Source organism: Entelurus aequoreus, linkage group LG18 (genome assembly GCF_033978785.1).
Source record: "Entelurus aequoreus isolate RoL-2023_Sb linkage group LG18, RoL_Eaeq_v1.1, whole genome shotgun sequence".
Classification (NCBI taxonomy): Eukaryota; Metazoa; Chordata; class Actinopteri; order Syngnathiformes; family Syngnathidae; genus Entelurus; species Entelurus aequoreus.
The window spans coordinates 36,616,476-36,676,475 of record NC_084748.1 but is presented as its reverse complement, the minus strand read 5'-3'; the positions used below and the strand labels follow the sequence as shown (position 1 = coordinate 36,676,475).

Sequence of the window (60,000 nt, the reverse complement as noted above, 5' to 3'; positions counted from 1 at the left end):
TGTAAACCAACCACGGTGAGTTAGAGGACCGCCAAAATTAGTAGGACAAAACGGCGCTGGCCACAGAAAGACGTGTTTTATGCCACTCCTTTGTCTCATTTTGTCCACCAAACGTTCTATGCTGTGCGTGAATGCACAATGGCGAGCTACAGAAACAATATTGAAAAAACAAATGTAATTTTTCCCCATCTTTCTCCATTTTTGAAAAAGCTCCAGGGAGCCACTAGGGCGGCGCTAAAGAGCCGCATGGGTTGCTGACCCCCGTACTATACAGTACTGTATATGAAACAAACATAACGAGGGGGTGATGGATCAACTTTCTAGGTGCCCCCACAAATGATCAGAAATCACAAAAATCTTTAACTTTGTCAGCCATATTGCTACAATAATAACTATTTTGAAAAAGTTAAAATCCACTTCCATTAACATCGGCGAAGAATGAGCTGACGAGAAAGGAACAGACAGAGAGAGGGAGAAAAGGGCGGCATCGGAGGGGAGGGGCGGTTGAAAGAGCCGCAGCTGAACGAGAGGTAGCTCTTTTCCCCTGTCTGCTTTGGCACACTTTTTCCAGAAAAGCCCGGTCCCATCACAATTAAAACTGCTTCATGGATTCTTCCATACTTGTGAACGCCATTAAACTACCCCTGGCAAACAGTCTTTTATAAAGCTCCACAGCGATTCCCTCCGTCTTTCCACGCTGGCCTGTTGTTTTTTTGGGGCTCATGTTGAGTTAGCAAAATGGACAAAACTTGTCAAAAGGGGAAAAAACTAATAAGAAACCCACACGCTGAAGCGCTGAGAAGTGACTAGTAGTGTGCTCCGCCTTTCCAAAAATGTTGCGCCCTGATTTTTGCCTGCAGGCTTTGATTGAAACTTTTATTAGTAGATTGCACAGTTCATTACATATTCCGTACAATTGACCACTAAATGGTAACACGCGAATACGTTTTTCAACTTGTAAATCAATTCATGGTGGACACAACATGAATAAATGAATGAACTGTCCATACTCAGAGACATGGTAGGCACACGCTGAGGCATATTTGGCTCAATCGGAAAGTTAGTAAATGGAAACGTTTGCCACTAAAGGGTTTCATAAATCGTGTTTCCACTGTATTAACTTTATATGCAGGTCAAATATAGTGACTTTTTTAATCCCGCTGATGTCAATTGAGCATTATGAACACAGTACACAGTCAGTACAGGTAGTGAGCGTGCCATACACTCACTGAGGCGTCATTTACCCATTACGACCAATCTTTATCATTATGAGTTTTGCCTAGCAGCAAATGGTCAAGCAAACGTGACATAACCAGGAAAAGTAATTGTTTATTTATATATATATATATATATATATATATATATATATATATATATATATATATATATATTTGTTACTGCTGATGGACTGTTCAAGAGGTTTTATTGACCCATAACAGTGTGGTACAACACACACCTAAAATACAAAAACGTGGTTCATTTCTCATAAAGTAGCCAAAGTTAAGAGGTGGACGTCTCAAGGTGACTGCAAAGATACACTTGCAATGCAGCCCCCAGACAGGTGGCGTCCCCCGGGTAATCACCCCCAGGTGCTATGTCGGATGTGTTTGTATAACAACCAACGCTGGCAGCGAGGGGTAATCCAGACATGTTAGACTCAGTGTCACCTCCAGGACCTGACTTCAAACACTCGGCCATTGTCCGCAGCAGCAGGAGGGGAGAACACGTCTCTGCACTTGAGAAATGTTCTCACTCCAAAAACAATAAGTGGAGCTGCACGTACTGTGCGCTGTGATGTTTAAAGAGATGGGAGTAAAAAGCAGGAAAAAGAACCTCTAAGGCTGGGGTGTCCAAACATTTCCCTTGAGGGCCACAGAATAAAAAACGAAAGATGCGGGGGCCATTTTGATATTTTTTATAATCAAAACAAATATAATATATAGTTTTTTTTCCAACCTAACGGTTCCCCTTTAGGGACCTAAAAGGGTCTCAGTCATAAAAACATAAAAAAAAGTCATGTATTATTTTATTTTTTTAATCCAACGTTTACTGTACATTTTTTAATCAACTTCAGGTCTATTTGTCGATATAAAGTAAAAAATATAAAATATTTTTCAACCCGCAACACCTGCAATTAGAGATGTCCGATAATGGCTTTTTTGCCGATATCCGATATTCCGATATTGTCCAACTCTTAATTACCGATTCCGATATCAACCGATACGATATATACAGTCGTGGAATTAACACATTATTACGCCAAATTTTGTTGTGATGCCCCGCTGGATGCATTAAACAATGTAACAAGGTTTTTACAAAATAAATCAACTCAAGTTATGGAAAAAAATGCCAACATGTCACTGCCATATTTATTATTGAAGTCACAAAGTGCATTATTTATTTTAACATGCCTCAAAACAGCAGCTTGGAATTTGGGACATGAGGAGGTTGAGGTGGGCGGGGTTGAGGTGTGAGGGGGGGCGGGGGGTTAGGGGGTAGCGGGGGGTGTATATTGAAGCGTCCCGGAAGAGTTAGTGCTGCAAGGGGTTCTGGGTATTTGTTCTGTTGTGTTTATGTTGTGTTACGGTGTGGATGTTCTCCCGAAAAGTGTTTGTCATTCTTGTTTAGTGTGGGTTCACAGTGTGGCGCATATCTGTAACAGTGTTAAAGTTGTTTATACGGTCACCCTCAGTGTGACCTGTATGGCTGTTGACCAAGTATGCCTTGCATTCACTTGTGTGTGTGAAAAGCCGTAGATATTATGTGACTAGGCCGGCACGCAAAGGCAGTGCCTTTAAGGTTTATTGGCGCTCTGTACTTCTCTCTACGTCCGTGTACCACTACGTACAGTGGCGTTTTAAAAAGTCATAAATTTTACTTTTTGAAACCGATACCGATAATTTCCGATATTACATTTGAAAGCATTTATCGGCCGATAATATCGGCAGCCCGATAATATCGGACATCTCTACCTGCGATGAACGAACTCCTCCAAAAGAAGAAAAATACATACATTAGCTGCACCGTTTTATAAGCCGCTGGGTACAAAGCGTTGGAAAAACAAGCTGCGTATAGTCCAGAAAATACGCCCTTGCTCCACGGCAGGGGTGTCAAACGTACAGCCCGCGAACAGGTTTTATCCGGCCCGTGTGATGAGCATGCCAAGTATAAAAATTTGCTGTTTTTTCTCTCGAACGAAAGAAACTGCTGTTCTAAATTATGTCCACTTGATGTCACAATAGCAATTCTGTTAGGCAAGCAAACCGTTTATACCGGGGCCAAGCAAGAGGTACACAGTAAAGGGGGACTGTGGCTCCTCCTCCTCGACCCACATGAAACTTAAAACCTGCCGTTTTATGTCTTCTGCTTCGAACACATCGTCATTTGGCACCTTTGTTGCCCCAAAATGTCTGTCAAACACGAGAAAAGTCAAATTAACCCTTTTGAATAGTTTTTACCTCCGTTTCTTACGGTTTGTTGAGTTAGCACTGGATTGATACGTGGACATGACAAAGGAGGTATTTGATATCTAGAAGAGTTTACATGTTGTGTTTTTTGTTCAATCCCAGAAAGACTGTGACTTAATTTTAATCCTGACTTTGTAGATACACTGAGACTAAGTCTAAGCTCATTGTGTTTTTGAAACTGCACCAATTTCCTAAGAATTTTTAACAAATTTGAAGTGTTTTGTCCAGAGGATATTTTGTGATTTGTACGTTTTCAAAATGTGCTTCTTCTATTTTTGGCCAAAATAAAACAAAGAAAACAACCTGAAATTGTCTTTATTTTTAAATTATCATGCCATGATTTTACCATTCGGGCCCACTTAAGAATAGATTTTCCTCCATGCGGTCCCTGAGCTAAAATTACTTTGACACCCCTGCTCTAGGGTTTTGTTTTGTTTTTCAGAGTGGAAGTGGAGAGGGAAGATGCATCCTAGTAAAGCAGAAATATGCACATTTAATGAGCACAGGATTATTGAGGATGCTCATAAGAAGACTTGGGAGTAGGGTTGTACGGTATACTATATTAGTATAGTACCGCGATACTAATGAATCATTTTCGGTATGATACCATCTCTGAAACGTACCGGTCCCGCAACCCCCCGCGCCCGCGTGGAAGTTACGTCGTGACATTGCTAGTTTACGAGCAGAGGAGCATGTTCGGCAGTGCACAATCACAGAGTACTTACAAGCAGACACAGTGTGTAGACAGAAAAGGGAGAACGGACGCATTTTGGCTTAAAAACTAACGATAAAGGTGAAGTTATAACACTGAAACGCCCTCAGGACGAGGTGCTTTAAGACATGGCTAGCTAGCTAGCGGCTAACGTCCATCCGCCGTCGGCAGTGTTTTAGCTACTTCTAAATCAGTAATCCTCGCCTCCATGGCAACGAATAAAGTAAGTTTCTTACAAGTATCATCCCTGCAGGACGAGGAATAGCTAAACATGCTTCACTACACACCGTAGCTCACCGGCATCAAAATGTAAACAAACGGCATTGGTGGATCTACACCTGACATCCACTAATGATATCAAGTACAGGCACGTATCTAGTCGACACTACTATGATTACGTTGATATTTTTTGGCATCACAACTAGAAATGTCCGATAATATCGGGCTGTCGATATTATCGGCCGATAAATGCTTTAAAATGTAATATCGGAAATTTTCGGTATCGGTTTCAAAAAGTAAAATGTATGACTTTTTAAAACGCCGCTGTACGGAGTGGTACACGGACGTCGGGAAAAGTCCAGAGCGCCAATAAACCTTAAAGGCACTGCCTTTGCATGCCGGCCCAATCACATAAAACCTACGGCTTTTCAAACACACAAGTGAATGCAAAGCATACTTGCTCAACAGCCATACAGGTCACACTGAGGGTAGTGGTATAAACAACTTCAACACTGTTACAAATATGCGCCACACTGTGAACCCACACCAAACAAGAATGACAAACACATTTCGGGAGAACATCCGCACCGTAACACAACATAAACACAACAGAAAAAATACCCAGAACCCCTTGCAGCACTAACTCTTCCGGGTCGCTACAATATACACCCCCCGCTACACCTCCCCCCCCAACCCCACCCACTTCAACCTCCTCATGATCTCTCAGGGAGAGCATGTCCCAAATTCCAAGCTGCTGTTTTGAGGCATGTTAAAAAAAATAATGCACTTTGTGACTTCAATAATAAATATGGCAGTGCCATGTTGGCATTCTTTTCCATAACTTCAGTTGATTTATTTTGGAAAACCTTGTTACATTGTTTAATGCATCCAGCGGGGCATCACAACAAAATTAGGCATAATAATGTGTTAATTCCACGATTGTATATATCGGTATCGGTTGATATCGGAATCGGTAATTAAGAGTTGGACAATATCGGAATATCGGATATCGGCAAAAAAGCCATTATCGGACATCTCTAATCACAACATCTTTTTTTGTTTTTTTAAAATGTTTCTTATGTTTATAAAGTCAGGAAATATGTCCCTGGACACATGAGGACTTTGAATATGACCAATGTATGATCCTGTAACTACTTGATATCTGATTGACACCCAAATTTGTGGTATCATCCAAAATCAATGTAAAGTATCAAACAACAGAAGAATAAGTGATTATTACATTTTAACAGAAGTGTAGACAGAACATGTTAAAAGAGAAAGTAAGCAGATATTAACAGTTAATAAACAAGTAGATTAATAATTCATTTTCTACCACTTGTCCTTAATAATGTTGACAAAATAATAGAATGATAAATGACACAATGTGTAACTGCATATGTCAGCAGACTAATTGGGAGCCTTTGTTTGCTTACTTACTAATAAAAGACAAATTGTCTTTTATGTTCACTATTTTATTTAAGGACTTAACTGCAATAAGAAACATATGTTTAATGTACCCTAAGATTTTTTGTTAAAATAAAGCCAATAATGCCATTTTTTTGTGGTCCCCGAAAAATGTTTAGTATCGGTGCCGGTACCGAAATATTGGTATAGTTACAACACTACTTGGGAGCCAACTTGTTGATCATTTTAGTGCAAACGTTTGGTGAAGTTGCTCCGAGCACATTTCTGCACAAAAATGCTTGCAGGCCTCAGCTGAACGGCGCACAAACACACAGCTGTTTCTAATCGGTAACTCAGCACTGATGGCTGACCCACATTCTGGTGCGTGCGCGTCTTTGAACCCGTGGCCCCGCTAGACTCAGCCACGGGGGGAAGGTAGAGGGAACGAGGAGGAAAAACAAAAGGGAGGAGAGTGCGGACTGAAGGAGCGATGGTGACAAAGTGTGGCGTAAGTATGTTACAATATGTTTTTCCTCAATGCCCCTACCAGGTTGCATGGTGTCATGTTTAATAATAGACCATGTGTTCTTGTAAATGTTTCCACAGCCCCAAAGTGCAGCTGTACACCCAAAAAAAGAAGGGAGAAAAAAAAATCTCATAAAAATAAAACCTGACCATCAATTTTCTGTTCTTCGGGTTGCTGTTGTTACGCTCGGAAAGCCCCATTTTTTTCTGGGCACGGGGGAAATTGCTTTTCTTTGTCAGCACCCGACCGGCCGTCTATCAAAATTTCATAAAGCCGCGCGCTGTCTGCATTTAAATGAGTCGGCCTTTTCATTAGGCCTGGAAGTGCACGTTGACAGCATTCCTCGCGTGCAGGGGACGGGTACTGCCATTGGTAATGACTCATGGCAAAGATGCTTATCCTTCCTTCTCCCACTCCCAAATAGTTTGGCAGGGTCACAGAGGTAGAAGGGGGATGGGGACCAAGGGGGTCCTCCTTGGCGAAAAACAGCAAAAAGTGGTACGAATGTTCGCATGAACATTTGCTCACACCACTTCGCAGAGGGCAAGTGGGTCACCGCGTCTCGGGACTCCACGAGGAGAAAAAACACGGATGAGGTCTGCGGTGCAGAGAGGACTTGAGCAGATTAGTAAAGACATGTTTTACTTCTGCCCCTTTTCCACTGCATGATGCCTGCTCCGCGCAGCCCAGCTGTAGCAGAGCCATGTGTGAGGTGAACCACTGCTGGTTTCTTTTTCATAGTTGGGCAGATTCGTTATTGACGTGTCCTTGTAACAATTGAGGATATACGTCAGGAAATGACAAAAATAAACACACAAGCGAATGTTAGCTTATCCTGTTATTATGCATTAGTTCTGGACCGCAACTCAGGTCCTGGTCCACCTTTTTTTTAAACCCTTGAGTCGACTTAGTTAAGCCTCCAAAGCGACAAAACATGAACACAATCAAAAAAGTGTTATAAGCAAGTCATATATATATATATATATATATATATATATATATATATATATATATATATATATATATATATATATATATATATATATATATATATAAATATAAATGGAATACAATGATTTGCAAATCATTTTCAACCCATATTCAGTTGAATATGCTACAAAGACAACATATTTGATGTTCAAACTGATAAACTTTTTTTTTTTTTTTTGCAAATAATCATTAACTTTAGAATTTGATGCCGGCAACACGTGACAAAGAAGTTGGGAAAGGTGGCAATAAATAGTGATAAAGTTGAGGAATGCTCATCAAACACTTATTTGGAACATCCCACAGGTGAACAGGCAAATTGGGAACAGGTGGGTGCCATGATTGGGTATAAAAGTAGATTCCATGAAATGCTCAGTCATTCACAAACAAGGATGGGGCGAGGGTCACCACTTTGTCAACAAATGCGTGAGCAAATTGTTGAACAGTTTGAGAAAAACCTTTGTCAACCAGCTATTGCAAGGAATTTAGGGATTTCACCATCTACGGTCCGTAATATCATCAAAGAGTTCAGAGAATCTGGAGAAATCACTGCACGTAAGCAGCTAAGCCCGTGACCTTCCATCCCTCAGGCTGTACTGCATCAACAAGCCACATCAGTGTGTAAAGGATATCACCACATGGGCTCAGGAACACTTCAGAAACCCACTGTCAGTAACTACAGTTGGTTGCTGCATCTGTAAGTGCAAGTTAAAACTCTCCTATGCAAGGCGAAAACCGTTTATCAACAACACCCAGAAACGCAGTCAGCTTCGCTGGGCCTGAGCTCATCTAAGATGGACTGATAAAAAGTGGAAAAGTGTTCTGTGGTCTGACGAATCCACATTTCAAATTGTTTTTGAAAACTGTGGACGTCGTGTCCTCCGGACCAAAGAGGAAAAGAACCATCCAGATTGTCATAGGCGCAAAGTTGAAAAGCTAGCATCTGTGATGGTATGGGGGTGTACTAGTGCCCAAGACATGGGTAACTTACACATCTGTGAAGGCGCCATTAATGCTGAAAGGTACATACAGGTTTTGGAGCAACATATGTTGCCATCCAAGCAACGTTACCATGGACGCCCCTGCTTATTTCAGCAAGACAATGCCAAGCCACGTGTTACATCAACGTGGCTTCATAGTAAAAGAGTGCGGGTACTAGACTGGCCTGCCTGTAGTCCAGACCTGTCTCCCATTGAAAATGTGTGGCGCATTATGAAGCCTAAAATACCACAACGGAGACTGTTGAACAACTTAAGCTGTACATCAAGCAAGAATGGGAAAGAATTCCACCTGAGAAGCTTCAAAAATGTGTCTCCTCAGTTCCCAAACATTTACTGAGTGTTGTTAAAAGGAAAGGCCATGTAACACAGTGGTGATCATGCCCTTTCCCAACTACTTTGGCACTTGTTGCAGCCATGAAATTCTAAGTTAATTATTATTTGCAAAAAAAAATAAAGTTTATCAGTTGGAACATCAAATATCTTGTCTTTGTAGTGCATTCAATTGAATATGGGTTGAAAATGATTTGCAAATCATTGTATTCCGTTTATATTTACATCTAACACAATTTCCCAACTCATATTAAAGTTAAAGTTAAAGTACCAATGATTGTCACACACATACTAGGTGTGGTGAAATGTGTCCTCTGCATTTGACCCATCCCCTTGATCACCCCCTGAGAGGTGAGGGGAGCAGTGGGCAGCAGCGTAGCCGCGCCCGGGAATCATTTTTGGTGATTTAACCCCCAATTCCAACCCTTGATGCTGAGTGCCAAGCAGGGAGGTAATGGGTCCCATTTATTTCATAGTCTTTGGTATGACCCGGCCGGGATTTGAACTCACAACCTACCGATCTCAGGGCGGACACTCTAACCACTAGGCCACTGAGTATATATATATATATATATATATATATATATATATATATATATATATATATATATATATATATATATATATATATATATATATATATATATATATATATATATATATATATATACAACTATGGGAAATACTATACTTTGACTTTCACAAAGTGCATTATTTTTTTAAACATGCCTCAAAACAACAGCTACAAAAACAATGAAGGCACACAGCTTCAGTCCAGAGTATACTAGAGTTATAAAGTAAACAATAACATAGTCCTCTTTTAGTGCAAGACTGCCTGGCATACTGTATAACAGGAAATTAAAAACTGGGCTCAATCTGCCCTGCTCTAACGTATTTGTATGAGTAACACAAATGTGCTGCAAGCTAGTGGTGAGTGCTTGAAGTGGCCTAGCAGTCAGCCAGAGCTTCTGAAATGCTGCATTGAGACAGGGCACCTCCGTTCACTGCGAGCTGCAAAGTGTGCGCCATGCAGGGCAGACTAGCCACACCAAACTCCACCGTAGCTTTTGCCATACTGCGTGCGTTGTCCCTGACCACAACGTGGGCTTTCGCCTTGGGGTGGTTTTTGTTGTATTTTTGTTTTGTCTCGGCGGAGTCTTTAAGCGACAACTGTGTGGTACTACTTTTTTCCGGTGTTTGCTTTTCATCCATCTTACGCTTGTATTCATCGTGTATCTCCTTATGATTCTTGAAGAGGTGGGAGATCAAATTGCTCGTATTAAAGAAAGACGTCTTGGTTCCTCCTCGCATAACCAACTTTTTGCAGTCATTGCAAATTGCCAGTTTTTTATCCGCCAGAGACACTTTAAAATAATCCCAAACCATGTCGTTAGTCAGTCACCGAGCGAGCTTGCTTGTTAGCCACGGCTACAGCACCGGCAACAACACTCTTGTTGTTGTTATGCTCCGCTCGCGGCGGTTTGATGAGGTCATCAAGCGTCGCCAGGAAACCTCTCATGCTGCAGTCGTGCTGCAACTCCTGTGTTGTGTGTGGGAGAGGGGAGAGGGGAGGGGCAGGGAGACGCAATTGCTTCTGTACCACTCCGTACAGCGGCATTTTAAAAAGTCATAAATTTTACTTTTTGAAACGGATACCGATAATTTCCGATATTACATTTTAAAGCATTTATCGGACATCTCTAGTTTTGATAACAACATTGAGAGGTGTTGAAATTGCTAATGCTAATCGGTAGCATGTAATTTGCATATGCAATTCAAATTAGCATCGAGCTAGCGCAATGTGAAAAGCGTAGTCTTACTTTTGAGAACTTTCTATCAGGCAGGCTTGCCTTGTTGACACAGAACATTAGGCCCGCCAAGTGAGACCAACGCTGTAACATTTACCTGTGACCTGTTTTGAATAAATCTGGATAAATATTTCTGTGTACCCGACCTTTGACTGTTCAACAAAAGAATGCAAGTAGATTTTAACAAGTACCACATTCCCTATGTACAAGCAATGGCCAGTTACGATTTTGGTTATGTCGACAACCCCCTGTGTCAACGTCAGTCAGCCAGTCCGAGGGGTGCCGCCATTAAACAAGTCAACTCCACGGTCTTTGCTTCGCTCTAACTGTCCGTGTGCTTTGCTGCCCTCAGTCTACCCACTAATACAAGTGGTCTCCTGACCTAAACCCAAACCCTGAACCCCCTAATTCCTAACCTCAACAGCCACATGTGGTTAAGTAAATGCAGGAGAGCCTTGAGGCATGAGAAAGTGAGATGATACATTTGCGTTGAGAGAAGCTACCACAGCAGCAAGACTTCAATCAGTGCGTTCTCTTCGAACATACGCCACTGAACTCAAATAAAACACAGAGTTGGGGAAATACTTTGCAGACATGATGTTCAGCCTTTCTTTCTTTTTTTTTGCTGGTGCCTACATTTCCTCTGCTGACTGGCTCGCAGCAGCCGGTGGCGGTCCTCCACATAACTCCTAAACAAGGACAGACCCTATTTTTTTGCTTTTGGTTGTGACACTGCTACTCATGGCAGACTTCATGAGAGCCAACAACAACTACTTTAGGACAAATGATGATCATAAACTTTAATATTTTTTAGCCTGAATATAAGGAGGATGAGTTACAAGATTTATAAGCTGTATGCAAAACAGATCCAGCTTTAGTGAAACACTCGGCATCATGCAGCACTATTGCTAAGTGTTGAACAAAATATACAAACTACGGTACTACAGATGTCAACAATAATCGATTTTTGAATGAACCGCGCTTCTTACCTGATTCTTAATTAAATAGAAAAAAAAAAATCAAAAATAGATTTGAAAAAATAAACAAAAACTTTGTTTTTTTAATCTGTCCTGTCCAGCCACTTAGGCAAAACATACAGAATTGTTGATGTACGGTAGATGCCCATATCTGCTGTACAGAGTTACTTTAGAAAAGGAAAGTGTAGGATGCTTCTCTTGTTGTCGTATTTGACTTTACTAAATGTTTGGGTAGAATTTTATTAAACAAAACAAGTTTTCTTTTAAGTAATATAGAAATGTATCAGAGATGTTAACTATTTTATGGAGAAATATAGTTGATCATACAACTTGCACCCAATGTTATTTTAATAAAGTATTGATTTTGAATCGAATCGTTACCCTCAAGAAACAAATTGCATTGAATCGAATCGTGTGGTCCAAAGATGCACAGCCCTACAAACTACGAACATAATAAAACAATCACTTACTGTGCAATGTCTGCTCTCACGAGGATGCTGATTGGTGGGATGTTTAGATTTTCCTGTTTAGATAAATAATTAATCATAATCCTCACAAACGGTAAAAAAAAAAAAAAACTGGCCACAAACAAGCGTTTTTTTCGTGTCTTTCTTGCCATCCCCAGGTATAAATTGAAGGTCAAAGGTTACAAACTTCTCGGTTTACGGGTACAGCATTCTACTATCCAGGTAAGAGATACTAAGCAAATCAGAAGTTACTCACCAGTTACCTAGTTTTTGAGTATTTGATTTACTGAAAACATACTCAAGTAATTATTTGGATGACTACTTTTTACTTTTACTTGAGTCATATTCCTCCAAAGAAGTGGTTCTCAAGCTTTTTTACCAGGTACCACCCTAAAAAAAACTTGGCTTTGCAAGTACCACCATAATGACCAACATTAATACACAGTAGCTAATGTTGGCCATTGTAACATTACACACAGTTTGAACAGTAACACTGTGTTTAAATATAGGAAAATGAAACACTATTTTAACCTCTTAAGGCCCAAGCTCTTTGTTTACATGCTTTTTTTTAAATTTATCTTTGCTATTTGGGCTTATTGGACCCTAATTAGAATAAAAACTAAAAATCATCTTTTTATATGATGTACTTAGTCCATAAGTGCACAAACGTGTACTTCATGTGTAGTGACATGCAAATGTTTATTTTTACACTTTTTTTTACTCTTCTGACACCACCAGATAGCAGTATAAGTGTCCATATGTCGGCATAAGACCCCAATTCAGTAGTGTACACAATTTTGGAAATAACAGCTAAAAGGTGCTGTCAACGCATGTGGCCACTAAGGCCTTTAGAGTTAATCAAGTGATTATTTGGCATACCGCTAGGAGCCCACGTACCACAGTTTGAGAATCACTGATCTAGAATTAACTCTCACTAGCTCACAGGAGATACAGCAGCTCACCGGCTCAATATGTGAATATAGCAGCATGAGCTAGTTAGCACTCTGTGATCATGGCGCCGCTAAAAAAAATTTATCTGCCTTAATAACAATATTGCTAATCCTTGGTTAAAGTCAGGTTACAAGATCGAAATGGAGTACTGTTGGCGGTGCAGCCCCCCTTTAAAAGTGCAATCACATAGTTGTGTGAACTTTTTTGAAATATCTAAACACGTAAAAAATATTAAACGTGTTCAGCTATTCTGGGACTATTTTGACCCTGTGTTGTCACGTAAAATATTTTTTTAATCATCCCTATGTGTACCTAACACAGCGTGAGAGCCGACAACAGAGTCAGTGACGACTTATGACCGTTGGGCCAATGATTCATCAACTGTGTGTAGACATTAATGGGAAGTAATATTGCATTTTCCAGATGATGTCATTGCCAAGACATCTGGCTGTCATTTGACGAGCAGGTTTCAAAAGTACGCGTCCACGCAACTGAAGACATTCCTTTTTGTCATGCGAGGAGTTCTGTTTTGACAGCTCTGACAAAGTACGAGCTCTTTGCGGGCTAATCTTTCACCTAACGACCAGTGTTGTGTCATCCCACACATGGCTTTAACTGCTGTGTTGTGGCACCTCTTCACCGAGAACGATACTGTTGGTTAGCGATACCTTGCATGGAGGACAAAAATTATTTTTTATGTCAACGTAATAAGGATACGCCACGTTTATGGAGATACAGGGCAATTAAAGGTCTATTACGGGTTCAAAAGGCCACTTATCTTTTACACGCAACGGTAAATCAGTTGGAGATTGTGTGCGATAAACAATCATTACTTAAAAATTGTTGGGCCTTGTCATGAAAAACCTTTGAGTTTGTGTTGTGACCACAATCTTTTATAGAGTTTTTCGACAGCACATTTTCACAATACTTTATTTCATTAAATTAATTCATTAATTGCACTTTTTTGAGAATTTTGTCAATCATTCACAATCCTCATGCAAGACAAGTAAGTTTTTTAATCAATTCTAACTCGTAAATAAACGCTAGCAAAAGTCAGCTAACAATGGAGCCAATGCAAGTCGCTCTATTTCTCCGATAAACAGCTCTAAACATACTTGCCAACCTTGAGACCTCCGTATTCGGAAGATGGGGGGCGGGGGGTGTATATATTTTCAAGTATTTCTTATATATATATATATATATATATATATATATATATATATATATATATATATATATATACACACACACACACAGGTATATATATATATATATATATATATATATATATATATATATATATATATATATATATATATATATATATATATATATATATATATATATATATATATATAAATAAATATTCTGTTCATGAATGAGTATATCCGTTCGGCCACCGTGTTAAACGGAGAAGTCTGATCTACAAAATGTGCAGGCAGCATACCCCTTCCCCTTCAAGCTGTCCTGGATGAACTGAAATAATTTTTTCCAATCATTTTGGAACTTGCAAGCGTACTTCTTCTTCTTACTCGTCGTCGCCATGTCTCTTCTTCGTTCTTCTGCTTCGTCTCTGTTATGTTTTTGGACATTAGCACTTGCCGTAGTTTTGAAGCAATGCATGATGGGAATCCGGATGTTGTGTGCCAGTGTATTAACGTGCCGGCTGGACTAAACATACGCTGAGAAATAGCTCCGTGCCTGCCTACTTTATGGGTAATAGATAAACCTATGGATAACGGAGACATATATGATAGTCTCCTTTTAAATGGGTTATACTTGTATAGCGCTTTTCTACCTTCAAGGTACTCAAAGCGCTTTGACAGTATTTCCACATTCACCCATTCACACACACATTCACACACTGATGGCGGGAGCTGCCATGCAAGGCGCTAACCAGCAGCCATCAGGAGCAAGGGTGAAGTGTCTTGCCCAAGGACACAACGGACGTGACTAGGATGGTAGAAGGTGGGGATTGAACCCCAGTAACCAGCAACCCTCCGATTGCTGGCACGGCCACTCTACCAACTTCAGGTGAGAGAGGACGCTAAAGGCAGTGCCTTTAAGGCAGTGGTCCCCAACCACCGGACTGATTGGTACCGAGCCACACAAGAAATGTAAAAAAAATAAAAATAAAAAAAATAAAAATGTAAATTTTTTTTTTTTTTTTTTTTTAATTAAATCAACATAAAAAACACAATATATACATTATATATCAATATAGATCAATACAGTCTGCAGGGATACAGTCCGTAAGCACACCTGATTGTATTTCTTTATGAAAAAAAAAAAAAATACCCCCCCCCCCCCCGGTCCGTGGGACAAATTTTCAAGCGTTGACCAGTCCGCAGCTACAAAAAGGTTGGGGACCACTGCTTTAAGGAACGCCCCCAATATTGTTGTCCGGGTGGAAATCGGGAGAAATTCGGGGGAATGGTTGCCCCGGGAGTTTTTCGGGAGGGGCACTGAAATTTGTGAGTCTCCCGGGAAAATCGGGAGGGTTGGCAAGTATGGCTCTAAAAAACATCCAAAAACCTCCATCGTCGTTTTGTACACGCTATAAGTATATACAGTACGTAATGTAGTAACAGCCACATTACATAATAACATGTAATATTTACGTATTTTGTTCATTTTAACCATATCAATCAATCAGGGGACCGCAGATGTGGGGACCGCAGATGTGGGGACCGCAGATGTGGGGACCGCAGATGTGGGGACCGCCCCTGGCAGACCGGTGCAATGGACATCGAGTGGATGTAGTTAATAGTGTGAGAGTCCATTCCATAGTGGGGTCAGCAGGTTTTTTTTGGGTCTGTCTCGCCATCTCGGGGTATAAGTTGGATGTCAACGTTGACCAACTTCTCGGTTTATGGCTACAACCTACTACTTTACAGGTGAGAGGCATGATTTATAATCTAGAATGAACTTTCACCAACTCAGAGGCGATGCAGCATCTCACCTGCTCAATGTGTCAATATAGCAGAATAAGCTAGTTAGCGCTCTCTGATCACGGTGCCGCTAAAAATACTTAGTCTGTGTTAGCGCTTATAATAACAATATCGCTAAAACTTGGTTAATATTCATGTTACGATATGTAAATAGGGTACTTTTGGTGATCTTTTGATCGTTTTTTTTAGGGCTTTTTCAGTGAAATAGTGTACTTTCATTAGCTGCATTGTTAGCCACCCTGTACTTGCTGTATTTTAAGATTTATAATGCATAAAAAAACAAAAAAACATATGTGCTCCTGTCCTACATAAGGATTGCGATAATGCCTGTTTTTGACAGGGACAAGTAAACAAACGCGTTCTTAGCGCAATGTGGCATCCTCGCTAGCAGGCTAGCAGCTAACGTCCCTCTCCAGTGCAAATCCACTTTTAAGTTAGCAATCCTTGCCTGCATGGCGGCAAATAAACGACATTTCCTACAAGTATCATCACCAGAGGACGAGGTAAACATGCTACAATACATAGGAGGATATGCTAACCCCAAAGCTAGAGCTCTTGAATGTAAACAATGGTGGGCTGATCGATACAAATATCGACAGTAACGATATCAAGTATTGTGTCAGGATACAGTCGATATTACAGTGGTTAAAAAAGTCTGTTATCGTTTACAAAGTCAGGAAATAAGTCCCTGGACACAGGAGGGCTTTAAGGGCAACAACCAAATGATTTAAATCAGAGCCTATGGTAGGAAATAATTGTAATATTGAATTGCTATTGTTACACCACCATGTTTTGTCTGATTATAATTGTGATAAGAAATGTAATCATTGAATGGTAGTGACAATTTTAAGCATCATTTACAGTAGAGATGTCCGATAAGTACAGAGCGCCAATAAACCTTAAAGGCACTGCTTTTGCGTGCCGGCCCAATCACATAATATCTACGGCTTTTCACACACACAAGTGAATGCAAGGCATACTTGGTCAACAGCCATACAGGTCACACTGAGGGTGGACGTATAAACAACTTTAACACTGTTACAAATATGCGCCACACTGTGAACCCACACCAAACAAGAATGACAAACACCTTTTGGAGAACATCTGCAGCGTAACACAACATGAACACAAATACCCAGAACCCCTTGCAGCACTAACTCTTCCGGGACGCTACAATATACACCCCCCCTATCCCCCCACCTCAACCCCCCCCCCCGCCCCCCCCCCCAATCCCGCCCACCTCAACCTCCTCATGCTCTCTCAGGGAGAGCATGTCCCAAATTCCAAGTTGCTGTTTTGAGGCATGTTAAAAAAAATAATGCACTTTGTGACTTCAATAATAAATATAGCAGTGCCATGTTGGCATTTTTTTCCATAACTTGAGTTTATTTATTTTGGAAAACCTTGTTACATTGTTTAATGCAGTGGTCCCAAACCTTTTTGTACTTGCGGACCGGTCAATGCTTGAAAATTGGGGGGGGGGGAGTAAAAAAAAAACTTTTTTTGTCATAAAGAAATACAATCATGTGTGCTTACGGACTGTATCCCTGCAGACTGTATTGATTTATATTGATATATAATGTATATATTGTGTTTTTTTATGTTGATTTAATTAAAAATATATATATATATTATTTATTTTTTTAATTTTTTTTATTTCTTGTGCGGCCGCGGCCCGGTACCAATCGGTCCACGGACCGGTACCGGGCTGCTGCCCGGTGGTTGGGGACCACTGGTTTAATGCATCCAGCGGGGCATCACAACAAAATTAGGCATAATAATGTGTTAATTCCACAACTGTATATATCGGTATCGGTTGATATTGGAATCTGTAATTAAGAGTTGGACAATATCGGAATATCGGATATCGGCAAAAAAGCCATTATAGGACATCTCTAATTATCAGCATTGGTATACCCAATCCTGCCCCTGTATCGATACCCACATTTGTAGTACCGTCCAAAACTGTAATGTGAAGTATCCAAACAACAGGAGAATAAGTGTTTATTACATTTTAACATAATTGTAGATAAAACCATGTTACAACAGAAAGTAACCAGATATTCACTGTAATTTGACAAGTAAATTAATAATAGTTTTAAGAAGAAAATACAAGTGGAAACTACACAATATGTTAACACAAATATCAGCAGCTATTTTAGGAGCATTTGAAACCTGTTTTGAAATGGTTCTATTATAATTTACACACTAGATAACCTCTTGTGATATATATTGTTATTGCAGGAGGCTGCAATATATATCATGATACAGATTTAGACCATGTCGCCCATCTCTAATACAGTGACTTTACAATGTCGTGTACAAGTGCGTGTGAGCCCACGCGTTAAAATGGATTGCGTGGATTGATCAGGGGAAGTTTTGACACATTGTGTCATTTGGAGAGTGAGCAAGCAATTTCTTCCATTCTTGGGAAATTTACAAAACATTAAATGGACAGCGTGTTGTCATTCGTTCCAGTTAACATGGACACCTGTGCTTCAGTATACGCAGTAGAGACATCATTTCTCCTAGTCCAGGGGTCGGCAACCCAAAATGTTGTAAGAGCCTTACTGGACCAAAAATACAAAAAAAATCTGTCTGGAGCCGCAAAAAATTAAAAGCCATATTACATACAGATAGTGTGTCATGAGATATAAATTGAATTAAGAGGACTTAAAGGAAACTAAATGAGCTCAAATATACCTACAAATGAGGCATAATGATGCAATATGTACATACAGTATAGGTAGCCTAAATAGCATGTTAGCATCGATTAGCTTGCAGTCATGCAGTGACCAAATATGTCTGATTAGCACTCCACACAAGTCAATAACATCAACAAAACTCACCTTTGTGCATTCATGCACAATGTTAAAAGTTTGGTGGACAAAATGAGACAGAAAAAGAAGTGGCATAAAACGCGTCTTAGAAAGTCGTAGAAAGTTATACATGTAAACAAACTACGGTGAGTTCAAGGACCGCCAAAATTAGTAGGACAAAACGGTTCTTGCCAAATACTCGAATCAGTGAAGCATGTTTAATATAAACAGTGTGATTTATAACAATTAGGGAGGTTTGTGTCATGTTTGTCCTCCTACAGAAACCATATTAACACAAAAAATATATTTTTTTCCCCTCATCTTTTTCCATTTTTCATACATTTTTGAAAAAGCTCCAGAGAGCCACCAGGGCGGCGCTAAAGAGCCGCATGCGTCCTAGTCAATCAGCAAAGAAAAGTATTAATAAAGACATCAAATGTATGAAACGCAAAAAAAAGAAAAGTGTATTTTATGGTTGCATTTGTGACATTTTTAAAAAAGGTTACTACAGTACATAAATACAGTAGAGCAAAAACATGTCTTGTCATTTGTTGAAATAATTTAGATTTAGATTTATTGGTCCCCGTGGGGAAATTCATTTTCACTGACCGTACATTTAAACAATAAACATTACACATCACGGACAAATTCACTGGGGTTAAAAGTTTAGTGAAATACAAATATACAATGTACATCTTGATGTATAATATGTAATGTGCATAAAAAATGGTTAAGAAAACAAACGTGAATTTGGCATTCGATTAGGTTGTAAAGTCACAGGTTTCATAAGAAGCAGCATGTTCTGGTAAATCTAACGAATGTGGAAGTGCTGCGGGCTTTAATGGTTTCTCATTTCACATCACTCAAACGTGCAAACACATTATAATGATGTAAAAACACGAAAGGAAATGGGGACTGGCTAAATGTGCAAAGTCACATGGAACATAAAAAAACGTGTAACTTAATATCTAAATAATGACTGTAGTGTACTTATTTTTAAATCAGGCATAAACCCAAATGATTAACCAAATATTTCAAACAAAGCACCAATATGATTCAGTTGAAGAGACCGTTCAAACTACAAGTGTTCACAAAGTACACAGAACAATAATTATGATGAACATCTTGAACCCTTTTTATTAGTTATGCATTTGATATTTATTTACTTACCATTGTATATTATTTATTTATTATTTGTTTATGCACTGTTCTGTTGCAGAGAACAAGGACATGGGATACAATTGCTATGGTATGAAAAGGGGTAGGATTAAATAAGCTCAGTTTCTTCAAACTCCCTTTCGGACGTGCTGTAATAAAACAACTGAAAATATGTGATGCATTACATTGTATCGTATGCATGTTCGAAATTAACTGAGGACCCCCCTCGCAACCCCAAAAGGGACAAGTGGTAGAAAATGGATGGATGGATGGATGAACTGAACTGAACTGAACTGAAAGGCTTGATTCATCATGCACGGCCTGTAGTGTGCTGCCCTCTTGTGAACACAATTGAGAATTTTAACCCTGAAAACTGTCAACTACTGCAGGGGTTCTTAACATTTTTGACCTCGGGGCCCAACTTTTCTACTACAGAGGGGCCCAGAGCACACTCAAATATTAACACTGAATTAGTAACCTTATTCTTGATTTTGATCATTTTCAATTATTATATCCAATCTACTCAGAGTTTAACAGGATAAACATTGTCAAATGATATAAAAAGCAATTAATCACAACAGTTATTATCAAGGCTTAGGTCAGGCTAATTACAAAAATATATCGAATGTATAAAAACTTTTGAAAAACTAATTTAGATACAATTATGCAGTGGTAAAAAATTACATCTAATTAATAATAAATAATAATATGTATGTGTCTTACATAAACTGACAATAATATTAAAGTGCAAATGAAAACACAGCTTCCGTACTTTAGTCATAATTTTTGGGCACAATGCACACTTATATTGGACTTGTAGCTAACTCATATATTTTTCTAAAAATAATAATTTTATGTAATAGTTTGTTTATTTCTACAGTAGAATATTAATGTTATTATTATATTAGTTATTTTTTACAAAACCCAAAACCAGTGAAGTTGCCACGTTGTGTAAATCGTAAATAAAAACAAAATACAATAATTTTCAAATCCTTTTCAACGTATATTTAATTGAATAGACTGCAAAGACAAGATATTTAATGTTCGAACTGAGAATTTTTATTTTTTTTTGCAAATAATCATTAACTTAGAATTTAATGGCAGCAACACATAACAAAAAAGTTGGCACAGGGGCATTTTTACCACTGTGTTACATGGCCTTTCCTTTTAACAACACTCAGTAGACGTTTGGGAACTGAGGAGACCAATTTTTGAACCTTTTCAGGTGGAATTATTTCCCATTCTTGCTTGATGTACAGTCCGGGGTCTCCGTTGTGGTATTTTAGGCTTCATATTGCGCCACACATTTTCAATGGGAGACAGGTCTGGACTACAGGCAGGCCAGTCTAGTACCCGCACTCTTTTACTATGAAGCCACGCTGTTATAACACGTGGCTTGGCATTGTCTTGCTGAAATAAGCAGGGGTGTCCATGATAACGTTGCTTGGATGGCAACATATGCTGCTCCAAAACCTGTATGTACCTTTCAGCATTAATGGTGCCTTCACAGATAAGTAAGTTACCCATGCCGTGGGCACTAATACACCCCCATACCATCACAGATGCTGGCTTTTCAACTTTGCGCCTAGAACAGTCCGGATGGTTATTTTCCTCAGGACACGACGTCTAAAGTTTCCAAAAACAATTTTAAATGTGGACTCCTCAGACCAAAGAACACTTTTCCACTTTGCATCAGTCCATCTTAGATGAGCTCGGTCCCAGGAAGCCGGCGGCGTTTCTGGGTGTTGTTGATAAATGGCTTTCGCTTTGCATGGTAGAGTTTTAACTTGCACTTACAGATGTAGCAACGAACTGTAGTTACTGACAGTGGTTTTCTGAAGTGTTCCTGAGCCCATGTGGTGATATCTTTTACACAGTGATGTCGCTTTTTGACGCAGTACTGCCTGAGGGATCGAATGTCAGTAATATCATCACTTAGCATCGATTTCTCCAGATTCTCTGAAACCTTTGATGATATTACGGACCGCAGATGGTGAAATCGCTAAATTCCTTGCATAGCTCGTTGAGAAATGTTGTTCTTAAACTGTCGGACAATTTGCTCACGCATTTGTTCACAAAGTGGTGACCCTCTCCACATCCTTGTTTGTGAATGACTGAGCATTTCATGGAAGCTGCTTTTATACCCAATCATGGCACCCACCTGTTCCCAATTAGCCTGTTCACCTGTGGAATGTTCCAAATAAGTGTTTGATGAGCATTCCACAACTTTCTCAGTCTTTTTTTGCCACTTGTGCCAGTTTTTTTGAAACATGTTGCAGGCATCAAATTCCAAATGAGCTAATATTTGCAAAAAATAACGTTTTCCAATTCGAACCTTAAGTATTTTGTCTTTGCAGTCTATTCAATTGAACATAGGTTGAAAAGGATTTGCAAATCATTGTATTCTGTTTTTATTTACGATTTACACAACGCGCCAACTTCACTGGTTTTTGGTTGTCGACCTTTTAAGACCTCACTGTTGAGTTTGTACATTCATGTTTCATCTAAACTACACAAAGTTAACGCTAATAAACTTGTTTGCTATTATTTTATCCAAATGAGAATCCATAAAAAAAAACGATAAAGAACCAAATCGTAAAGCAGAATCGAAAGTGTAATTGGAACTGGAAATATATCTATCATTCCCCAACCCTACCCATAGGTCAGTTGTAAAAAATAAATAAAAAAATAAAACACCACCACGCCTGGCATAAACTTTACAACTTCAAGTGACCAAAATACTTGTTGGTGACAATTAATGACACACTCACTGGAAGAGAGCAAACAAGAAACAACACTATAACATTAAATATCAATGGCACTACTATCACAGACAGTCTGGACATAAGTAATCATTTTAATGAACATTTCATCCAGTCTGTACAAACCCTGAATAAAAAATTCCCTCAAAATCAGTGCAAAGAATTGCCATTTATTCAGGATGGACTAAGTTTAGAATTAACAAATGAAACAAAGGTAAACAAAATCCTCTCTGCGTTAACAAGCTCACGATCTAGAGATATATACGGTCTGGACACATTCTTCCTAAAAACGTATAAAGATAGTCTTACTGCTCCTATAAAAACATTGTTAAATAAATCAATAACAGAAAACACTTTCCCTACCACGTTGAAAACTGCCATTATCATCCCAATCCATAAAGCAGGAAATAAACAAGACATCAACAATTACAGACCAATTAGCCTTCTCCCCGTTATATCCAAAGCAATAGAAAAAGTGATCGTTGAGCAACTCACAGAACATTTGGACTATGAAGACCTCCTACATCCCATGCAGTTTGGGTTTCGGGCAAATCACTCGACCGAAACTGCATGTTGCCTTCTACTAGAAACAATCAAACAAAACCTTGACAATGGAGGTGTAGTTGGAGCAATATTCTTAGACCTCCGCAAGGCATTCGATACAGTCAGTCACCCCACGTTACTTACAAAATTAACATCTTTTAAACTGTCGACAGATACTCTGGCCTGGATTATGTCATATCTATCTGGTCGGACCCAATGTGTCCGTATTGATAACACAACATCCAGTCTCACTGCTACTGATATTGGCCTGCCACAAGGCTCTAATATCGGCCCTCTTCTTTTCTCCATGTATATAAATGACCTGCCATCTGTATGTGAGGATGTAAATATCCAGATGTATGCAGATGACACGGTTATTTATACTTGGGGAAAGGACGCTGAAACGGTTGCCAGAAAACTTACAGCAGCCATGGAGAAGGTGGCAAGATGGCTACATGACTCTTGTCTTACATTAAACATTAAGAAAACTGCAACAATGTATTTTGTAAACAAATATAAAATGTCATCCTTTCCAAATATAACGGTTAATAAGGAAATAATACAAAATGTTAGTGAATATCGTTACCTGGGTGCCATTTTGGAGCCAACACTTGGCTTTAAAAAACATATCAAACAGATGTGCCAGAGTCTTAAATACAACATAAAAACGTTCAAATGTATCAGGAATTCATTAACACTGGAGGCAGCTCAAACTTATTTTAATGCAATGATTATGTCTCGTTTTTATTATTGTATTACATGTTGGCAAAATGACACTGAGGCCATTGGAAACTTTGCACAAACAATCCCTCAAAATCCTTGACCGAAAACCACAACACCACCATCATTGTTTAGTTCTCCAAAAATATAGATTGTTAAATTTAGCTAACATTCAAAGATTAGCATCAATACGAATGGCCCATCGAATCTTAAATAACACTGCACCAGTGCCACTTAAGCACTTTGTCCAGTTTACATCTGCTGTGACAACTAGAAACACACGAGTCTCCACCAGGGGGCAGTGTAGCATACCCAGATGTAAAACCTCTTTTGCACAATCAGCCTTTTCATATAAAGCCATAAAGGAATGGAACGACCTCACAACAAACTTGAAAAGTCTAACAGATTACTCTTCATTCACAATTGAAGTTAAAAAGTGGCTTTGGAGCAATCAAAGCTGCTCACACGGTCACTAAGTTGGGCATTATGTTTGACACATCAACCTAATGTGTATTATATTTATTCATGAGAGCATTTTTGTTGTAAATTGTGAGGTGTGTGTGTTAAAATCATGGTTGTTTTTACAAATGATGACAGATGTGAACAAAAGCATGTATTGTCTTTGTGTGATGATGTAAATGAGGTGTGGTTGTATTGTATATTAGGTATGTGTCCATGAAAGGGCATTTTATGACTTTTTTCTTAATACTTGTGTATGTTTTTATTGTCATAATTTTATTGCATGATTTTTGTATCCCTTTAATTTAGGTAGCCAGGGACTGCAGATGGAAATTAGCTATTTAGCTATAATCTGGTACAGAACAGATCTGTCTTTGAGCTTAATGTTTCTGTACATTGTCCCTTCAAATAAAGACTAAACTAACTAATGTTGGTTAGTCATTTCCTTGTGGGAAAAAAACGAACATTGACATCACCTTTACATTCTTACCTTTACATCATCATGCTGCTTCGTCATTGCTTTACCCGGAAGTGGTACGGAAGCCGGAAGACCATCGATTTAAAATCGATTATGTGTCAAGGTACTGCTGTACCTCTCCCAGGTGAACTTGGTGAATATTTATTTTTCAAGACCTCCATGTAAAATGAGAAATGAAAGTGGTTCCGTAAGCAAATTTTTGCGTCGAACTAAATTTGTTGTCTTTTGGTTTCCATAATTAACGTTATGAATACGCGCTAATATAATAGCCTGTTTTGTTTTTTTACTAATGTAGTAACACCCCCCCTACTCGCCTGCTGCATTTAAAGTACTGTAAAGTGTTTTTCTAAAAGTATATATTGTAACAATAGGAGGGTCCTATTGTTACAATAGGTGAGGGCGGACCTACGTCACTTCCGCCTACCAATCCCCTAACAACCGGGAATTCTTTGAAAACAAACCAGCTCACAGCGAACACAGCATTGACAGAAAAAGCATTTAACGAGTGTTGTGGCTTGGAAGTCGGCGTTAAATCCTTCATTTACGCATTTTTACTTATTCGCATATTGTGTGAAAAAACGAAAAATGTATTATTTGCGTCAGACTCGTCTCAGTGAACTTTAAAGCTTCTCAGGCTTAGCTTAGCTTGCTAGTTAGCTTAGCCTGCGCGCTACTAAGAAAGAGACGCGGAAGTTATCAACAACAAGATCAAGTGTTAGTGTATAAAATATTGAGAGATTTGAGGGCTACATGTATTGTTTAAGTACAACAAAGAAGAGTTTAAACAGAGAAGGGGGAGGTGGCAAAATAACCTAATAAGGAAAGTAATACCAAGATTACGGGTAAATAATACTGGAATGTCCGGCAAAAAACCCCAAAAGAAAGCACACTGACCCCTAGTAGCCTGGTCCTTGTAAGTTGTAGCCTTATGAAGGCGCAGTACAGCAGGCGAATAATGTACAAAATATATGTCTTTGTATTGAAAAGTCTTGCAGACAGCATTTTGCAACTGTCTTGAAAAGTCGATTAAATGGCAACATGAAAATTATAGGGTTTATTGGTTTTTAAAAACCCAACTGTTAAGTGCAAATTTAAACGAAACCGGTTTTCGAAAATAGCTAGCTAGGCTATAGACTATATAGTATATACCGCATGTTATTTTTGTACAACAACAACTTCAAATTCAACAAGTACAACATTAGCACGGACAGTATAGCCAAGTTGTGGTTAAGAAGGTGGATTTTTGTTCCTTATATTTACCAGAAACGAAGGGATCCGAACACACGACCCGGGACTTTGGGGGACTCCAGTGAGAACCGTCCTCGTTTTCCCGGTGTAAAGCTGCGAGCCATTTGTCTCGTCTCTGTGGGCTTTTATCACGCTTTGGCAGAACAAAATACAACCTTTGTTTTCCCTGTTTCCAGTTGTGGTTAGCACAACCAAAAACAACACAGTTTTTCGGCATTTTGGAGGCAGAATGACGGGTTTAACCAGCGTAGGTCGACAGGTTAAAGCAGGGGTGGGCAATTAATTTTTACCGGGGGCCGCATGAGCAACCCGAGCATTGCTGGAGGGCCACATCGACAATATTTCAATTAAATTTTGCTCAATATTATTTTTGATATATACCGTAAGATAAATAATAATAATAATAATAATAATTAATAATAATAGTAATACTTCAACATAGTGTGTGTAACAGCATTCCATGACTAATATAAATAAATTAACATTAATAATAAATGACAGTAAAATAAGCACACGTATGACTGAGGAGTCATGGTGTAACTTTGTGTGGTGTTTGAGTTGTCCGACTTTTTGTGTGGCCATAAACGCACCAGTGGTTTAGTGCTATGCGTGTTGGTGACAGATGACAAGTTGGTTTTGGCCTAATTTGTACGGCAGAAAATGACTAGTTTTTCGAGATAGAATTGTTTTACTCATGTTTTTGGTGTGGTTATGTCCGAATATAAACAGTTTTGCTCAATAAAGTGATCGATATAATTCCTGTCCTCGAAGCATCTCGATAGACGTTACAATAATTGAACGGTGTTCAATTGAACGGTGTTGACGAACACCATTAGGGCCGCTTGTTGTCATTGTCACTCAAAGTTGCATTGCAAAATCACATGGAATAAATATGTTTATTTTGTTTAGAATTCAGATGGGATTTGATTTGGTGCGCGGCATATATTTGCTGCGCGCAGCAGACGCTTGAGCAGTGCGCAATTGCGCAGGTACGCACCTTAGAGGGAACGTTGCTTTGCAGTCCATGTCTTGTTGGAAACACGCCATTCTTCATCAACTTTTCTCTTTTTAGCGTCTCGGGTGTAAACCGTGCATCACTTGTCGCTGCATGTGCACCTTCACTCGCAGGTTACACACGGACACACGCCCATAAATAATACTTTTCAAAATAAAAGCAGCACAGTTGTATTGCGCGCACAACATAGATGTTTTTTCAACTTTATTTTGTAATTAATGATTGCAGCTGTTCACATTCACTCACAATCACGCACACGCATACGTCCACACGGAAGTAATACAAATAACGATTTTCAAAACAAAAGCAGCACCGTTGTATTGCACACTCGACATAGATACTTTTTAAAATTTATTTTGTAATTTATAATTAATAATAATAATAATACCTGGGATTTATATAGCGCTTTTCTAAGTACCCAAAGTCGCTTTACATGTTAAAAACCCATCATTCATTCACACCTGGTGGTGGTAAGCTACTTTCGTAGCCACAGCTGCCCTGGGGTAGACTGACGGAAGCGTGGCTGCCAATTTGCGCCTACGGCCCCTCCGACCACCACCTATCATTCATTCAACATTCATTGCACCGGGGGCAAGGGGGAAGTGTCCTGCCCAAGGACACAACGGCATGGTCACGCGGGCCGGACAGGGACGCACAAAGGGCCGGATGCGGCCCGCGGGCCGCAGAATGCCCAGGTCTGGGTTAAAGAGTAATGGCAACGGTTTGTTTTCAACGCCAGTCTGGTTGCTATGGCTCGAAGAACCCGTATGTAGCTCAGTTGCCCGGATGTCGGCCCTCACCCATATGTACTTTTAGGAGCTACTGTTAAGATATGCGTTCCCTAGGAACTATTGTTTTGTGTGAAATATTGTTTGTGTTGCAACAGGGACTAGGGATGTGCGTATCGATCCTGTGGTATCGATGTATCGATACTCACACGCTACTCATTTGGCATCACTTTTCTGAAAAAAGTATCGATATAAACCAAAAAACGGCGTGTGGGGGGTGCAAGCATCACTTTCAGATGTTTTTGATGACTTACTTAACTTACTATGTGCTGGGACACCCCTGTACCTGGCAGAGTATAGAGCTGGCCCAGTCACGTCACAGCTAGAGACAGCGAATGAGCGTCGTCAACGTGCAACACACACACACACACACACAGCCAGCCGACAGCGATGCAGCCAGGCATATCCAGTGTTGTCCAATTGTTGACTTAAAACAGGCATTGTTTTTGTTTTTTTTAGTAATGTTTACTGAATATTTTTGTTTAAATGATTATCCTAAATTCAAATAATTTCCACACAGGGGAATTTACTGTTAGTTGAAAATTGCTTGAGTATTTACAACAAGATAAGAAAGAGATACAATTTGGAGATTTTTCATCTTTGCATTACAGTTTTATTTTTTTCCAAGAAAATCTTGAAATATATGATTGAATGTGATTTTGGTTTTAATCTGTAACATGATTTCTTACATTTCGAAAACATTAGCCTATTTCATATTTCATTAATTGCTAATTATATCACAAACTTTAAAAAATAACTGCAGCTTCTTGCAATTCGGATTTGACAGTTAATTGTAAAGCCCTAATATCTATTATTATATATAATATATAATTATTATTATATATAATATTTAATTTATTTTTCATATTTATGTTATTTATTTTAATTTTACTTTTATTATATATTGACCATAATACATGTGGTATAAATGGTCTGTATTCGTCTTAAATAATAATAGTAATATTTTTGACTGACAAAAATTGCCAATAAGAAATTAATGGTATCGGTATCGGTATCGATGAAAATGCAAGAAAAAGTATCGGTATCGAATCCTAAAAGTGTGGTATTGCCCATCCCTAACAGGGACATTATGCAGTGACGCGCCGAAAATGGAGTAGAGCTAGTGATGTACTGTTGTGAACGTGTCTGCCGAAGTTGAGCAATAAATTACAGCCTAGTTTGGTCGAAATAATACCACATTATGTAGTCTTGTGTGTGGTAGAGAACATGGTGGATGGAGGCGACATCTTGTGGCAGAGGGAGTCGCCACTGTTTGAATATTACCCTGGCGTCATAGTGACATTCAGTTTGGGTGTGTTTTATCTATCCACATTTCTATTCATTTTTCACACAATTGTTGCATTACTCAATGTTTATTTGGTTTGTGGGGACGTGGAGCAACAGTGTGTCGGACTGTTGCTGGGAGCTGCGGCCAATCAAAGTTGCTGGCTGTACGGCTGCTTTTATGGGTGGTGGGGCTTGCATGAAGCATGACGTCATCCGCAGCAGCCGCTACCCTTTCTGCCAAAACAAAGAAAACGTCACTCGACGACAGTGTCGTCTTACAGACGGAGTAGCCAAGGTCACATAGATTGTTTTTTGTTGTTTTTTTTGCAGAGAGAGAGCGAGAGAAGAGGTCCGTAGGGCCACCCGTCTGTGTGCGTTAATGGCGGATGGGGAAGCCGTTGATTCGGAGCCAGCTGTGATGGAGCTCTAAAGCCGAAAAAGGACGCAATTTCTTGGCTACGTTTGCATGTTGTCACATCTCTTCTGAATATGGATCCAGAGAAGACGTTGACGTTCTGTCTTGGGCTCAAGGCTGAGGAGGTAAACACACACACACACACACACACACACTGCTGTCAAACCGCTGGCAGGGATTGCTGCAGAGCAACATGCTGCCATGTTGACAAACACTGCAGACTCATTCTCACAGCTTCTAAAACAAGATAATTCATATTTATAAATCAGTTACTCTAAGTCTAAGCATTTTGAATGTGGTCACAATGTAAAAGAAACCCCTCCTGAGTTCCAAGTTTTCAGGTTATACAATAGTACGGTACAGTACAAACCCAATATTGGGGCCCTAGGCCAGGGGTCGGCAACCCGCGGCTCTAGAGCCGCATGCGGCTCTTTAGCGCCGCCCTAGTGGCTCTCAGGAGCTTTTTTAAAAATGTATGAAAAATGGAAAAAGATGAGGAAAAAAAACAGTTTTTGTTTTAATATGGTTTCCGTAGGAGGACAAACATGACGCAAACCTCCCTAATTGTTATAAAGCACACTGTTTATATTAAACATGCTTCACTGATTCGAGTATTTGGCGAACGCAGTTTTGTCCTACTAATTTTGGCGGTCCTTGAACTCACCGTAGTTTGTTTACAAGTATAACTTTCTCCGACTTTCTAGGACGTGTTTTATGCCACTTCTTTTTCTGTCTCATTCTGTCCACCACACTTTTAACGTTGTGCGTGAGTGCACAAAGGTGAGTTTTGTTGATGTTATTGACTTGTGTGGAGTGCTAGTCAGACATATTTGGTCAGTGCATGACTGCAAGCTAATCGATGCTAACATGCTATTTAGGCTAGCTATATGTACACATTGCAGCATTATGCCTCATTTGTAGGTATATTTGAGGTCATTTAGTTTCCTTTAAGTCATCTTAATTCAATTTATATCTCATGACACACTATCTGTCTGTAATATGGCTTTTAATTTTTTGCGGCTCCAGACAGATTTGTTTTTGTATTTTTGGTCCAATATGGCTCTTTCAACATTTTGGGTTGCCGACCCCTGCCCTAGGCAAAGGGGAGACCTGCAAACTAAGCATTAACCCATTAAAGGCAAAGCACGGTTGATATATTTTTACTTGCTTTAAAGCAGGTGTGTCAAACGTACGGCCCGAGAGCCGGATCAGGCCCGCGAACAGGTTTTATCCGGCCCGCGGGATGAGTTTGAGAAGTGTAAAAATGTACCTGAAATTTTTGAATGAAATAAACCAGGGGTCGGCAACCTTTACCACTCAAAGAGCCATTTTGACCCGTTCACAAAATAAAGAAAACAATGGGAGCCACAAAACTCTTTTGAAATTTAAAATGAAATAACACTGCATACTAAGTTTTTTTTTGCCTTGTGCTATGTATAAACCAGGGGTCTCAGACACGTGGCCCGCACCTTAAAATTAATATTTAATGTTAGTGTGGCCCGCAAGTTTTATATGAATGGCGCTTGACAGCATCACACTTGCCAGACCTCTCAATTTTTCCGGGAGACTCCCGAATTTCAGAGCAATTATTCTCACGAATGTCTGCTGATTTTCACCCAAACAACATTAATACGGGCGTGCTATGATGGCACTGCCTTTAGGGCCCTCTACAACCTGCTTAACAGCCCAGTCACATGTTGTATGCGGCATCTGCAGACACATAAGTGACTGCAAGGCATACTTGTTCAACAACCATACATGTCACACTGAGGGTGCCCGTTTAAACAACTTTAGAACTCTTACTAATATGCGCCACACTGTGAACCCACACCAAACAAGAACGACAAACACATTTCGGGAGAACATCCGCACCGTAACACAACATAAACACAACAGAACAAATACCCAGAATCCCATGCATCCCTAACTCTTCCGGGCTACATTATACACCCCCGCTACCACCAACACCCCCCCGCCCCCCCTCCGTGCGTCGGTTGAGGTAGGCGGGGTTTCGGGGGGCGGGGTTTGGTGGTAGCGGGGGTGTATAATGTAGCCCGGAAGAGTTTGGGATGCATGGGATTCTGGGTATTTGTTCTGTTGTGTTTATGTTGTGTTACGATGCGGATGTTCTTGTTTGGTGTGGGTTCACAGTGTGGCGCATATTAGTAAGAGTGTTAAAGTTGTTTATATCACAACCCTCAGTGTAACCTGTATGGCTGTTGAGCAAGTATGCCTTGCAGTCACTTTCGTGTGTAAGCTAAGGCCGCATACAACATGTGACTAGGCCAGCACGTAGATAGCATTGTGTAAAAGCGGACGCGACGACATGTTGTAGAGGACGTTAAAGGCAGTGCCATCACGGCACACCCTCAATATTGTTGTCGGGTGAAAATCGGAGAATGTTTTCCCTGGGAGACGCACTGAAATCCGGAAACCTCCTGGAAAAATCGGGGGGGTCTGCAAATATGCAGCTGAGCCGCATCAGCGTGATCAAAGAGCCGCGGGTTGCCGACCCCTGAAATAAACTGAATGGAATATAATAGAATATATCTTTATTGTCATTGTACATTGTACAACGAATTTGTAAGTAAAACTAATTTAGTGCAAATTCATAACAAATAAAACCATAAGAACATAGATAAATAGATAAAAATAGCAAGCGCACAGCTCACATGCACAGTCATTATTGTCGTCTTGTGTTTAGCGACACTATTGCTCTCGGGTAAAAAGTGTTCTCAAGTCTGTTTGTCCTGCATTTTATTGTCCTGTATCTCCTGCCCGATGGCAGCAATTCAAAAAGTTTATGTCCAGGGTGAGATGGGTCCCTTATGATGTTTTGGGCCTTTTTGAGGCACCTGGCACTGTACAGTTCATCTAGAGAGGGGAGAAAGCAGCCAGTGATCTGCATGGCAGTTTTTATGACCCTCTGAAGTGAAGTGTCTGAAAAAATAAAAATTAAAAAATAAACTGCTGTGCTAAATGTGTCCACTGGATGTCGCAATAGCAATTCTCTGTGTCTTTGTAGATGATGCTACATATGTACAAAATAAACCACGTTAGTACATCAGTCAAGGAAAATTATCAAACTACATAAATTACATACTCTAATTTGATGTTGATATATATTTTTTATCTTGATAGATTGAAAATTAACACCAATGAGTTGACTGATGAACATTATCACATAATTTGTTCTGAAAATATAAATAACGACAAATAAAGATATAATACTATTAACCACAACATGTAAGTGTAAAAAAACAACAACATTGTGATTTGTACAATTTCAGAATGTGCTTGTTCTATTTTTAAACAGAAAATAACCTGAATTTGTCTTTATGTTAAGTTATCGTTTTACCAGTCCGGCCCATTTTTGTCCATGTGGCCTCCGATCTAAAAGGAGTTTGACACCCCTGCTTTAAAGGGATCATATTTGTTTTCTACATTCAAAACACTTCCTTGTGGTCTACATAACATGTAACGATGGTTCTTTGGTCAATATGTTGCATAGATTGTTTTACAGACCATTTTCAAGCTGCTTTCAGACCGTCTTTTTAGGATGCGTCTTTTTAGGGTACGCCGTTTTGTGGGCGGTCTTATTTAAGTGGCTTCACTTCGACTGCTCCTTCTCCCCACCAGCCATGTTGTGGTTTTTAGCGCTCCCATAGCCGACTACTGACAGATCTAAGTTAGAAGTTGAACTATACACTACTTTGTGGTGGAAATGCAGGATGCATGTGCCAGTTTGCCCCACAATAAGAGGGCAGAGAAAAATAAGGAATTTAGTGACTACAACGGCGTACTCGCGCAAAGTTCTTCGGGTAAATCTGCCTCCATGGTCTGATTTAAACATTTTCGGGACTTATGTAAATCCCCATAACAGATTCTAATGGATAAGAAAAGCTGGTTTTGCATAATAGGTCCCCGGAAATACTTTAAGTATGCCGGCTTTTTATCTTGTACTAGTTTTTCTATTCATTAAAGGCCTACTGAAATGAATTTTTTTATCTAAACGGGGATAGCAGATCCATTCTATGTGTCATACTTGATCATTTCGTGATATTGCCATATTTTTGCTGAAAGGATTTAGTAGAGAACATCGACGATAAAGTTTGCAACTTTTGGTCGCTGATAAAAAAAGCCTTGCCTGTACCGGAAGTAGCGTGACGTCACAGGTTGAAATGCTCCTCACATTTCCCCATTGTTTACAATGCAGCGAGAGCGATTCGGACCGAGAAAGCGACAAATACCCCATTAATTTGAGCGAGGATGAAAGATTTGTGGATGAGGAACGTGAGAGTGAAGGACTAGAGTGCAGTGCAGGACGTATCTTTTTTCGCTCTGACCGTAACTTAGGTACAAGGGTTCATTGGATACCACACTTTCTCCTTTTTCTATTGTGGATCACGGATTTGTATTTTAAACCACCTCGGATACTATATCCTCTTGAAAATGAGAGTCGAGAACGCGAAATGGACATTCACAGTGACTTTTATCTCCACGACAATACATCGGCGAAGCTCTTTAGCTACGGAGCTAACGTGATAGCATCGTGCTTAAATGCAGATAGAAACAAAATAAATAAACCCCTGACTGGAAGGATAGACAGAAAATCAACAATACTATTAAACCATGGACATGTAACTACACGGTTAATGCTTTCCAGGCTGGCGAAGCTTAACAATGCTGTTGCTAACGACGCCATTGAAGCTAACTTAGCAACGGGACCTCACAGAGCTATGCTAAAAAACATTAGCTATCCACCTACGCCAGCCCTCATCTGCTCATCAACACCCGAGCTCACCTGCGTTCCAGCGATCGACGGAGCGACGAAGGACCCGATCATAGATGCGGTCGGCGGCCCGGAGACGGAGGAAGTCAAGGTGAGGTCGGCGGCTAGCGCGTCTGCTATCCATCTCAAAGTCCTCCTGGTTGTGTTGCATTTTTCAACCTATGTGGGATTGTACAGAAGTAGCCGTCTTACTAGGGCTGAATGTTTAATTAACATCAAATTGACACTGAGGTTTTAAAATGAGTGCGATAACGTAATCGCAAGAGGCGGAGGTGTTTTTTTACTCTTACATGTCCGCCAAACAGAATTGTTGAGCCTGCAGTTCTTCGTCTCTCGCTTTAAACCGGTAGAAAGAGGTCTCACTCTGTGCAGCGCTCTCTGTACCTGAGTGTGTTTATATAACAGTGGAAATGTCTAAGTCTAATTACTGAACGCAGTAAGCCATCGTTTAAGTCATTCGCACTCTTTGTCTCGGTGGGCGGAGGGCGACTTCGCTAGTGAGAAATGTAGCAAAATAACAACAATTAGGACCAAAATAAATATGATTACAAAGCCAAATGTCCCGTTGTGGTAATATTTAAACTTCAAAGCGGATGGGCAATATGAGCCCATCAACACGGACAAACAAGTGCCGTGATTGGCAACAACAACAAAAAAGACAACCCGATCTATTTTTTTCAACAAGGAAAATACATTCATATTGAGATGTTCAATATTTAAGTTACATTTTTCCATTTTATTTTTGTTTATTTATTTAGGTTAACAAAGTTATTTATTTTCCAACTATAGTACAATGGTAAACAATTCTACAGTAATGAAAAATACAACTTTATATCCTTTAAATGGTTATTGCATTAATATTATATATTATAATTATGATTTTCAATCGGTTATTTCTTCGATTTAGGAGAATGAGGTGTAGACAAAAGCTCTGAGTCTGTTTGCATAAAGCCAAATATTTTTCAAAATAAATGATTGCATATTGTTCTAATGTGTAGCAAGAATATGTTGACAGTCTAAGAGTAACATGTCTTCTTCCTTCACTCGTTATTTTCGCAGTTTTATGCATTTATATGACTAAAATATAACAATCGCAAATCAAATCTCAATTTTGGAGAGAAAAATTTCAATTAGGTTACTGAATTTGTATATTCTTACAACTACAGGTGTGTTTACTTTCATGCTATTAACATGCACCTGTGCACATACACTATGTAACCCACACTGCTGTTTGTTGCCAATTAGATTTTGGCTCATCATCATTTTGTAGGTGTTTGAGCTCTTTTGTGTGCACTGAACTGTGTACATGTACACCATACAGTAGAGGCCCTATATTGTTCCCCATGCAGACAACCTTTGCATCAGCCTGACAACAAAACACCCCCGCTACCCCCAACCTCAATGTTTCTGCATTCTGGCCTCACTCGCTAGCACCTTCACAGGCAATTTGTCACTTCCCTCTCTCACTGAGCCTGTATGACATTTCCACAGCCATGACTGATTTGTGAAATCTACTCACGCTGACAGGACAACATTTGGGTACAAAATGTCACATTTACCACTGCAAACATTGGGACACTGCTGTGTATCATGTACAGTAACTTCAGGATCACAACAGATGTTATTCTGCATGAGAGGCTCGTGCATCATTTTTACATGTGATTAATGATTTGTGCTGCTGTACATTTTTAGTGGGCTTTTATAAAAATACAAAAAAGACAATTATAGGACATTTATAATGGAATACATTCAGTTTTTCCTTTTACTAATATTGCATGTCATCTGTCTTATACTAGATGACAATGTCCCTGAAGGGCTTGGATGGTACCGAGGCTTCCACGGTAAGTGGCTCGCCCGTCACAGTCCATATTTGACCTATGAAAATCAGGCCTGCGTGCACAACCACAGTGGTTGCCATGGTAATGCAATTATTAGGGCTCTTCCTGCATTGATGTACAGTGGGAAAAATAAGTATTTTACACCCTGCTTTTTTTTTTACGTTTGCCTCCTTATATAAAAACTTTAAATAAATGCTAAAAAAAATTGTTTTATTTGACTGAGGAAAATGAGTCCTGAGTCTACACAGACAGATGGTGTGTCAATATTTCTTTAATTCTGTCTCTTCCTGTTAAAATAACCAAATTATAAAAAATACAGTAGTAAGGTAGTGACCTTATAAATCAGCAGGGGATTAAATACTTATTTTTATCCACTGTAAACTTATTTTGCGGTTTCAACAGGGCCAGAGATATGTATAAAGAGAGTATGGCCAACTCGGTTTCAGGCGGTCTCCTCAATGATTGGTCAAAAGGCACTCATGTGACTACAGGGCGCCATGACCGCTATTAACTTTGAGCAGATGCTATGTGTTTGTGGCGCTTCCTCGTTAGCTTTTCTACGTTTATAAATGCCCTGTTGTGCAGCATGGGGCTGCTCTACCCGCAAGAATTGTGGAAAGTTTTTACATCGTTTTCCTCACAACTCGGAAGGAAGACAAGTATGGGAAGTGAAGGTTCGCAAACACTGGAGAACATCGATTACAGCCTCTTGTGCGAGTTAAATGCACGACACAGCGTCTGCGTTTTTACTCGAGATGGTTTGACAAAAACAGACTATCTTTGAATTCCAGTAAAACTAAAATAATGCAATTCGGTTACAGCAAAAGAGAAAGTCAAACACAAATGCAAATAGACGGACATAAAATGAGTAAAATAAACCAAATTTTGGGTGTAATGATAGATGAGAAAATGAAATGGAAATCTCATTAAAAAAATACAACATAAAGCGGCAAGAAATATGTCAACCATGAATAAAACAAAATCTGTTCTGGACCAAAAATCACTCCATATTCTCTACTGCTCGCCTGTGTTACCATATCTGAGTTATGTCCCGGGCGCGGCCACCGGTGCTGCTCACTGCTCCCCTCACCTCTCAGGGAGTGATGAAGGGTGATGGGTCAAATGCAGAGAATAATTTCACCACACCTAGTGTGTGTGTGTGTGACAATCATTGGTACTTTAACTTATTGTGCAGAAATATGGGGAAATAATAATTAAAAAACATAATAAAGTACACTTATTCTCTTAGCATGTTACAAAAAAGAAAGATGAGTTAGAATAATACATAAAGTGATTACTAATACTTTGGAGGCAGACACCACAGTGGACATACTTCACAGTAAATTCATAATTTCTCCAGGGTAATAAGTAATTTTTTTGGTCACTGTATTTTTTTTCACATTTTTTGCGCTGTGGGATGCGTGTCAGAGTCACGAATCACTGCAAGAATGTAGCAGCAGAATGCGTCACATACGGCGGCAAAATTATACTTTCATTTCAGGCAATGGCACAGAAAATGTACAAGGTAGACAACCTATAATAATATTAATTCATATAGTGCCAAAGGGAATGTACCTCCGGAAGAACTTTGAACATGTCGCGAGGGAGGTGCTGGACATTGAGTCCGAGTGGACCATGTTCCGCACCTCTATTGTCGAGGCGGCTGATTGGAGCTGTGGCCGCAAAGTAGTTGGTGCCTGTCGTGGCGGTAATCCTAGAACCCGTTGGTGGACACCGGCGGTGAGGGATGCCGTCAAGCTGAAGGAGTCCTATCGGGTTCTTTTGGCTCATAGGACTCCTGAGGCAGCGGACAGGTACCGACAGGCCAAGCGGTGTGCGGCTTCGGCGGTCGCGGAGGCAAAAACTCGGACATGGGAGGAGTTCGGGGAAGCCATGGAAAACGACTTCCGGACGGCTTCGAAGCGATTCTGGACCACCATCCGCCGCCTCAGGAAGGGGAAGCAGTGCACTATCAACACCGTGTATAGTGAGGATGGTGTTCTGCTGACCTCGACTGTGGATGTTGTGGATCGGTGGAGGGAATACTTCGAAGACCTCCTCAATCCCACCAACACGTCTTCCTATGAGGAAGCAGTGCCTGGGGAATCTGTGGTGGGCTCTCCTATTTCTGGGGCTGAGGTTGCTGAGGTAGTTAAAAAGCTCTTCGGTGGCAGGGCCCCGGGGGTGGATGAGATCCGCCCGGAGTTCCTTAAGGCTCTGGATGCTGTGGGGCTGTCTTGGTTGACAATACTCTGCAGCATCGCGTGGACATGGGGGGCGGTACCTCTGGATTGGCAGACCGGGGTGGTGGTTCCTCTCTTTAAAAAGGGGAACCGGAGGGTGTGTTCTAACTATCGGGGATCACACTCCTCAGCCTTCCCGGTAAGGTCTATTCAGGTGTACGGAGAGGAGGCTACGCCGGATAGTCGAACCTCGGATTCAGGAGGAACAGTGTGGTTTTCGTCCTGGTCGTGGAACTGTGGACCAGCTCTATACTCTCGGCAGGGACCTTGAGGGTGCATGGGAGTTTGCCCAACCAGTCTACATGTGCTTTGTGGACTTGGAAAAGGCATTCGACCGTGTCCCTCGGGAAGTCCTGTGGGGAGTGCTCAGAGAGTATGGGGTATCGGACTGTCTGATTGTGGCGGTCCGCTCCCTGTACGATCAGTGTCAGAGCTTGGTCCGCATTGCCGGCAGTAAGTCGGACACGTTTCCAGTGAGGGTTGGACTCCGCCAAGGCTGCCCTTTGTCACCGATTCTGTTCATAACTTTTATGGACAGAATTTCTAGGCGCAGTCAAGGCGTTGAGGGGATCCGGTTTGGTGGCTGCGGGATTAGGTCTCTGCTTTTTGCAGATGATGTGGTCCTGATGGCTTCATCTGGCCAGGATCTTCAGCTCTCACTGGATCGGTTCGCAGCCGAGTGTGAAGCGACTGGGATGAGAATCAGCACCTCCAAGTCCGAGTCCATGGTTCTCGCCCGGAAAAGGGTGGAGTGCCATCTCCGGGTTGGGGAGGAGATCTTGCCCCAAGTGGAGGAGTTCAAGTACCTCGGAGTCTTGTTCACGAGTGAGGGAAGAGTGGTTCGTGAGATCGACAGGCGGATCGGTGCGGCGTCTTCAGTAATGCGGGCGCTGTATCGGTCCGTTGTGGTGAAGAAGGAGCTGAGCCGCAAGGCAAAGCTCTCAATTTACCGGTCGATCTACGTTCCCATCCTCACCTATGGTCATGAGCTTTGGGTTATGACCGAAAGGACAAGATCACGGGTACAAGCGGCCGAAATGAGTTTCCTCCGCCGGGTGGCGGGTCTCTCCCTTAGAGATAGGGTGAGAAGCTCTGTCATCCGGGAGGAGCTCAAAGTAAAGCCACTGCTCCTCCACATCGAGAGGAGCCAGATGAGGTGGTTCGGGCATCTGGTCAGGATACCACCCGAACGCCTCCCTAGGGAGGTGTTTAGGGCACGTCCGACCGGTAGGAGGCCACGGGGAAGACCCAGGACACGTTGGGAAGACTTTGTCTCCCGGCTGGCCTGGGAACGCCTCGGGATCCCCCGGGAAGAGCTAGACGAAGTGGCTGGGGAGAGGGAAGTCTGGGCTTCCCTGCTTAGGCTGCTTCCCCCGCGACCCGACCTCGGATAAGCAGAAGAAGATGGATGGATGGATGGATGGATGGGAATGTAGAGTATGTAAACATGACGATCCAGTTTTGCCTGAAAGGGAGCGGGAAGAAGCTAACTTAAAAGGGAGTGGGAAGAAGATAACATTATCCATCCATCCATCCATCCATTTTCTACCGCTTATTCCCTTCGGGTTCGCGGGGGGCGCTGGAGCCTATCTCAGCTACAATCGGGCGGGAGGCGGGGTACACCCTGGACAAGTCGCCACCTCATCACAGGGCCAACACCATGATAACATTATACTATTACGAAATAAAAGCATGTTTTATTGTAAGTTTATGATCTGTCACATCACATCTTGTTATATTTCCTTAGTTTGTCTTTATTTCCTGTGTAGCACTCTTATGTTTGGTTCCTTTTCCTGCATGTCTCCCTGAGCGCTATTTCCCCTCACCTGCCGCTGATTGGCAGCCTGGCCATACCTAGTAGTGGTTGTCAATCAGCTGGCTTCTGTAAATGCCTGCCTTGTTTCGGTTACTGACTTTTAGCTGCATGCCGTGTGCGTGACTGCTCATCCTGTGTTAAATATTATTAAAGACTTGACCTGCATCTTGGGGTCACAACTACCGCAGCCATGCGAGCCTGTGACATGGAGCATGTTTAGAACTATATATAGATGTTTATTTTAACTAACGTCAGAAATTGCATGCATCCGAGCACAGCCGCACACGCCCTTGGTAGCAGTCATGGCGCCTGTTTTTTAGTTGGCCATATTCTCTTTATACACCGCAGATCATGCCTGTGATGGGGCCATGTTTTTCGAGAAGAAGCGCATGTAAATTGTTAGATGAATGTCAGGTCGCTTCATATGAAGTATTCCTCGCCCCGTCCTGCTTTGCCACTGATAAACTATAATGGCAAACTTCCTTAGGTTTTCTCATTGTCCCTCATAGTGCACAGCATTAGTGCTGGTTGTACTGGTTTCGACGACCGGTCAGAAATGTGTCGGAAATGTTTGCAAATTTGTGTTTTTAACTATGTTGAATTTGTTATTTTGCTCTAAAAGAATACATTATTAATTTGTATTAGTATAATTAGTACAAAGGATGCATCACATTTAAAAAGTATACCAATCGTTTTACATAAATACAAAATAAATGATGTAGTAAAAAAAAAAGTGAACATTTTTTTGTAACTTGGGAGGGGATCCAAAATAATTCTGCTTATGGCCCCAATTTAGCCTGGGTCTCAATGTATTTATTTCATCATGGGAATTATTTAGCTATTGTCATGTGACCGAATTAAAACTCACAATGCTCAATTTTGTATTTGTAGGTAGCTGTTCCCCAAAAGGAAGCTGACCTACCCACGGTTTACAAGGTATCTATCTGTAGTAGGGGTGTAACGATTAATCGATTGATTGATTTATATTCCTAAATATAAAAGTATATTGGTCTGTGCTCAGCAAGCTTGCCTTCTGGAAGATGAGTATTAATTTAAAGATCGTTTTAAAAGGGAATCAATCGATTTTATTGATACTAGAAAAAGGAAAACATTGGATTTAAGAACGGCAAACTTTATATGAAGTTTAGCACGTGTAATGATATGGACGTTAAACGTTAAGCCTGTTTGCTCGTCTGTGGTGTCATCAAAACAAAAATGGCGGATACCTACGGTGGTCGAGAAAGGTCACAGCAAACACAAACGCCACAAGACAATATCATTAATTACAACACAAAAACTTTCAGCTACAACACGATTGCAAAACCAACAACAAAGACAAACAACACAATAATATGAAGCTGCCACACAACTTTAAGCCACAAAAGACTCGACCGACACAACGAAAGTGACAGCAGAAGAAGTTACAGTGACTCACTGACTTCCGGAACACAACAACTGGCAGCCAAGGAGAAGTCATTTCATCAGAAAGAAATAAACAGAAGAGATGAGTGAAGGAGGCGTTGAAAATTAGGAAGCGAGGCGCCAACACCATCAATAGTAAAGCCGCACACCTTCCGCACACCTGGGACTTTGTCCTTCATTGGCGTCGCCAGGGCGGAGAACAGAGACCGTATGGACGGGTAGGGGAACTTTATTTAGCAGGTGAATCGACTGTTAAAATGTTGGTTACTGTACTTTTATTGAAAATTGCTTGAATGTTTAAAATGTGAGCAGAAAGTGTTTCCTCTTGTTAATTCAACGTCAAGTGTTGGTTGCACTTTATTCAAATAAGATGTCAATGCATTGGCCATTAATTGTTGTTTACTTGCTTGTTTATCCATAATCAATTTATATCAAATTCCCTTACAAGAAATAACAGGAATATAGAAAACTCCACCTGCAGTGTCCAGTATCCATTATTTATTTCAGTCACACTAGTTAATCTTTTTTTTGGCTAAAAAGTTACTGAATCGATTGCAACTCACTGAATTGTTTCGGATCGTATCGTTCTAAAAAAATTATATAATTCCTGAATCGTTTTGGCAACCACAAATTCTAAATCGAATTGTTATTAAAGCAAATCGTTACACCCCTAACCCTAATCTGTAGTGTACTACTAACACCCTTCACCAATGTGTTTGTTACAGCCATGTACTAAAGGGATATCAAGTAATTTCTCTCTCAAAATTCTTCACACAATAGGTTTGATTTTCTATGCTGAATACTCTCAAGTTCATCCCCACATCATAATGCTGCCTCCACCACGTTTGGCATGGTATCGGCCAAGTAATGAATTCCTGGTTTATTCTAGTCAGATCACCCTTTAGGTGCCTTCTGCTGATGAATGGCTTCCTGTTAAGTCATTCTGGTTGACTGCTGGTTGAATGTGCTATCATGCGCTAAGACTTGAGGCAAGATAGTTGGGGTGTCCTGATACATCTTTTTCCATTCCAATACGTTGCTGATATTGCCTTGAGTATTTGCCGATACCGATATCAATACAATACAATATCAGCGTATATCATACATACTTACATACTTATTTTTAGGGCTGTCAAAGTTAAAACAATAATAACACAATACCCATCATTTCTTTTCACACGCGTCCGGTCTGACCTTCGGTACATTCCGTAGTACTGTGTTCTGTTACTGTTGAGCCACAAGCGAGGAAAAAATAGCAAGCTGAAATAGACAAAGTAAAGGGTGCATTATGAAAAGCCCAGGTCCAAAGCAATGGCAAGTCGTTCTCCTGACAAGACAAGACTATTTTAATGCACGATTGCTGTCATCACTGGAGCAAGTGTCTGCTGGAGCGCTTGCATTCAGAGAGGTGGAACTTCACTTCCGTGTTTAGATTACCCTTTACTATATTAGTAACATAAAATGTAGATTATTACTGTAACTGGTTAAGTATGATGGGATATTCAGCAGAAAGGAAAGACAAACTTTTATTGTCTTTATCATTGTCTGTCTTAAAAACATGTCAAGAAACCTCTTCTTAAACCAAACACAAAATTAAAGCGCTACGCGTCACGTCACGTCCAACTACACTAACTAAAATGGCTTAGGTCACGGTCATGCTTTGATTGTAAAATATGTTTTGTTATGTAATCTGTGATATTTCTCCCTACATAAATGCTAATATATCATTTGAGGAATATAGGGAGTGGGGGGAATTTTTCTGTCAGGCTGTTATTGTGTTTATTCCTTTATAACATGTTTGAGTTGATAGTCTTTAATTACAGAATGTTTAGCCGGCTGAATATTAGACTTTGGTAATAAATAGAGAAGGTAAAGATGCAGCAATATGAATACCATTAACTTGTGCAACATCTAATGTACAAAATATCCGAGACATTTATTCAGGTAGAAATGTCACAGATTACATTACCAAACATCTATGGCAATCAAACCTTGATTGTAATAAACCACATTTTGTGTTATTTTTCCGTGAAACTGGTATCCAAACATGGAAGTGTAGCTCCTCTCCTCTGAATACAAGTGCTCCTACAGTAGGAATTGAAATTATGTCGGGGATACACCAACACACCGCAGGTCATTTTTTTAAATTGTCAATAGAAGCGCGTTTATGTCCATTTTGTGTTGAGCTGTTTTTAAAAAGCATAATGTTTGATAAACATGTCATTAACCAAACCAATTGTCTAGTCATAGTTTTAAAAACTTGAAAATGATCTGTCTGTGGTACAGTACACTTATTAATGGTGAAAATGTGTATCTATCTGAATAATCGTGATTAAGTTTGCGTTAAGTGAACAAAAAGCAATCACGATTAAATATTTTAATCATTTGACAGCCCTACTTATTTTGTAGTCAGGGTCTCTGCAGGCTTCACCAAGTCAAATGTATAGTATAGTAATATTGACTATTACCTGAAATGCAGCATTAATCGTTCCATGACACCCGGCTGTCTAAGCGTCGCTGAGCGTTTCGCCCGACTAAATCTCCATGTGTATGCCGAATGCCTCACGTTTTTACCCACTACTTCTTGTCCCGCTATGTCGAACAGAACAGTGTCGTTCATACAAGAAATTCCAACACGAATGCATGTACTGCATTTTTAAGACCTTTGCTCTCAGCTGCAATGTCATTTTCGAAAACAATGCCGCACAGCTGCAGTGTTTCCCACACATTCATTTATTTGTGGCGGCCCGCCACTAAAGAATTCAGGCCGCCACAAAATGTTTATTTTTATTTTATTTTATTTTTTTAATTTTTTATTTTATTTATTTATTTATTTATTTTTTGTCCTGTCCAGCTTCTCAGGCAAATCATATAGTTGATGTAGATGCCCATATCGGCTGTTCAGATTTACTTTACAAAAGAGAAGTGTAGGATCAAGATTTTTGGAGCTCTTTGTTCAGTGGATCAGATGTTTGATGAAGCTTTGTGTCTATCTACCACCACTACTGTTTTCTGTTTATTTGTTACTGACTGTGGCAGGACACCCCTGCCTCTGTTTCACTTTATGTTGCTGGTAAATAATATGGTTGTAGTAGTAGGCTAAAGTTAAATTATTTAGTATGCACTAATTAAAATGGCAGAGCTTTAAGAGACATTTTAGCTTTTATATTTTTATAAGATATATTTTTTGTAAGAACCACAATTAATAAATATATTTCAGTGAATAACTTATTGTTCAAATCTGTATATAAATATGTACATAAAGTGTTGTAATTATATTGTAAAATGGATGGATGGACGTTTAAAACAAAACTGTTGTCATTAATTAGTAAGTATAAATTTTTTGAGCCTTTTTAGAGAAAATCATATCATTGTGAGTAAATTATGCAAATTACTCGATTATGTCATGTGACCACGCCCATAGCCACGCCCCCACCACCACAGGTATCTTGGCAGTTTATGGGAAACACTGAGCTGACATCGCTGCTGCTACTGCTTATATCGAACATTTTGATGCATGTTGATATATTCCAATTCACGTTTTTTTGTTTATATCTGACTGATATCAGATATGAATATCGGATCGGGACACCCCTAATTTCCAGTATTGCCCGTCTAATAAGTTACTTCAGTTTCCCAGAATAGCATTTGGCCCTGTGGATTTAACGCACGGTGTTGTTTTGGCCAACAGGTGGTGAAGCACCATGGGAGCTCTGGTAGCCAGCCTGTGGTCAACCCCAAGTACTGTCCTGGTGTAAACAGCAATGCAGGTTATCTCTGTGTAACCGGACACTGCTGCGGAGAGACGGGCTGCTGTACCTACTATTATGAACTCTGGTGTGAGTATCCCATACCTGTCAATATTTGCATTTGGAAATTAGGGATATTTTCCAGAAAATTTGGATAAAGGAAAATTCTGGTATTTTCACCAGAATTTCCACTTGGAAGGGCATTTTTTCCAACAGGTGTTGTTTGTTTCAGATGCGGATAAAAAGCAAACCGTGCAGTGTAAACCTCTAATTAACAAAAGTGAAGTAAACAAAAACAGTGGAAGGGTGTCAAAATAATATGTTCCATACAATAACATTTTATTGACCCTTCTGTTGTTGTACAAGAGGTGGTCCTGGCTAAATTCACGCCTTGGGTGACCAATCCCTTACACCGAAACCCTGCCACCATCACAACAATATATTATATTGTATTATTTTATTATATAATCTTAAATATAAAAATGTAAGAAGAATAGAAAAAACTAGATAAATAACTGAAACGCAGTATATAAACAGTAATGTAAAGTACACAAATCCTTCATCACAGGATCTAATAACCATGCTTGAAAACATTCATGAAGAAAGCTAACAAGAAAACCATAAAGCATAAAAAAATATTCCTGCAGTAAACTATTTAATATTTTACATTTTGTGTTGTACATAATGAAACAGCAGATAATTAACATAATATGAATTTGCGCCTAATTATTATTAGGCGCACCGGGTTATAAGACGCACTGTCGATTTTTGAGACAATGAAAGGATTTTAAGTGCGCCTAATAGTACGGAAAATACGGTAATGGAAATGGGCGGCAGTAAAATTACTGTATTTTGTTTTGAGCTATTTTTTTTTCTGTGTGTGCGCCCTCAAATTGCCCATAGCAAAAAACGGCCTTGTGTGGTACCAACATTTGTGCTATGGTACCTAAAAGGTAGAGCAAGTGCCGAAATAGGCCTGAGGTCAGGGCTATTCAACTACATAATGATGAGGGCCGCAGTTTCAAGGGGTCAGGGGCCGAACATCAAAATGTGGATGTTTTGGCCGAAAGTGCCTCCGCAGGTTATGTTCCTTTGAGACTTTGACTTTCACACTGCAATGTCAAATCATTCATTATTCTGCACTATCTTTTTTATGAATTATTTTCCTTCCTTGGTTTTATTTCTTTATTTTCTTTTTCATTTAGGATAGTAAAACTGAAAATATAAACATAATTATAGTGTCCATTGTGTATTTTACATGGATAAGATAGGTTTAGTGTTAATACTTTTACACAACTACATATGTTTATGCATATAGAAAATTAACATCTTCAGTACATCCAACATTGCACACAATGTAACCTAAGGTGTAGCGTTATTGCCCTCTACTGGTCGAATTTAGCGCTACATGTATTAAAGAAGCTCTAATCGCCCAGAGTTATTACACTTAGACAAAAAAACAACACGACCGTGAACACAAAAGACATCACAAAGTCGGCAATTTCAATTAAAACAAACTAAATATCTTTATGCACAATATCTATTTACAAAGTTTGAGTGAGGAAGCTTACACGTGTGAATTTCTAACATTGTTGCTTCTTGTCTAGAACAGTGTGTCCGTCGCGTAAAAGGTCAGACAGGAAACAATGAATCGAGCACTTGCTCAGGGGCAGAACATTCATACTTTGTTGTCCAAAAGTCCGATTTTTTCAATTTATTTTGATTTTTTTTTTCAAGGTTGAATGAGTAGTCCCCTTCTGCTCACCCAACTGCTGCTTCATTGTGGGGTGGCGGCAGTACTGTTTACATGAGCAACCCTAGTTTAAATGGTTTCATTAAGCCTTTTTTGGGCGATGTTCGGCAGGCCAAATTAATAGCTTTTGCGGGCCAGCTGACTTGGCCTGGCTTAGGTTGTGCCCTCTTACCCAGGATGGATAGAATGTCTCCCTTCTTGTGGTCTCACTGGGTTAAAGATGTGGTTCTTTGTCCTTGGCAGGGTTCTGGCTGCTGTGGACCGTGTTGATCCTTTTCAGCTGTTTCTGTGCTTACCGCCATCGCCGGGCCAAGCTGAGGATCCAGCAGCAGCAGAGACAGAGAGAAATCAATCTTATTGCGTATAACGGAGCCTGCAACTACCCGTCCTCCATGCTGGATCTCAGTATGTTTATTTAAGGACACATTTTTCATTGTTTTCCTGTTGCAGTTCCACTGTTTGTAAGTATACTAAACCTACTAGATATGAGGCAACAGTGCAGCCCGTACAAAATACACTGCAGGTGTTTCTGACGTGATTTAGCGTCGCACCTGAGTTCATGCTCATTCTTCTTCCAGGCTTCCTGGCCTCCTTCAAGTTGCCGTCCTATGAGGAGGTGGCGGCACAGCCCACCACGCCTCCACCACCTTACAGCTCGGTCTTCGCCCTGCAGGGAGGCGCCATGCTGGGTCCGAGCTCCTCGTACCCGCATCATCACCACCCCTACCCGCTCCAAAGTCACCCCTGCCCCCCGTACCTGGGCCCCGGCCCCAGCAGCTTCACCTCCTCCCAGAGCTCCGACAACTACACCAGCTGCTCCTGCGAGTCCTGCTCCTGCAGCACCTCCTTCTCTGTGCAGGTGACGGACGAGACGTATGACAGCAGCCGCATGTCCACGCCGAGCGACGCAGGCGGGGACGGCGCCCTCCCGCCCAGGGTGGGGGCCACCCGCGTGTCGCCGCCTCCGTCGCAGGCTCCCCCGGATGTTATACCAGCAGTCACCCCAGATGTCATTCCCAGTCATGCTTCCAACGGCATTGAGGGGCTGTCACGCCCAGCTGCGCCCGTCTCACTTCCTCTACGCCCCCGAAATAACAACTTTCACCCACGCCACCCACTTTCACCCCTAATTCTGCTTTCTTCCCTTCCCGCCGGTCAAGTCCAAAATGGCGTCTTTTCAGACCCCCTCGGCGCCACGCTCACGGCGAAAGAAAAAGAGCCAGAAGGCCCGGCCCCCTCCTCCGGCCTTCCCCCGGATCTGTCGTCCACGGCGTGCCCTGCGGAGCAAAACCTCGCGGATGAGGACGAAGAGGACGAGGAGGAGGATCACTTCAGCCACCGGCGCCTCACAGGGGATTCCGGCATTGAGGTGTGCCGCTGCCACGTGAAGCGGGGAGACCGAGAGGAGGAGGCGATTAAGGAGAGGCGAGAGAGCATGGACAGCTCCCTTCGAGCCAAGGGGGCGGGTCTTTCGCCCGCGCTTGACAACTGCGCCCAGCTGCACGACTGCGCCCCCTCCCCTATGGCGTCCTCGTAGTCGCACGGGCCAAGAAAAGTCACCGATCCGGAAGAAAGCGAGGTGTTTATTGTCAGCGTCATCCTCATGCATCAAGGCTAGTAGGTGAAAAGTCACCGAAGTTTAAGTCTTGGGGGGATTTTGGGACGCCAGTTGAAGGCCACCTTTGATCTCCTCTCGTTGTCACCATCGCTCAAAGGTGAAAGTTGGGGAGAATGTCAAACCTGATGGTCATGACTTCAACCTCGCCAAGGAAGATAGGTATCTGTGGTTTGCAGGATTACACAAAAAGAAATGGTGAGCACCATTCGATTATGGTGATAGAGGTGGTGAGAATGTAGAAAAATAGGTGCATTTACAGAATTTATCTCCCGTCGTGACCATTTTGAGTTGTCTCTCCCGACATCCAAATTGTACAGCCCCCTGCGCCCAGTTGAGTTCAGGACCAGTATCAGTACTGTAAACACTCGTGCAGCCAGGCCACCTTTAGCGGGAGATTCTCTCTGAATGTTCTGAGCTCCTGTGTTAATGCAGCCTGCTGACGTCATGTGCTTCTGTAGACGGCAGACTAATTAGTGTCGCTTTGTGATTGTTGAATGATCATGGAATTCTTAGCGATTTGTTTACTGTGCTGACGTGGGTTTTTTTCAAACTTGCAGCTCGCTGTAAAAAAAAAAATCTGTAGATTTTACGATAAAAAGTGTGGCTGCTCGGTCGGCAAAATGTTACCGTTTTACACCAAATTACTGTAAATTGAAAAACGATACAAATGTTAGTTTTAAATTTAAAAAATTCTGGTGACTGAGCTGCGAGATTTTTTTTTTTACCATAAACGCTACAGTGTACGATCAATGGAAAAACTATACCGCTGTTATTTTAGCAGTAAAATTCTGGCGATTGAGCTCAGTTTACTGTTAAAGCTTGGATATTTTTTTGGTATTGCATGATTCCCTAAATTAACATAAAAAAACTGGACCACTGTTATTTTTGCTGTTTATTTTTACTGAGCTGCTAGTTTTTGACCGTAAAATATACGTCCGTTTTTACAGCGAATTACTGTAAATGTTATTTTTATGGTGAAATTCTTATAACTGAGCTGACTGTTTTTTTCGTAAAATCTATGGTTTTCTGTTTTTACAGTGTAAAATCTATAATTGTTTTTTTTGTTTTGTTACAGTGCATAATTCCCTAAAAAAATAGAGATACCACTTTATTTTAAAAGTAAAATTATTGCGCCTGAGTTGCCAGTTTTTTGTTTTTTTTACTGTAAAAGTTCCGCCTGTATTTACAGTCACCGTAAAATCTAGGCTCCATTTTATTTTATATTGCATGATTCCTGAAATTAAAATAAAATAAAAACTATCACTGTTATTTTACGGTAAAATTCCGCCGTCTGAGCTACTACACTTTTACCGTAAAATCTACAGCCATATTTCCAGTGCATTACTGTAAATGGAAAAACATTACTACTGTTATTTTTACCGTAAAATTATGGCAACTGAGCTGGCAGTTTTTTAAAGTAAAATCTGTTTTTTTTTTGCAGTGCATAATTCATTAAAAAAACAACAATACCCCTTTATTTTTATACTGGCGTCTGAGCTGCCAGTTTTTTACCATAAAATCTACAGTCGTTATTTTTGCAGTGCATTACTGTAAATGGAAAAACTACCACTTTTAACGGTAAAACTCCGGCATTAAAAGCTGCCATTTTTTAACGTAAAATCTACAGCTGTTATTACAGTACAATTAATAACAGAAAAAATGCTAGCTCAGCCACCAGACTAACCGTAAAATTAGTCTGGTGGCTGAGCTAGCATTTTTTCTGTAGACTCTATGGTTGTTGTTTTTTAACAGTGCATAATTATAAAAAAATAAAATAAAATTATACCATTTTTATTATAACAGAAAAATCTTGGCGACAGCTTGCTATTTTGTTGTCGTGAAATCTACGGTCATTTTTACAGCGCATTACTGTAAATAGAAAAACAGTACTGCTGTCATTTTTACGGGAAAAATATCGCAACTGAGCTGGCAATTTCTTGCCGTAAAATCTATGGTTTTTGGGTTTTTCTTACAATGCATACTTAATTTAAAAAAAACTTAAACAATAGCCTTTTATTTTAGTAATTAAATTCTGTCATCTGAGCTGCCTGTTATATTTTTTTTACTGTAAAATCTAAAGTAGAGTCTGGTTTTATCATTTTTTAACATTGGAGCGTTCTGGGTTAACCATGCGCTAAAATGCCCCTTTATCATTTTGTAACATCCTTTCCTCAAATACAAATAAAACAATTCTACCGCTGTTATTTTTACGGTAAAATCTGTCAAACTAAGCTGGGGGTTTTTTACCGTAAAATTTATGGTCGATTTTACAGTGCATTACTATAAATAGAGAAACGGCACAACTTTAACTGTAAAATTCTGGCAACAGAGCTGCCATTTTTTTCCCCCGTAAAATGTACGGTTATTTTTACAGCTAATTGTTGTAAATGACAACATATAACTGGTATTTTTACAGTAAAATTATGGCAACTGAACTGGCAATTTCTTTCTGAAAAATCTGTTTTTTTTACAGTGCATAAATCCTTAAACAAAACAATACCCCTTTATTTTAACCGTACAATTCTGGCATCTGACCTGACCGTTATTTAACGTAAAATCTACAATCATTGTTTTTACAGTTTATTACTGTAAATGGAAAAACTACCTTTTTTTTATTTTAACGGTATGAGCTTGCAGTTTTTGCCATAAAATCTATTGCTGTTTTTTTTTCTACAGTGCATTCCTTTGAAAAAATAAATAAAAAAATGATCCCACTTTCATTCTAACAGTAAAATTCTGCCGACTGAGCTGGCAAGTTTTTTAGCGTAAAATCTACGGACGTTGTTTTTACAGTGTTATTGCAAATGTTAAAACATTACTTATGTTATTTTCACAGCAAATTTCTGATGACTGAGGTGGCAGTTTTTTTCTGTAAAATCTGTGTTTTTTTTACACTGCGTAATTCCTTTATGTGTTTGATAGAATGCTGTTAAGGGAGTAAAAACGTACATGTAATATGTACATTGTAACTTTGCTAAAAAAAATACCTCCGATTCTGATTTGTTGTATCTGTATATGTCAAACTTGTGCAAAGCTTCGTGTTGTGTTAACACAATTCCGACTGTTAGGCGGTTAAGACTGTACAATGAACATATACTCCCGTTGTTCAAGGCTGTTACTGTTACAGGCGACGTTGAGCTGTTTCCTCACAATGATAATGAATGTAAAAGCTTTGCAACTCGTCTGGAGTGCTGACGGCCATTTTTATAGCGCGATGGCGGAAAGAAACACACGGGAGAATGTAAAGTAGCAAGGCAATACGAGCTCTGACGAGACATTTATCAGATGTTTTTCAGTGTTTAATGTGCAATTATAGTCACGGTTGAAATTGAGCTTTATTTATTATATCTTAACTGTGGCTCTCAGTTTCAGACTAGACTGTTTTGGGGAGGTTTTTTTGTACCATGTAACCATTAAGAGTGCCTCCCCAGGATTTAGGGAGGATACTCGGTCCTGGTCTCTCCATTTTATGGACTTAGCACACATGTACAAAATTTAAATTGTGCATTCTTGTGCTATTGCAGTTACTATGAGAGAAACCCTCTTCATTTTAACCTCTGAAAAGTGATGTTTTTGACTCCTGTTTGGATCATTGGCAGGATATTTATGAAAACAGACTAATTATGAGTGACTGGTATATTTGTGGTTGCAAAAAAAAAAGGCCTGTTTTGATGGCTGTTTTGACACCCTGCGACTTGAAGGTGTGTCCCAGAAGGTTTAGGTCCAGAAGTATATGGATTGTGACAACAGCGTATTGATGATTTTACCGTTTCTACACCACACATTGTATAAATTCTACAATGGCATGATTTTAGTGTAGACGTTGAGCCTTAATATGTCCAAAAAAAAGCATTATCTACGAGGGATGTAAAAAAAATATTTTTGACTGAACCGTGATTCTTGTTTGTAACGATTCTCAATCGAGTCCATTTTTTATTTTATTTTTTTTATTTTATTTTTTTTTTAACTGCTCTGTCCAGCTACTAAGCAAATCATATTGTTGAGGTCGTTTATTGTTTTAAAAAAGAAAAGTGTGTGATGCTTCTCTTGTTGCCTTATTCGTCCATCCATCCATTTACAAACACTGTACTGTAATACATATAAGACTTATTCAACACTTAATTTAGGCCAAAAATATGTAGAATGTTTGAAAAAAAATAAAATAACTATGTCGTGAAGCTGCAATATTTGAGACGCGATGTGGCAAGGGACCAATGCATAAGCAATTAACTCTAGGGTGGTGACTCTTTAGTCTTTGATTCGATTAATTTCTTGGACCCCGAAGGGAATAAGCGGTAGAAAATGGATGGATGGATGGTAACGATTCAATTCAGATTTGATTCTCGATTTAAATCAATTATTGATTCAAAATCAATACTTTTTTATTAACATTGGCTACTTGTTCTACGATTAACTACATTCCTCCATAAAATAAACAGCTCTGATCAATTTCTATTTTACTTAAAGCAAAATTGGTTTTGTTTAATAAAGTTCTACCCAAACATTTAATAAAGTCAAATACAAATAAGACAAGATAAGTATCCAACACTTCTTTTCTAAACTAAATCTGTACAGCAGGTACGGGCATCCATCAACATTATGGTTCGCCTGAGTGGCTGGACAGGACAGATTTTTTTTTTTTTTTTTTTGTCTGATTTTTAAAAATAAATTAAGAATCGTTACAAATAAGAATCGCGATTAATCTGAAATTATTTATTTTTTTGACACTCCTATTTAACACCACTACTAGATTAATTATTTTTGCATACTTTTCCCATCCTTGGATCTTTTATCGAAAGAATGTTGTATTTCTTGAACATGCAAAGCTCAATCCTTTTCCTACACGTCAATCACGTTGATTGATTTATCCCAAAGTTATTGTGGGTGTCGTATAAAGAAAAGGCAAAATCACGAAAGACCGGTTAAATCAGGGCTGTCTACTCCCAAGTGGGCCGGACTGGTAAAATCGCGGCACGATAACTTAAAAATAAGGACAACTTTAGATTGTTTTCTTTGTTTAAAAATAGAACAAGCGCATTCTGAAAATGTACAAATCATAATGTTGTTGGGTTTTTTTTACACTTACATGTTGCGGTTAATAGTATTTTATCTTTATTTGTCATTTATAGTTTGTGAATAAATTATGTGATAATGTTCATCAGGTAACTCATTGGTGTTAATTTTCAATCTATCAAGATAAAAAAAAAAGATTTCCAAATCAAATTACAGTATGTTATTTATGTAGTTTGATCATTTTCCTCGACTGATATACTAACATGTGGTTTATTTTGTACATATGTAGCATCGTCTACAAAGATACAACAAATTGCTATTGCGACATCCAATAGCACACTTAGAACAGCTGTTTCTTTCATTCAAAAATTTCAGTGTTAATTTTTATACCAGCAAACTCATACCGTGGGCCGGATAAAACCTGTTCGCGGGCCTGATCCGGCCCTCAGGCCGTACGTTTGACACCCCTGGGTTAAATACTTCTGAACCTATCGAGATACAGATCCTGTACATATGCCCTTCTCCTTAAAAGATCATCTTATGGATGAGCGTTAGCTAATGTGTGATTTCAAACAGCCTGTGGTGCCTAGATGAACAGAACATGTTAGGCATACTACATTTTGTTGCTGCTACACCAGCGTGAGTTTTTATACATTTGTGTATTGTCGTACATGAAATGGGTTTTAGCTGTGTGTGAGCAGTCTCTTTCTTAAAAAAAAAAAGTGTACAGTACACAGGAGACTTGTGAAAGTAGTATTTAGCAATAGTGTTCACAATTATTTTCCTGACTAGGGGATGCTGGTTGATAGGAAACTTGTGAAAAATACTTTTACCTCTTTTACTTTTTTTTTTGAGCCGGTAGCTGTGCTGGGCAAAGGCCCTCGATTGTACATACAGTAAAAAATAAAAAGAATAAAGCATTTTTAAGGCCTTTGGCTTAAAGGCTTCTTTCTCCTAAGTGCAAACTTTTTTAAGATGCCATCATGTGTTACCATTATATGTGTCATCCAAATTTGAAAAGAACATTCTAGCTGAACAAGTCATGTTTTGTTTTTTTTGTTGCTTATGTTGAATTGTGACTATGAAGAGGTTGTATGTGTAACACTTTATTGTCAAAAGTATTTGGCCACCCATCCAAATGATCAGAATCAGGTGTCCTAATCACTTGGCCCGGCCACAGGTGTATAAAATCAAGCACTTAGGCAAGGAGACTGTTTCTACAAATATCTATGAAAGAATGGGCCGCTCTCGGGAGCTCAGTGATTTCCAGCGTGGAACTGTCATAGGATGCCACCTGTGCAACAAATCCAGTCGTGAAATGTCCTCGCTCCTAAATATTCCAAAGTCAACTGTCGGCTTTATTATAAGAAAATGGAAGAGTTTGGGAACAACAGCAACTCAGCCACCAAGTGGTAGGTCACGTAAACTGACAAGAGAGGGGTCAGTGGATGCTGAAGCGCATAGTGCAAAGACTTTCTGCACAGTCAGTTGCTACAGAGCTCCAAACTTCATGTGACCTTCCAATTAGCCCACGTACAGTACACAGAGAGCTTCATGGAATGGGTTTTCATGGCCGGCCAGCTGCATCTAAGCCATACATCACCAAGTCCAATGCAAAGCGTCTGATGCAGTGGTGTAAAGCACGTCGCCACTGGACTCTAGAGCAGTGGAGATGCCTTCTCTGGAGTGATGAATCACATTTTTCCATCTGGCAATCTGATGGACGAGTCTGGGTTTGGATGTTGCCAGCAGAACGGTACATTTCGGACTGCATTGTGCCGTGTGTGAAATTTGATGGAGGAGGAATTAAGGTGTGGGGTTGTTTTTCAGGAGCTGGGCTTGGCCCCTTAGTTCCAGCGAAAGGAACTTTGAATGCTCCAGGATACCAAAACATTTTGGACAATTCCATGCTCCCAACCTTGTTGGAACAGTTTGGAACGGGCCCTTTCCTCTTCCAACATGACTGTGCACCAGTGCACAAAGCAAGGTCCATAAAGACATGGATGACAGAGTCTGGTGTGGAGGAATTTGACTGGCCTGCACAGAGTCCTGACCTGAACCCGATAGAACACCTTTGGGATAAATTTGAACCGAGACTGACAGCCAGGCCTTCTCAACCAACATCAGTGTGTGACATTACCAATGCCCTTTTGGAAGAACTCCGCAACCTTGTGGACAGCCTTCCCAGAAAAGTTGAAGCTGTAATAGCTGCAAAAGGTGGGCCGACATCATATTGAACACTATGGGTTAGGAATGGGATGGCACTTCAAGTTCATATGTGAGTCAAGGCAGGTGGCCAAATACTTTTGGCAATATACTGAATGTGTATGTGCGTGTATGTATTTATGAGCTATTTGCTAAAATCAAAAAAGTTCATTTTGTTTCTCATAAATGTTTAGCACCCCATCTTGACAGAAAAAAACAGAAATGTTTCCAAATATATTTTCTAAAAAAATATATCACACAGTCATATAAGTATTCAGACCCTTTTCTCAGTATTGAGTAGAAGCACCTGTGGTACAGCCATTAGTCTTCTTGGGAATGATGCAACACATTTTTCACACCTGGATTTGGGGATCCTCTCCAGTTCTGTCAGTTTTGATGGTGAATGTTGGTCGACAGCCATTTTCAGCTCTCTCCAGAGATGCTCAATTGGGTTTAGGTCAGGGCTCTGGCTATGGTCAAAGAGCTGTTCCGAAGCCACTCCTTTGTCATTTTAAATGTGTGCTTAGGGTCATTGTCTTGTTGGAAGATGAACCTTCGGCCCTTTCTGAGGTCCTGAGAACTCTGGAAGAGGTTTTCTTCCAGGATATTTTCTGTACTTGGCCGAATTAATCTTTCCTTCAATTGCAACCAGTCGTGGTTGGAGTGATGGTTGACTGGTGGAACTCTCTATTGCATCTCTGGAGATCAGCCACACTGATCTTCGGGTTCTTTGCCTCTCTCACTAAGGATCTTTCCCACAATTGCACAGTTTGGCTGCACAGCCAGGTCTAGGAAGAGTTGTGGTCATCCCCAACATTTTCTGAGTCAATATTAACAAATTGAAAGGGCTCTATACAACCTTGCATGCCCAGAGGGCGCTAACTTTCAAATGTATTTCACACATTTTATCCCACCCTCTTAGAGATTTTAGTATCTAAAACTAACTAGTAATTGTCAAACAGCCCAAGGTTTTCCCATAACAAAAGAACTGTTGTAAAATATGGTTGACAAACGCTAGTCTTGATCAAATGTTCAACGGCGAGTTTGCACTTTGACCCTGACTCCGTCGTAATGGTAACACACGATGGCCTTCAAAGTTGGTTTCCCACTAAAGCCGAGCGGATTTTTCTGCGTGTCGAGCTAAGTTGAAGTCGTGCTTGCCTTCTGTGCAAGTATTTGTTAGACAAAGAATCCCCAAAACTGTGCCCTCGTGACTGTAGGCCGAGGCCTGCGTGGTTTAAGACTGTTACACTGCTGAGTTTGGCCTGCAAAAGGACTGTTTACGTCTATCAAAATGTGTGTTTTTTTACTTTGGTGAAGCAGGAAATCGCTGACTTATTAAGGCTTAATGACAGCTATATATATTTATTTTCCAAAAAAAAACATGACTCTTATTATGGATCATGATTTGGTCTTTTGAGAAGGAAGCAGGATTTCTATGTGGATTAGTTCAGGTGACTATAGGACTACATTGTGGTGTTCTTTTCCAGTATCTGTGCAGTTTTAAAACGCTCTTCAGTGTGTCGTAAGCATGTGGGAGAGACTTGCTGTTGTAGTGCAGTTGAAAACATTGTTGCTTATCACCAGGCCAAAGTTGTCAACATGATAATACATTGTATTCACAGCGCTTCGTTTTTTTCACATTTTTTTATGTTACAGCCTTAATCCAAAACGGAATTAATTCATTTTTTCCCCTCAAAATTCTACAGGCAATACCCCATAATGACAATGTGATTTTTTTATTTTTTTTTAACTTTTACTCAATACTTTGTTGGTGCACATTTGGCAGCAAATGCAACCTCAAGTCTTTTTTAATTTGCCCATTTCTCTTTGCAGCACCTCTCAAGCTCCATGAGGTTCGATGGGAAGTGCTGTTTTTTATCCAGGATGTCTCTGTACACTCTGTACATCGCTGCATTCATCTTAGTCCAGTTAGGGAAGTGACCAAGAACCTGAGCTAGAGCATTCCTCTGTGGAGAAGAAGAGAACCTCCCAGAAGGACAACCATCTCTGCAGCAATCCACCAATGGTCGAGAGGCCAGACGGAAACCATTTCTTAGTAAAAGTTTGCCAGCGTGCACATGAAAGACTCTCAAGACCATGAGAAACAAAATTATCTGGTCTGATGAGACAAAGACTTAACTCTTTGGCATGAAAACCAGACCAGGCAAATACCATCCCTACAGTGAAGCATGGTGGTGGCAGCATCATGCTGTGGGGATGTTTTTCTGTGGCAGGAACTGGGAGACTAGTCCGGATAGAGGGAAAGATGAATGCAGCAACGTGCAGAGACATCCTGGATTAAAACCAACACTTCCCATCCAACCTGTTGGAGTTTGAGAGGTGCTGCAAAGAGGAATGGGTGAAACTGCTCAAAGATAGGTGTGCCAAACTTGTGGCATCGTATTCAAAAAGACTTGAGGCTGTAATTGTTGCCAAAGGTGCATCAACAAAGTATCGAGCAACAGCTGGGAATACTTATGTTTGAGGACAAAAATTACATTATTTTTGAATAAGGCTGTAACATAATAAAATGGGGGGAAAAAATGAAGCGCTGTGAATACTTTCCGGGTGCATGAGCATCTCGGCATGTTGGTGTCTGGACAATCCAATGGTTTAAAAAGTAGAGCACAGACATCTCTAGTGCAAGTGCTCATATTTTCAAATATTTCTATATTTATCGGGTGCTGTTTTCCAGGTGCTGGGGTAGGGTTTGGTTTTCTTCAGGATTTTTTTTTGTGTGCATTTGTTTCTTTCATTGCTGCGTCTCACCATGTCGGATACGAACACCTGCGCTACATTCAATCAAGATGTGGATGTGGTGGCAAATTAAAGTGAACTGAGATACAACAAACGCATGTCTTTTCTTGCTCATAGACAATTGTACAGGTTAGGTTGATGAATATTTGGACGGCTTGGGGCTCCACCCTTGCAGCAGGAAACCGTTTCTGAGTCTAAAAATTACATAAGCAAGTCTTATTTTATTTTAGTGTTGTGTCTGTAAAAGGCAGGTCCCAATGTTACTGTACCTTGTTTTGTACATTAAAAGATGATGCGTACCTTCTAGAAATAGAAACTGGAAAACCCTCTAATTGTGCAGCTGCTTTATTAAGATCTTTAGTGAATACACTTTTCAATACAGCACCTTTTGCTAGAATTTAAGTTTATAATTAAATATACTATACTATAGAATGTATAGTAAAACTACGGCACGTGGGTCAAGTGCGGCCTGCGGATGCTAAAAAAATGTATTCACATCTGAATCACAATTTTTATTTATGATTGAAATCGATTATTCATTTTCAGATATAATTTTTAAGTACTTTTTTTTTAAGAATCAATTGTAAAAATAAGATTTTTTGAGGCTAACTTAGTAGAGCTTAAACCCTGCGTGCATACGTCTTTTGTCAGCGGCTAAGAGGAGCTTTTGCAACCTGTTTTTATATCATTTTTATATAAAAAAAGATCCATGTTCTAAAAGAACGCAATAAAACAATTGTATAAAATTGAATAAAGTAGGAAAAACTAAAATAATAAAGTTACTGTGTAGAATTGTGTGAATATTGTAAAACAATAAAGGGAAATAAACTAAAACCTACAGTAATTTATTAATTTGTTTACGAAAAAAGTCATAAAATAATAATTACCATTTTAAATTACAGACAAAAGCCACACTATAGCAATATTATTTTGTGAATTTATGAGGTAAAAACTACATTTTCTAACAGTAGACAATAATATATAACATGATAAAAAACTTTTATTTTAACAGAATACATTGGAATAATATTTTCCATCCATTTCTACCGCTTGTCCCTTCCGGGGTCGCGGGGGCGGTGCTGACCTCCTCATGCTCTCTCAGGGAGAACATGTCCCAAATTCCAAGCTGCTGTTTTGAGGCATGTTAAAGATATTATGAAAAATTCTGTTGAATCGAGAATCATTTTGAATCGGATGATCACCCGAAGAATTAGAATTTAGCTTTTTTAAATTTGTTTTTTAATGTAAAAGTTTAAAAATTAAGTGCAAAACACAGAAATTGTACTATACTGTTAATTC

At 39.9% G+C, this 60,000-nt stretch overlaps 1 protein-coding gene across 3 annotated transcripts; it reads left to right on the top strand.

Annotated features, from left to right (window-relative positions):
• Window positions 1-28,990: 28,990 nt before the first annotated feature.
• On the top strand, window positions 28,991-50,270 carry LOC133633599 (WW domain binding protein 1-like). Of its 3 annotated transcripts, XM_062026171.1 has the most exons (7): window positions 28,991-29,102; window positions 29,408-29,617; window positions 36,081-36,125; window positions 41,073-41,117; window positions 45,295-45,442; window positions 47,349-47,510; window positions 47,684-50,270. In XM_062026171.1, exons 2-7 carry the CDS (start codon window positions 29,567-29,569, stop codon window positions 48,640-48,642), a joined length of 1,410 nt encoding a protein of 469 aa, XP_061882155.1. In that variant the 5' UTR covers window positions 28,991-29,102; window positions 29,408-29,566; the 3' UTR covers window positions 48,643-50,270. The 3 variants fall into 3 exon arrangements, with proteins under 3 accessions (XP_061882155.1, XP_061882154.1, XP_061882157.1); XM_062026170.1 differs by lacking the exon at window positions 28,991-29,102 and having other exon boundaries at window positions 29,318-29,617; XM_062026173.1 differs by lacking the exons at window positions 28,991-29,102; window positions 36,081-36,125; window positions 41,073-41,117 and having other exon boundaries at window positions 29,318-29,617.
• Window positions 50,271-60,000: the final 9,730 nt, after the last annotated feature.

Bases quoted from the DNA above. Each gene is read 5' to 3' on its own strand.
- LOC133633599 (XM_062026171.1), top strand. From the start codon at position 29,567: ATGGATCCAGAGAAGACGTTGACGTTCTGTCTTGGGCTCAAGGCTGAG. The intron at 45,443-47,348 runs GTGAGTATCCCA...TGTCCTTGGCAG, and splicing joins CTACTATTATGAACTCTGGT to GGTTCTGGCTGCTGTGGACC. The intron at 47,511-47,683 runs GTATGTTTATTT...TTCTTCTTCCAG, and splicing joins GTCCTCCATGCTGGATCTCA to GCTTCCTGGCCTCCTTCAAG.